The following is a 72,089-nucleotide window of genomic DNA, read 5'->3' on the forward strand; positions in this document are numbered from 1 at the left end:
CTACACGCAAGGGCAGAATGCCACATCGAAACTGTGTTTCATTTCTTTTAAGATTGAGTGACAAATAGCTTTCACATGAAAATTGGGTCTTAAATGTTTTGTAAGTCCTCATTATTATTTTTTTTTAATATTTGCATATTAAATGTTTTCGACCGATCAAAAGTAATTTAATGATACGTGTAGTACTTTCTATAGTCTGATGTGGAGACACATAAAAATACAGTCACATTTTAAAGGAACCCCACTGAGGTCCAGAAACCTAAAACCATAAGACTTGAATTTGAGCTAAAGCTCTGAAAACAGAAAGATATGCAAGATATTATTAAAAATATACTCTGAAATAAATTGAAAATCGTATTTTTTTTGTGCTATTCTTAGCCAGATTTGAGTGAAAAACGTTGCAACGCTTTTCAATTTTGGGTCATTTTTCACAATTTGAGTAATCATATTTGAATTACGGAGTGAGCAAATGATCTGTAATCTTGCACACAATATATTGTTGTAGAAGTATTCCAAATAAAAAAAAATATTTTCAAAATTTATTTTCAGTCCCTTCCTATAAAAAATAAATAACATAATAATGTACATTTTGACGAGTTATCATTTGTTTAATGATTCTGAATTAGAAATTAGAATATTAGAAGCCTCTCTTTTGTCTTTGTACGAATTTGTGTTGTACATTTTTTAGAACAACGCACTTTCGACCCCCCCCCCCTTTTTAGGCCTGAAATAGTGAAACAATGTCCTATTCGGGCCCCAAACACATGTTTTAGTTTGAGAAATGTTGATAAAAAAGTGAGCACTTTTTCGGCGCGGCCCCCCATCCAAAAGATACATCAGGGGGTTGCCAGAAGGGGGATGTGCCCCCTTCTGTTTGGGGGGTTTGAAGGGGGCAAGAAAATTTTGGACTTGTGAGAGGCTTAAAATGACCCCAGGTCGATCATAAGGTAACGTGTAACCAACGCTTAAAAGCCTTTGACTCTATCTCAATCCCTTGAGAAGTTGCAGCACTTTGAAATAAATTTTTATGGAAAAAATCGAGGCAAAATAGTGATTTTTGGCAATTTTGAGATGTCCCCTCGTTGCCATGGTAACAGGAAATTAAAGACTGAGCATGTCGTTACAAAGGCAATAGTCCAGTCAACATTTGTGCCAAGTTTGATTAGTATTGAAGCATTTTTCATAGTTTCATAGCAGTTTGAACTTGTAAGAGGAGGCTTTTCAGTGAAAATGGCCATTTTCACAATATGCTCATGGGGGAAAGGGTTAAATAAAATGCAAAATACACACTTCAAATCACACATTTCATAATTAATAAAAAATAAGTATGTAACCGCGGCATATCGTTGAATTTATGATGGACAGAGTTCACTTGCGCAGCGCAGTATTTAATCAAACTACAGATGGAGTATATGTATAGGTTAGTGTTTAATAATACGTATTAAAAAAAATAATTGGTCAAGCCTGCCGCAGGCAGGCGACCAATTATTTTTGTTAATGCGTATTATTAAACATTAACCTATTTAATGATCAACATTATTTTTTCAACCAAAAACAAGGCATTTCTCTAAATCACTGATAGCTCCGCCCTTTCGCTCAACAAGATGTCTACACCTTGTCAAGTTTCTAACATGTCACATTTAGATAAGCTAAATAAATGCATGGCCCTTTCAACATATAATGGGCACATTTTTATTGAAATGTCACAGAATTTATACCTTTATCTACAGTAAGACTATCATGTTTCTATAAAATATCTGAAGAGGAAAAGGATGCAATTAGGTAAAAACAATGGAGTGAATGAAATGTGTATATATAAGGATATAAAAAAGTTAATATGCAATCATTTGTCTCTGCATGCCTAACATGTATTATCTATGTAATAAATCAATTGATGTATCCTCACATTTAAACAGAAACACCTGACCCCGACTAATTTTTTTCACGTTGGCATTGTTTTGCTAACCTTAGATATTTAACAAATCAGAGTGTAAACCATACCTCTTACTCCTCCCTAATATAATGCATTATTGAAATTTGTTAGACTGCGGTTAGACGACAGATTATGTGAATTTTATTTAGTTAGTACACATTAACCAAAGTTAGACTAAGCAGAAATTTGAAAAATACTACAATGTGATTGGACAAAAAAATAATGTTGATCATTAAATACAAGAACATGAAATACAATATACCACAATAATGAAGAACATGAACTACAAACAAAGATTTGAGTGACAGAACACCTAGGGTCAACAAGAACATAAACGAATGAAGTTTAAGGTTAATTAAAAACATGAACGATTTAACATAATGGTTAAACAAGATTATGAACAACAAATTAAAAATACAACTGTTAAACAAAAATATGAACGACAGAACACCAATGTTAACCAAAAATATGAACACGAGCGACAGAACACCAAGGGTAAAACAAGAACACGAACAACAGAACACCAAGGGTAAAACAAGAACATGAATATAAATCCGTGTTAAAACTTACAACATTGACAAATCTTTATTAATTTGAGCATTATACATGTATTTATAATATGACACCATAAAAAATTAGTTACAGGATCTTTAAAGAAATATTTTTTGAAAGATATAACACCATTACAGACTACAAGTTTTGCGTGTTGCTACGCTCCTTTACAAGAACTAATTAATTCACAAACAGACGGGTAGGCCTACAGACAGGGACAAACAGAAGGGTATGCCTACAGACAGGGAATGAATTTGACACAAATTAATTTGTAAGAATGAATGACAGTAATTAATGATAGTGCTAAAACAACTACAGATAAAACACTTGTTTAAAACCAAATTTGCAGTGTCCAGATATTCGTGCAAGTTTGGTCACACACTGCCTAAAATGTTTCAGGGGAGCCTTTTTGTCCCAGCTGTAAGGCCGATGGGCTTTATAAGTTTAAGGAATTCCAAAGTATGATGGTAGGAGGATAAAACGTAAATGTATAATTATTTCAGAGTGTGCAGTTCTGAGATTATGAATGGGATGTTTATGTAGCAAAGGTTCTTTTAAAATTATGTTTGATAGATCATACTGTATGGCTGTACCATAAAAGAAGTCTTCCACGTGTAGCTCATTCTTTCATTGTTGAAGGTGATCCAGATCTATAAAATGAGTTTTTTTGTCTGTTTGTTTTTGTTTTGTCTCTTTTTTTTGTTAATGTATTTGGTTGTTTTGCCAGAATATGTCACCCCGGTATACGGAATTAGAAAGTAGTTCTTTTAAATGTTGAAGTGGCGCATTTCAAGTAATCTCTTCTGAGACATTTTACATTTTAAGCATAATTACTATTTGTAATTGCATATATGAAGTGTCATTTCTGAGTACTTCAAAATTTGTTTTTGTGTATCTTTGCAGGCCTTTATTTCTAGGTGAAAGGTTTCATGAAGTGATATGCACCAGAATATACCAAAGTTGTAACCGTTATTTGGATTATTTTATAGAAAAAAAATCTGCAGAAAAAGTCCAAGGGCTACATTAATGTATTATATTATTTTTTGTGTTAAATTGGGTTGGATAGTATTATAGTTTAAAGCGATAGCCATCAATTTCCTGTGTCCAGAATTTAGCCTTAGATGTGATGGATTTACTATAGGATAATAGGGCGAAATTCAGTGGGCCGAGAGATAATGAAATTATTTAGTGGTGTTCAATATTTTGGTTCCATGATACCTTAATATTTTTTTTATTGTTGTTTACAGTGGAGACGAAACTTTTTTAGTCGAAACATTGTCTACATAATCTTTGACAGGTGTGTTTGCCATTAATTCTGGACAGCTGTTTTATTTCTATGTTGATATAATTTACATTTGTAATCGTGAAATCCATTTTTCTTAAAAGGCCGAGCTAATATGCTATTAATGAACAGAACTCGATGTCAATTCGTACTCATAATAACTCGTACACTTTTTATTTGAATGTCTCGGTAAAAACGATATATTCCTACTTCACTTTTTTGATGATTTGCATAAAAAATTGTCAAAAGAAATCTATTTTTGAGGTCTTTTTAGGCAAATTTCCGATTTTAAACAAAGGTGAAGGTGTTGGATGAAGGTGAAGGATATGCTTTTCTCTGGTAGTCAGACTATTCTCTCCCTTACCAGTTCCTTCCCTGACGTTTCCTCCCTGACGGTTCTCTCCCTATTTTGGGGGAGAACTGTCTGCATATTTGCAAATTAGAAGACAGTTCCTCCCCATTGTTATTTTTATAATTACATTATTATTAAAGTATTTAGATGCTAAATAAATGGGTAAGTTTATTATGAATTGATATAAATTAGAAAAAAAAAATTATTGAAGTGTTTAGATGTTAAATAAATGGGTAGGTTCATTATAAATTGTAATAAATGAGAGAGAAAAATACTTTACTGAAGTATTCTGATGTTTAATTCAAGTTTCAATTTTGTTAGCATCATCAGCAACAATAAATCGGTAAGTTTATTATCAAATATTAATATAAATTAGAGAAAAAAATATTTTATTGAATATTTAGATGTTTAATAAATTTATTATCAATTGATATAAATTTAATTAGAAAAACATTTTTATTTAACAAAAAATAATAATTGATCAATGATGATATTAGTTAATTATTCTGATTTTTTAATTAGATGTAACATATACTTTTTAATGTGTTTAGTCATTGAAAATAATTAATGAATAATTTACTTGATTAGGATAATCATAATATATTATTATTATTATTTTTTTTTAGTAAATAAAAATGAAATTTATAGGCAAAAAATGATTAATAAATTCTAATCGCTAAACTTTTGTATAATGAAAAAAGTTCAATACACACATGTATGCATTAAGTTTGCTGCCAGTGATAATTGAGGTGTTTATTAATTCCTTGGTGTTGATTAGATTAGAATAGCTGTGAAAAGGTGTTGATGAATAAGTATTATATTAGTTATTTTGTATTATATATTGTTTCAAGTTAATGACTACATGTTTTAAATCAATTTCGTAAAAAAGTAAATGTGGAATGTGTTTGCATACCAGTTGTTGTTTATATTTATTTTCTAGAACATATTTGTTTCCATTTTATTCACTATTTAACAAATAAATGAACATCACAAGCTAGACCTTAACATAATTACAGTTGTATATCAATCACTGTCCAATGACCTATATCTCTCACAATAAAGGTGTTGATAGGATTAAAATACTGAAAAAAGGTGTTAAATTTACAGGTGTTGATAGGATTAAAATACTGAAAAAAGGTGTTAAATTTACTTTTCAGCTGATAAACATAAACCATAAAATGCAGTTAATATCAAACACATTCTTTTAATAATTTTCATCAAGAAATATTATTAGATTAAGTCAAAACTAAAATGATAACTTATAAAAATAAAATTGGGGGAGAACTGTCTGCATATTTCAAATTTGGGAGAGAACCGTCAGGGGAGGAAACGGTTAGGGAGAGAACCGTCAGGAGAGGAACTGGTAAGGGAGAGAATAGTCTGTCATTCCTTTTCTCTCGTCGATTCAAGATACAAGATACAAGATAATTTATTTTACGTCGGATACATATAAACAGAAAACATTAGCTCATGAGCTATTTTCCGACAAACAATAGTATATGAACCAAAAAAAGTAAAGCAGCTAAAAAGAAAATATAAGCATAAGCACAATTAAGTACATGGGAGTAAGATCTTAAAGCAACTAAAAATTATAAGCATAAGCACATTTAAATACATGGATTTAAGTTATTTTAGCACCATGCATGCTTAAAAGTTACAATAATTACAAGCAAGATAAAACAAATAACAGATATATATAAATAATGTACATTCCTGTAAAAGAGTTATATATTAGTTAAAGACAGACATGTATAAAAATAAGCATAAGCACATCTAAGAATATGAAATTAAGAAAATAAAAATTTAAGATAAGCTAAAAACTACAAAAGTTACAAGAAAAAGAGAACAAAAATAAGATATACATATACACCTATGTACATACCTGTAAAAGAAATATAATAGATATATATATATATATATATATATAAAGAAAAAGACATACATAAGTAAATAAAAAAACAAACATAAAACAAAACAAAGAAATTACAAGGACTATCACATAATGTAAATAAAAAGTAACATTAAACATTTATTGGTATAATATTTGCAACATCTAAAGACTATACATAAAAGCACATATAAAAACATGTTAATCACATACAAGCACATGTTAAACACACATGTGTTTAACAAAAGGCTACAAGCGGCACATTGAACACTTACATTTTGGGCCTGTCCAGGTGCCAACCAGCCTCCCAAATTCTTTGAAGTTTTCTACTCTTCTGATGTCACTGGGGTGGCTGTTCCACACCCGGGCAGCCTCAAAACGAAAGGAGTTCTGTCCATACCTGGTGGTTCTAACTGTAGGCACTTCTAGAATATGATCATACCTGCAATTGTAAACAGAGGTCTTAAATTTGGCTAAGTTTTGAATATATTTAGGTGATATATTGTGTAAGCACTTGAAAGTCTCGATTGCAATTGTTTTTAACCTGCTTAGATGGAGTGTGGGTAATTTAACCTTATTAAGGAGACTTTCATATGATGATGTAAAATCATTGAAAACAATGCGTAAGGCCCTGTACTGGAGTTTTTCAAGTTTGTCTGTGTTGGCTTTACTACAGAAATGCCACACTATGGGACAGTAATTGAAATTGGACCTGATAAAAGATTTGAATATGATAAGCCTGGTAGGTACAGAGAGGAATTTACTTAATCTTTGCAGGACATTTAACTGTTTTGCGGCTTTTTGGCAAATGGCTGATACCTGGGCATCAAAATTTAATTGATAGTCAATATCTACTCCTAGTAGATTCGTGACTCTTATTTGGAAAAATTGCACTTGCACAACAAATATCAGACATTCATACAGTTCAATTAGTGCATTTGTTAAATAAATTCATTATCTAAAAGTTCAAAAACTTTAAATTACTTTTAAAAACAACCCCTCAAAGATTAGAGTAGTTCTGGCTTCCATAACTTTATATGTCGCTTTTATTTTGATGTTGTGCGACAGTAAAGTTATGGGTCAACCCTATTTGCAAAGGCTACCAGAATTTTCGCAGTTTGTGTGCAGTACATAAAAACCTATTCAAATCACCCTTATTAATCAACTTTGGCTCAAATAAAAATACCATTTGATAAACAAATCAATTTTGAATCAATTCATGTTTTGTTTTTAAATGAAACTTCAATGACATTGTGTACCCAACTATTTAATAGGGAAATATGAAGAGAATGTATACCAATATTGAGTCGGCTTTCAAATGAAATCTCGCGGGACTTCAAGTTTTGGGAATTCTAGCATCTATTTTTAGTAATGGACCATACACTATTTTTAATAAGTGTATAATTTTAAATAAAATCAAACAAATAAGTCATGAATATCACTCAAAAAATATAAATACAACATGTTTTTGGTATGTAATGTCTGTTATTGAAAAAATACACCGTTATTCATAATTGCAAAGCCATGTTTTTAATTAAAAATAGCATTTTGGGTCACGGGTCACCAAATGTCATGCAAAGGTATCCGAACCTAAATTCTCGCTAGTCATGTGATAATAAGGGCAGCAATGGCGGCGAATTTTATGAAATGTGAACCCACTGATAAACTTTGAGGCATTATTTCATCAATCTAACATTCTGTGTTCAAAAATATAGACTGAAGGGTCTAAAATATATCTAACTACCTGTATTAAAATAGTTTTTGTCTAGATCACGAAAATTTATTGAATTACAGCATGATATAAATATGTCACGGTTCTGGTTGACTTTCAATACGGGATTGGCTTCAGCAAACAGGTCTAGCAGTACTATAAAACCTGATCGCTGAAGTTTCTTCAGCTAAGATTAGAGCATCTAAACATGTCAACCATGACTGTCTTGCTCAGCTAGACGCTTACCCATCGATTCATGAAATCCGATTCACCCTGTGACGTCATCAAAATATAGGTGCTCACACCACTTAATGTTCGCATGGTTATTTTCAGTCCGATCTGATCAATTTATGTTTCAAAGTCTTAAGTTAATTCTTACAGCATAATGAATATTTTTTTTGCTTAATTGTAAGTGTGTTTGATTAATTAAAACATCAATATCGAATATTTTAAAGTAATTAGGTCATCAGCTGATTGTAGGGTAAGCTCATTTACACCTGTTCAATTACGCATTTTGATTGGATAGAATTGTCAAATCGAGTGTCTAATAAAACTTGTGTAGTTTTCGGATGGTGTATGTCCTTGCAGAAATATTTATACCAGACAATTATTTAGGTCACGAATCGATGAGAAGGCACGAATCGATGAGAATAAGGCATACTGAGCACAATCATAGGAACTCTGGAACAGGAATGCATATTGTGGCCCATAAATCTGGCTTTACATATTGTTTGTCCCACCTTTGAATATCTTTTCATAATGCCGCCTATACATGTCAACACGTGTAAACAATAAACCGTGAACGTTATATCCGGACGATACCTGATAGTTGACAAAAATAACGGGACCAAAATTCTGAAAAAATAGTAATCAGTTGTAGCCAAAGGGGAAAAACTCATGCCGAAAACGTTGCGGCGAATGGCGGATGTCACTCCTTGTCTTTTTTTATAATACCGTAAAATTTGACTAGTTTTAAAAGAGACAGATTGGGTTCAATTGATAATATATTGTTTGAGGCCATATACTCGGATAATACTAAAAGATATTTAGATGTAGCAGAAACGTTTTTAAAAGCCGTCACACAATCGAAAATATGCGGCGCAATATTCGGTCCAGTTCTCGAGTTTCTATGAGCACAATTTCTCATCACATAATACAATTAGTTGGACTATTCTAGACTTGTCACTTATAATGCTTCTACAAGGGAGGTATAACAATCAGTCTTTGTAAAATTGCCAAAAATAACAGAGGATAAAATACTTTTTTTGAATGGGAAATTTCGATCTTACATTTATCAAAACATGGTATTTTTCAGAATGTGAAGTTTTTGCCATATATAATCAAAGCTGATACCATAGGAGGGAAACATGGCGGGACAAATGTGGGATTTGGCTGCGGTATGTTTATCTTATTTCACGTCCTTATATGTTAGCTTTTTTTGGTTTAAACAGTGTATTAAATAGTTTTATACAAGCTTGATTCAGTCATTGAATTTAGCACTAGCCTTGTGGCCCATGGCCAGTGTAAATTAGTTTGAGTCAGTGTAAATTTTAAGAAAATTTAGTTAAATATATAGTATAATAAATTCAAGACTGGAATTGGGGCCAGTAAATTCAAAATCTTAAATTCATTGACGGTTGATTGCTAACAGTCTTGTTTTGGGTTCAAATCCTTCTTGGGACTGTGGATTCTTACATGTAATGAAACTGCCAAGCTGGTTTATAATTATGTAAAAAGTTGATGGTTGTACTCTGATGATATCTTGTGACTGAATTAATACATGGAAGTGGTCTTACACCTTAGCCTATTATAGGGAAAGCTGGAATGTTGCCATATAACGTTAAACATTGTTGGTGTGATTTGATTTAAGGCAAGCAAAATATATTAAGCTTGTAGCATATTTGAATCACTTGAATAAACAACCAATAGTTACAACATTATTGGAAAATATGGCACCTGACCCAAGAAAGGCTCAAACTCACAACCATTGAGAGGCAACTACTAGATCACTGCCAATCTTATGTTCACAGCAAAAATAATATGTTAGGGGCATACAAGTTTGTATATGTAACAACTTTACTTTCATCTTTTTGACTCTCTGTTCAAATCCTTTGATTTTGCTGTTATAAGAAAACATTATGGCTATACATGTAGCTTGTTGGCGGTTCTGTGCAAGACCAAAATATATTTCTTGCTTGAAATCATGCAGCATACTGACACCAATGCTGAAATATATCATTACAATGATGGTTGTTAAATTATGCACAGGTTATTTTAAATGTGAATTAAATCTTATTACTCTCTTAACAAGTTGAAGTTATCACTTTCTTTTTGTTTATTTTAGACCCCTATTGGTCAAGCAATACAAGCAGGAGATGTGGACGAGCTAAACAGACTTGTGAAAGCTGGAGAAAATATTCTTTTTAAAGACAGAGTATGACTTTAAAATTTACCTCTATTATATGATATATTCACTGTGTAGTGGGCTCAGTGGATTCAAATCTAAATGGTGTTAAGCACTAAATGGATGAATAATCCTATAAGAATTTTAAAAAACTGAGTCACATGAATAATGTACATGTAAGAAAATAGAATAAAACATTCCCTTACAAAATATTCAAGTGATGCATGTATTTTCAATAGGTTAAGCAATGGTAATAAATAATAGGTCCAACAGGACTTGTTTAATGAAGAATGAAAATGAAAACACTGCACACCTGCAAGGTTTTCTGGCTATATTCCTTTAACAAGTCATTATCTTCAGTAGAAGAAAAAAAAAGAATTAATAATTTATTCATAATTAATAATATCATGTTGACAGATTGTAGATTTTTATGTTTCTCGTTTTCAGAAACAGAACACATTTCTGCACTATGTATGTACCATGTACAGGCCAATTATATTCTACACTCTTGTGGCTCATGGCATAGATATCAGTGCCCAAAATAGAGTAAGTTGTTTGTAATTTAGGTAATGTACTGCATTTTCTGGAACAATAGGTCACTGCATTGTATAGGTCGCACCCTTCCAAATTTACCAATTCTGAAATCAAAATGATCATATAGGTTGCTCCGGCACATAGGCCATGGCTGACAAGCCAGGATTATGTAAAATATTTTCAGATAAATTAATATAGAGAGTAACACCTTCAGGAAGAGTATACTTATCCTTTGTTTCATTAAATTGATCATGAAAACAATTTGCTAAATTTTGGTGAGCTGTTTTTATGTATTAATAAGTGCTCTCATTTTTTTTTTACATTTTTATTGCGCAATATCATAAAATAAATAGTTGTAGACTGCTTCATCTTATACGCTGCACCCTTGAGAATTTTGCTTTTTTAACATATAGGCTGTGGCCTATTTCAGAAAAAATACGGTACATACCATCTAACATGTCACAGGAAAAAAACACTCATACTCCTATGTTGCTTTATGATACATACTGAGGTCATAATTTTCAATGCTGGGGACATGTGATTTACAAACCATACAGAACTGATGTAAAGGTCCTTTTGTAATGTAAGGTCTATAGCACAATAACCACTTAACCAAAAACTTTCAATGACCAAGGTTTGTTATTTAAAATGTACTTGTTGGAAAAATCAAAAACAATAACAAAAAAAACATAATCCTTTAATTCTGTTATTTCCCAAACTGAGGTTTAGTTTAAACATTTTTATTTTAGTTTGATTGTATTAGAAGCTATAAACTTATTGAAACACTCTGGAATCCATTCCTGGAACCAACTGGTACTAAGCAATGAGTGTAAAGTTTCTTGCTCACCTAAACAACAGCTTGCCCCTGACAGGGTTTGAATCCATGTGGCCAGAAATCCTTAGGTACTAGTCCAAGTGTTAACCACTCCATCACGACATGCGCTACTCTCTGAGTTTTAATGATTACCCACTTCAAAATTTATGTTGCATGTTTTACATTATTTACAGCATGGAAATACCGCATTACATGTAACAGCATTACAGCATGAAGCTTGTCATGTGGCCGACCTAATGACCTGCGGCATTGATCCAGCCATCCAGAATAAAGTAAGTTCATACAACAGATTACTTTTATTATACATGTATATCGAGGGTTGACTGCAAAACTGCATTAACTTATATGAAATAAAGAAGGAGTTACAACAGTTTTGCATTATCATCAGGAACCTGTCTACATATATGATGTAAAATTTGATATTTTTGTTTGAATATGTGACCAAATCGATGGGTTTTATGCACATATTGATTTAGGTATAACCCTTTGTAAAGTCATTTGAAAAATCCATAATAGAAATGAAGCTTTTGTTGGTTTTTATGCACATGTTGATTTAGGTATAACCCTTTGTAAAGTCATTTGTGAAAAACGATTTTTGAAATGAAGCTTTTGTGATGTGAAAAGGGGATGGTTCTGTTCTAGGATCCAATAGTTTTGTTAAATATGAAGGATATAATTTTAATTTGTGATTTGTGTGATATTTCAGTATGCATCAGAAATAGTAAATCATTAAAATACTGTAGTAACTATTCTAACAATCCAGTTTCCATAGCAATAAAGCTGTAAATAATTGCTGATAAATAAACACTTAAGTCAGGAAAGTCACTCTTCAAAGTAAGGATGTAAAAGTGTTTAAAGATAACTTAAAGACATGTTGTTTTTCAACCTTTACTCCCCTTGATTTATTAGGAAAGTGCTGAACACCTTTATACTGATTACTTACCATTCTGTGAATCAAATTGTGTTCAAACAGTTATGGTTAACAGTCCAACTGTATATCTTAACACCCATAGTTTTGATGAGAATTATACTGCAAGATAGTCCAACTAATTCTACTATGCTTTGAGATTTCGTGTTATTTTGTGTATGGGCAATTATCTCCCCTCTAGAAGTGAGATTCTGACCCAGAACAAAATATCTCTGAACATAGCTGTTTTTGATTTGTAGGCACAGACATCTTATTTATTCATTTCTAATATTTGTTGTTTTAGATTAATAACATTGTACAAGCCTAGCTTTTCATACTTTTTATTTAGTCTGCCCAATTACTTTAATAGGGAGAGCATCAGATAATAAATCTAGGGGGTCAGTTGTTTGATACCCAGGTTTGGCTTAAACTTTCCATGACAATTGGTCTTAGACATTGAGTCTAATGTTCAATTGTCTCTCAACACTGATTGATAAATCATGTGGGATCAGTAATTGGTCACTTGTGGAGTACTTGGTAATTGGTAATTACTGGTTAGTTATCCAGGAATGCCTGTTTAGTAGATCAACCACAAAGATATGACAAAAAAATGTGTTAAAATGGTGTAAAAACCAGAAAAACAAACCTAACTTTTTATTCTATTTTTTAACAGGATGGAAAAACAGCTGAGCAATTGAGTACACAAAATAGGTACTGGCACATGATCTTTGAGAAATATAAGGTATGTGGATATGTGATAAAGTTATCCAGCTAGCTTACACAAAGGTTTGCGATCCTACTTAAGGTTCCTGCCAGTTTTCCTGAACTAGTTCATAGATGTTCACCTGAAAATTCTGTCATTACTTGAAATTATTCTGGAGGCACACCTGAAATGCCTGTTCTTGCCTGAAATTAATTGTAGAGGCTGTCTGAACATGGAGGATCACCTAATTAAAGTGATCTTCTGTGTCAAGGCATCCTCTAGTTTAAGTTCACCTGAAATACACCTGGTAGTGTGTCTTTAATTAATAAGTCATAGAGGTGCACCTCAAGTTGCACAATATTCACATATGTTGAAAGCTATCTTTCTTGTTAATCAGAAAGGTCAGTGGGTCTACCTAAGTGCCTGTTTGTGCCTGAAATAATATTTAAATAATAATTGTTTACTTATACCTGTGAAGCTGAAATGTGACATTGTTATGAACATAACAATGATTATGTGACAAATATTTTACCTTATGTTTTGAGACAGAAATGAATTTTTCTTATTTTTTATTAATTAACTTGGCAATCCTTCCAACCATTGTCAGAATTGCGATATATTCAGAGCTTTTTTTTCTGAGATATTATGTCAGACATTCTTTGCTTTTTTTCTGCTGATATAATGTTTTCTTTATTAAAAAATAATTATATTTCTATGCTTCATTAACACAGTTAAATGTATGAATTTTTTAACCAGGTTTTCGGAAAACCCAGTGAGGCAAAATGTTTTGTTCTTTTAGTTCTTGGACATTAATTGAGTCTGATGGTTATTTGTCTCTAATATGCCAGGATAGAAACAACTTGAATTCTCATGTGATATTTATTGAAAATTCAGGGTCTATGTCTATTTTACCCTGTTTTTTCAAAAAATTCCCATGTGATATTTATTGAAAATTCAAGTTTCATGTCTATTTCACCCTGGTTTTTCAAAATAAACTGTGTCAAATGTACAGAAAGAAAGGTGTGATATTCATTAAAAAAAAGTTAGGAAGGCCATTGAAATCATCATGTGTTAACATTAGATTTAACTTTTTGAACCCCTCAGAGGCTCTCCTTAACATAAATTAGATAATGAATAGGTTGTATATGAAGTTGGGACTGAAATATAATTTAGGCAATAATAAAGGGTTTGTTAAACCCTCAACAGACTAAATTTTTGTAATGAATGATGGACTTTTACTGGCTTTGAATTTCGAATACTTCCAAGTGTCCTGTTGTTCCACAGGCCTTCTCCAGACTGAGAAAATAGTGGAATGTGGGGCACCCATGTTTTATGGACACATTTCTAGTCTTCTGTTGATCTTATTTGTGTATTTTGTAGTATAAATGGGTAAGTTTCCATGGTTATAGATTATAGTACAGTCTCAAATATATTTATTATTTTCATTTTATATTTACAGTAAGTGGTGGTTGTGTTAACATGTTTTTTTTATTTATTTACAATAATGTAGTTAAGTTTTAATTATTACTAAAATGAATAAAACAATACCAACAATATTAACAGTTGTTTGTTTCCCAAAGTCTCTTAAGGTCAACTATTGGAAAAATTAAGGGGACTTATACTACCCCCTCTTGGATCAGCATTATTGCAACACTATGCAATAGGTTTGGGTAACTATTTCATTAACTTTGAACTCACTTTAATGTACTGTACTTGAAATAACTTTACCTGTGTATTTGAGAGGGTAATATTTTGTCTCTCTCCTAGCTATAGACCTTTAACATTGGGTGGAAGGGGGGGGGGGGGTCTTCTACAGAATTATACTATGTTTTGGAAATTCTTGAATAAATGTTTTAGTATAAGTTTTAAATATATTGTCACAAACACTAAAGGTATTTATGTTATGTGCCCTATATAAAGCATCAATACACAGGACGGTGGTTTTTAAAGGTCTCATCTAAACGATTGGTTAGTTTTATTGATAAGCGAGGATCGTACATATGACTCATTAATTTCTAGTCCAGGACCAGATCACAGACCGGCTCTTCCAAAGCAAACAGTTCTGTGACAACTGTTTGATACAATGCTTATGTGTTTGATGCTATATTTTTTCTTAGTAGAAAAGGATTTCTGACATCAAAAGTTTAATATCTATAAGTAACCCTCTACAACTGAGTGGTAAAGGTCACTTAAAACTTATATCTACTGCCACTTACTTTTTAATGTTCATTTATAATATTCTCTGTATATTTCAAGATTTAAAGAATTTTTGCAAGGAGCTCATTGAAGAATGTTGATTTTATTCAGATATCAGTTTAAGTGTTAAAGAGTATGTTTTGATATAAGCATTAAAGGACATGTTTTTGATATAATTTAGCAATTACTTCACATTGTTTTATTTTTATTGTTATGTGAGTAGAGGTTATTCGGGGCAGGCTACAATGAAGGTGTAAGTGGACTTGTGTTGTATGGGTTGAAACAATTTGTGTGAGCTTTTAAAGCATTAATGCAAAGTGTAATGTTAAATTGAAGCCTTATCTTTTTGTGTTTTGGCATTGATTACTTGTTGCTTATTCATGATAATAAAAAATAGTTGCTGTATCATTAATTATTTTGCCTCTTGCTAACAGGAGTTTTTAATTTTTAGAAGATTTTGAGCCTTTCATATTAAGGCAGTTTTTTTGTTAACAGGGAAGGGCCTTTTCCAGCTATTTTGGGAAAAGGCCTATAGCATATACATGTATTAGGAAAAATTATTCAGCATTTTGAGAATTTTGAGAATATTCTAAAAACCTAAAAACAACTTTATTTAAATGCCTTTTAATCAGTTTAATGGTTTTTAACATTTGTATGATCATACATAACCTGTCACTTCTTTCAAGAACCAAGTAAAAAAAGAGTTCAATTTTTCTTAGAAAACATTTTGAGCTTGTGGGCTGTGGTTGGAAACTTTGTTTTTAAATTAGGGGAAAAAAGTGGCTGTTTTTGAGTTTTGGTGGGGTCTTATATCTGCTCCTGTTGATAGAGTGAAACAGCCCTGCAGATGGTATGTAACAGTCTAACAAAAACTTTTGATCTTTGTCTCTCAATGTATCAGTAGCTATGTATCAGGCTGGTAATTAAATGATTTGTGGCCCAAAAAAGTATTCACTGTTATAAAATGTGAAAGGTTAACAAATTTGGCCATTTTTTTTAAAATGTTTGATTTGATGCTGCTATATATTTGGTTTCAATTATGTATTTAATGTAGATGATTTATCATTCATGTTTCTAACATGTACATGTATATACATGGTAGAATATATTTTGTTGTTGTTGTTTTTTTGTGTTTTTTACAGTAAAATTGTTGAATTAACTTGAAAGGAAGGTGTATCAAATTTTTGAATTACCTCCCTTTATTTAATCTACCTTTATAATATTCATTTTTATAACTAAAACTAGATTTTTGTTCAAGCAATCTGTTTTAATCTATATTCTAAATATCTGATTTAACTGTCTTCCGTAGAAGACTAAAAGCTTTTGGAAAATAACAACATGATTATTTCTATAAAAGAACATGCTTAACAAAGTAGTGGCCTTATAGTTGTCCCCCTTGCCACCCCCATTATGGTAGGTAAGTTTACAGTCGGACTTAAGCAAGGTCTCCTTCTGTGTCCTTAGAAATTAATGGGTACCGTAATTTACTTTGATCCTCATAAGAAAATTTTCAAGCCACGAATAAATATCATTAAAGAAAATTTACTGTAACCTATTAATTCTAATGCCATTTAAGTATCCATTACTAAGCAGTAATGTTTTCTAATGGTTAACATGTTTTCCTCACAAAACAGGTGTCATGGGCTTTATGTCTTAATTATGTGTTTCCTTTATTGATGTAATTCCATTATTACTTCCAGAAGGAGGTTTTTAAATATATGCAATGTGATTGATTCATGTTGCAAGAACTCATGTTTAACATTAAGGCATTAAGTCAATTTAGTTAAGCTAACAAAGCATTAATGAAATCATAATTGATAAACTTTTTTTTTCAAAGTAAAATGCCTATTAACAAAATGGTGGTGTGTTAACAATTGAATGGTTAACAAAAAAAAAATTCATTCCAGTTAACTGTGTTTAAATAGTAGTTTATTGTTAATTGATATATTAAAGAATCTTTTAAAATGTTTTGTATGGTACAAGTTTCAGTATATGTTTTAAAGAGACATGTATGTTATTCAGAGATAAGTGTAATAAGGGAAATTATAAGGCAAAAGCCCTCCCAGACATAAAAGCCGCCCCCTCCAACAATGACAGCGTGGACACAAGGGAGGGCTTTTAATTGTCCTACACTCCTGTTATAAAGGTTAAAAGGTCAATATGAAATTAATAACTGATGTATGATTCATGTATTGTATTGTATACTGTATCAGTGGATATTTCTGAGTCTCGAAAAGTTAGCGAATTTAAAAGTCCAGACATTTCACATGAGAAATATTAGCGAACCGTGCAAGGGTAGAATTTATTGACAGGTTGTTTTATATTTATGCTAAAAGAAATTTTAGTGATTTTCGTAAATTTGCGATATTCGCTAATATTTCCATGTCATTAACTTAACCAGTTATACTGTGAGTAAGCATTGGCTATAAAATGGCCAAAAAAAAAGCAAAAGGCCAGGCTATTAGATATGTGTTGAATAAAGAAATACATAATGGCTTACATATCAAATTGAAAACAGATGACCTCATGTCATATTTTCTGTTCTTTGTTAATTTATTCTCTGTCAGATGGGTTTGGCATTACTTAGATTTTAAACTTTACCTAATATTTCCTCGTATAGTCTTGGTGTAAAGTGCTGTAAACATTTGGTTCCAGCATTTACAGTGTTAATATTATTATTAATACAGGTTTATTAACAATATAGTTTAACATTAGTTAAAATCTAAATGTCTATGTTCATTGTGAAGTTGTCAATTTAAACCATTGTTTTGCATCAGGTTTTTACTTTATTGATATTCATCATTTGGTTTCAAAGATTTGATTTACCCTGTGAAAATCATACAGAAATTTAAGAAATACAAAATAACATTTTTTTTTTAATTGTTTGATGCCATAAAATTGCAGTTCTGAGTCTGCATTTATTATGATAATCATCAATTTAAGGTTTGTAATAAACTAATTTTTGATTACCATACTAAAATTTTCTTATTTAATACTTTTTTTATTTTGTTTGTTTGTTTGTTTTTTGTTGTTGCAACAAAGTTAAACAATCACTGCTTAGTTCAGTTAATTAGCTTGATTAGATTTTAATTTTTTTTTCTGCATTGATCAAATCATGGGTTGGTTTTTTATTGCAGCCGGGCATATTCCATGCTGTAAAAGAACATGATATACCAAAAATTCATCAGCTTCTTAGATGCTGGATCAGAGTGGATTGTAAATATGTGAGTACAGTATTAATCCAAATTAGCTCCCTATTAAAGGTGCAATTTATTTTTAGCTTGAATGTTTGAAAATTAGGAAGATTTATTGTACTCACCTTAGGAGGTCAGCGAGTGTGGATGTAACACTCTGGTTAAGTTTTTGCGGGCAAGTTGGTGCCTCGAAAACTGTTGGAGGGAATGGTTACTGAAAGTCAAGTTTCAAGGCCCATAACTCTTATATGAATTTTGAAACAATTATGGTCCTTTGAACTTAGAAAATTCTTCATTATCCAGGCTATTGTTTTACTATCAGGCACTGAGAATAGTCAAGTGAACTGTCTTATTGACAGTTCTTGTTGATTTATAATATTGTATAAAAAGTAAAGTTGTACATGTATAATGTTGTTACTAAGGAAGGTTAATAAATAGTGGGTAGATTCAGTTATTTCCTTTACTTGCAAAAAAATGTACAAGTCGAATTGTATAAACTTGCAATAAATGATACAGTGATTCCATTTCTACACTGTAATTTAAGTTATATTCATTGCCTTAGTGTCTGTCTGTCTGCCCATCAAAAATAATGGATGGAATGGACATAAGCAATTTTCCCACCAAGAAAATGGTATATTATACATGTAATACATAAACAGGATAGGATATAGGAGAATTAATCCTACATTGTCCTATGATATCAAACACTATATAAAAAATTGAAATCAATGTGTTTCTAATATAACAAAAAAAAATATTCTTTAATGCCAGCATTTCTGTTACCAGTAGTTCTTTGGTAAAAGGTGTCTTTTGATTTTACACAGGATTAAATATTATGTGTATGATAACAGAATTTTATGACAGTTATGTATATATGTTTGAAAAATGACATTTTTCTTTATAGAAAAAACAGACGCTTAGACAGTATGCCGCGTGTTTGAAGTTTCACGATATAGTAGTGATTATTGATGAACAGAAAGCGACGACTGTAAGTATTGCCAATTTAATGATGTTATCATATTGGCAAAAGTTTGTTATACATGCTCCAGTTCATTGAAGAGTGTAAATTACAAATTATATCAAGCTGTCTGTATTATGATAAAAATTGTAACAAAAAGAAAAACCAATGGTTTTTATGTATCATGATACAAAACATTTTAACGTAGTATTGTACAGTAACAAAATAAGAAGAATAATGTTTACAACTACAGTATATCATAATGCAGGTGGTACATGAATGCAATTTTTCCTAAACCTACCTGAGTATCAGTTGAACATATTGTTAGGAAAGTTGAACATTTCATTTGCTTATATATCATTATACATGTCGGATAAACAACGGTGAATATTTTTGGGTAAAACTATCTCCAGATTTGTCACTGTAGGAATAGGAAAACAATTTGATGATTATAGTTTTGAAATTCATTTATAGTCTTTTTTTTGGCAGTTATTGTTTCACGCCCATTAAAATATATAGATATTTGAGCCGTGTCATGACAAAACCAACATAATGGGTTTGCGACCAGCATGGATCCAACCAGCCTGCGCATCCGCGCAGTCTGATCAGGATCCATGCAGTTCGCTATCAGTTTCTCTACTTGTTATAGAGTATGTAAGCGAACAGCATGGATCCTGATCAGACTGCACAGATGCACAGGCTGGTCTGGATCCATGCTGGTCGCAAACCCATTATGTTGGTTTTGTCGTGACGGGGCTCATTTTTTCCATTGCAGGATATGATATATGGGGTGTTTGAAGGAAACCATAACAAAGTGAAAGAGGCGTTGAAGAAAACAAGATGTAGGGTAAACTTCCTGAATGAGGTAAGTGCAAACATAATGTTAGTCACAGATTGCATATGACAGTTCACCATTTTGGTATCCTGGACCAATATGGAGCGAGGCCAGCCTTCAAAAGTCAAGGTCACTATGACATCCAAATATCAAATATTACCTGATGGCTATAAAACAAAAGATCTTCCATCCACAGCCTTCAAAAATTTCCATCAATGCACCTTGATGTGTTCTCCATAGAGATCATGGGGTCAAAGGTTAAGATCACCACTGAGGTTATGGCATTCATTCCAACATAGCATTTGTTTATTTCATTTCAAATACCTATTGAGAAGTATATTTTATTCCAAATATCTCTGGAGAAGGACTTTAAATTTCAGAAATCTATTGTGAAACACAACTATCAATACATTTTCTTTCAGATTTCTGTTAAGAAGCATATACTACAATATTGTATCAAGTTCAAGGACTTGCAGTTTGTACAGATGTTATGTGATGCAGGTGCCGATGTAAATACCAAGATACGAGTCAATAACTATTTCATGGTGAGTACAGCAGTTATTGTGAAATTGAATATAACATATTCCTGTTTCAGCTGACCTAAAAATTTTGTGAGTAAAAAAAATTGGAATAGGGGAGATCCCTTTAGACCAATAAAAAAAAAGAGAATATGTGACAATTAAGGACTACGTTTAATTAGTTTGTACATGGGGGATAATGTAATGTGCATGATCTCTCATGCCTCAGAAGCACCGGCTTGTACTGTTTCCAATCCTTACTACTAAAAGTACTCATTACCTGCTGTACCAAAAGTGATTACCCTTTGCTGCCATGATACAGACAGGTGAGCCAGCACATCCGTGCAGTCTGACCAGGTTCTATACTGATGGAAGCTCAATGTTTGTGAATCATTGTTAAATCCCTTAAACATTAAATAGACTGTTTTGAATTTAATATTGAGCAAAGCTATTGTTCATTTGCAGCAGATTGAAAAGTTAACACTTATTGATTATTGGTCTTCCCTTGGAATTAAGGGACATATTTGGTAGTGGACTGAAGAAACTTTCACAAAGTGTTCTATGTATTAATACCAGAAGTAAATATTGTTTAAGGTTTCAAATACAGTTGCATGTTTGCCTCTATATATGTGTACCACTCATGTGGTATTTTACAGGCCAAAACACTCTGGATTCCCTTGATAAAAAACAAAACCATTGCTGTATGCTGAACTTTAAGAAGGAAGTTGTTTCTACTGAAATGTCCACTTGGGTCTGTCTCCACCAGAAAAGTCTAGGAAGCTACCTTAAACCAGTACGGAAAAAGTGATTATTTCATTATGAGTACATTATTGCATTCATTTTTCTTTTTTTCTAGGGACCATTATTTTTTGAAGCATTTCACAAGGACGTGCCTATAGAAATTACTTGGTATATACTGAAATCAGGAGCTGACTTCACATTGAAAGATGAGGTAAAGTTAAAAATAATCTAATCCCTTAAAGATAATTGTTATATTATGCAAGTTAGTTTATTGGTTAAAGATCCTGAATGTTGTAATTGAGGTTGTATACCATATTTTTTTATTGCGTTTATTTAAGGTTGCCGCTGGAAAGCCCATATGGGTGACCATACACTTAAGACGGGCCATCCTAGAGCGTCTCCCGCCGAGATTTTTTTGTCAATTTATTTCCTGCTTTATTGGTGGAGGAAGACCCCAGGTGCCCCTCCGGGTATTTCAGGCAGGAGCGGGCACCTGGGTAGAACCACCGACCTTCCGTAAGCCAGCTGGATGGCTTCCTCACATGAAAGATTTCGACCTGAATGAGGATCGAATCTACAGCGGTGAAGGACCTGTGATTTCAAGTCAGGGACCTTAACCAGTAGGCCACGGAGTGAAATTATATATATGTTTATAATTATGCTTATACAACAATTTTCAAACACCGAAGAATATGTAAAATATGTACTGCAAATATTTGTACACATTTAATGCATTCATTTCTTATAGAATATAAATTCCCTATTACCTCCCTTTATTTACATGAAATGTTAAATTCGGTAATATCTTTATAAATAATGATTTTGGAACTTACAATATTGATAAATCTTAATTTGAGCACCATATTTATGATATAAACCATAAAAAATGTGTTACAGGATCTTTAATTGATTTAGTGCCTTTTAGATTACCGTTAAATTATTCACTTGTGTGATGACTTTAATATTTATGTTTGATTGTTTAGTGTTCTGATTTAATGCCATTTACTTTACAACACATACATTACTTCATCTGATAATGTATTTTTAACTTGGCTAATTGATAAAAAGTGAGATTATTTTACTTACTTGTTGCTGGTGGTCCCTAAGTTACAAGTTTGTTTTTTTAATCAATAACCACTGAAGGTATTTTCTTTAAATATTTAACAGGGAACCCATGACAGATCCTGTAACACAATTTTATTAACCAGGTTTTCAATTTTGAAAATCCTGGTTATTAGATTGGGGTATGGCGGGCGGATGGGCGGATGGGCGGATGGGCGGATGGGCGGCTGGGCGGATGGGCGGATGGGCGGGCGTCAAACGAAATTGTGTCCGCTCTGTAACTCTTCAACCCTTTGAAGAATTTTGATGAAACTTCAGACAAATGTTTACCACATCAAGATGACGTGCAGAACGCATGTTCCGCATGGCTGGCTCCAAGGTCAAGGTCACAGTGACATTAACATTGAAAATCCTGTCCGCTCTGTAACTCTTCAACCCTTTGAAGAATTTTGATGAAACTTCAGACAAATGTTTACCACATCAAGATGACGTGCAGAACGCATGTTCCGCATGGCTGGCTCCAAGGTCAAGGTCACAGTGACATTAACATTGAAGGCGGGCGGGCGTCAAACGAAATTGTGTCCGCTCTGTAACTCTTCAACCCTTTGAAGAATTTTGATGAAACTTCAGACAAATGTTTACCACATCAAGAGGACGTGCAGAACGCATGTTCCGCATGGCTGGCTCCAAGGTCAAGGTCACAGTGACATTAACATTGAAAATCCTGTCCGCTCTGTAACTCTTCAACCCTTTGAAGAATTTTGATGAAACTTCAGACAAATGTTTACCACATCAAGATGACGTGCAGAACGCATGTTCCGCATGGCTGGCTCCAAGGTCAAGGTCACAGTGACATTAACATTGAAAATCCTGTCCGCTCTGTAACTCTTCAACCCTTTGAAGAATTTTGATGAAACTTCAGACAAATGTTTACCACATCAAGATGACGTGCAGAACGCACGTTCCGCATGGCTGGCTCCAAGGTCAAGGTCACAGTGACATTAACATTGAAAATCCTGTCCGCTCTGTAACTCTTCAACCCTTTGAAGAATTTTGATCAAGATGACGTGCAGAACGCATGTTCCGCATGGCTGGCTCCAAGGTCAAGGTCACAGTGACATTAACATTGAAAATCCTGTCCGCTCTGTAACTCTTCAACCCTTTGAAGAATTTTGATGAAACTTCAGACAAATGTTTACCACATCAAGATGACGTGCAGAACGCATGTTCCGCATGGCTGGCTCCAAGGTCAAGGTCACAGTGACATTAACATTGAAGGCGGGCGGGCGTCAAACGAAATTGTGTCCGCTCTGTAACTCTTCAACCCTTTGAAGAATTTTGATGAAACTTCAGACAAATGTTTACCACATCAAGATGACGTGCAGAACGCATGTTCCGCATGGCTGGCTCCAAGGTCAAGGTCACAGTGACATTAACATTGAAAATCCTGTCCGCTCTGTAACTCTTCAACCCTTTGAAGAATTTTGATGAAACTTCAGACAAATGTTTACCACATCAAGATGACGTGCAGAACGCATGTTCCGCATGGCTGGCTCCAAGGTCAAGGTCACAGTGACATTAACATTGAAAATCCTGTCCGCTCTGTAACTCTTCAACCCTTTGAAGAATTTTGATGAAACTTCAGACAAATGTTTACCACATCAAGATGACGTGCAGAACGCATGTTCCGCATGGCTGGCTCCAAGGTCAAGGTCACAGTGACATTAACATTGAAAATCCTGTTTACATGATTTTAACTTGATTTGGCAGTCAAAGGTCATATCATCTTTGGAGGTAATTTAAAAAAGATATGATATATTATTTCATATCTACTTTGTAACTTGTTTTTCATTATACAGAATTATCAATATAATTATAGTGAACAAATTCTTCTGTGCTGAACTCGTCCTACATTTCTCAACGGATTTTGTTCAAACTTTTCACAGAAGCTTTGTCATCAAGCACCCTGGCACATATTGTCGGGGTTTTGTGATTGGATAGTTTTTTGACCTAATTATGGCCCTTTGTTTTTTTCCTTATACATAATATTATAGTGAACACTTCTTCAGTGGCAATTCCTCCTACATTATTCATGTTTTACATTGCACATAGTTACATTGTTTGTTGCTTGTATTTGTATTTCAAATACAACATATTTATCTACAATGGTGATAATTGAAAACCTGGTTTCATGGCATTGCCATGTTTCTTGTTTTTTTATGGTTTTATATCATCAAGATGATGCTGTAATTAAGATTTATCAATATTATAAGTTCTAAAAAGCATTTTTTATAAAGATATTACTGAATTTTACATGTAAATAAAGGGAGTTTATTAGAAATTTATTTTCTATAAAGTCTGAGCCAAGTTTTTCAATAAGAAATGTATGCATATATTTTAATAATTACATTTAATGTGCACAAATATTTGCAGTACATATTTAACATATTCTTAGATGTTTGAAAATTGTTTTATAAGCATAAATATATACATATATAAAATTTCGCTCAAGTGTGGTAATAAAATTATGCCAGTCAGCATAGCTCAATCGGTTAGAGCGTGAGACTTGTAAGACTTGTAATCTCGACATTGTGGGTTTGATTCCTGGGCTGGCTAACTAAAATCACTAATCAGTCTTTCGGAGGAGACTTTAAACCAAGGTCCCGTGTATGGGTGCTTAAACACTTGGCACGCTAAAGAACCAGGAGAAGCTACTGGAATTGGGGCATCTTTCTGTATCAATAATTGCACTATCCTCCAAAATCTAAAATGTCTAATACTCTTCTGGAGGACTCACCCATATGGGCAACCGGTGGCAAGTATAAATAAACGCAAATACACACTGGTAACAACCTTAATTACAACATTCAGGATCTTCGTTGACTACAAACCACTTGCCCCATATCACTGTAGATTCTAATCCAACCAGGGACTGTGGACTCTTTCATGTCAGGAAGCTATTCAATTACCTTAGGAAAGGTCAGTGGTTCTACTGGGGTGCCCACTCATACTTAAAATAATGCATAGAAGGGCACCTCAGGTCTTCCTCCACCAGTAAAGCTGGTAAGCCGCCATATGATTTCTACTGTGCTTGTGAGATGTAAAACCCAACAAAAAACAAAAACAAAACAAAAAAATCTTCAAACTTTATACACATCCTTGATATTTACCTAAGCTTAATCTTTTTTAATTGGGCCATGATTAGTGTAGCTGAATCGAATATACGTTTTCTGTGATATGCACCACCTTTTAAATCAATATAAAGTTAATAGGTCCGTTGTTGCATCAGTAGAGATTGCCCATTGTTTTCATGCATATTTTTATATTGTTTTTCAGAGAGGGAGGACAGCCTTTATGTATGCACTAGATAAATGTAATGGAAACCTGCCCATTGAGATATTCCAATACATGTTGAAACAAGGCGCTGACATTACTGTGAGAGATTGTGTAAGAATTTTTTTACTTTTTGTTTCATATTTTGTTAGAACTATGCATTTTAGCTTGACTTGACTCAGAATAGTAAGGTCCTTCTACCCTACCTTTGCATTTGGGGTAATTCTTGGTTATGGTTTTGCAGCATGCAACATCATTTCATATCAACCATTTGAAATTTTGTATATCTTCATTGTAAGTTATCCTGTACATCCTATAACTGTATGAGTTTTTGCTCACTGAATTACATCCCTTTTTACACATAGAACATTCCTTGGTATGTAAATAAGTACTAAAATAGGCAGGGAGGTATTATTAAATATGCATAAATACTTTCACTGGTTCTAATTCTAAAAGAAACTACAATGTTGCTGAATAAACATTTTAAATCAAAGAATAAAATTAAAAATCAAGATTGACTTCTGCATTATTAAGTTCTTTTAATAACAGTTTAAACTTAAAATTTTGCTGGAAATAAATAAACTTTTGAGAACAGTGTAAATGCATGTGAGATGTAAATAAGACAAAATTAAGCAGTGGAACAATAGTTTTTTTGAGGTTTTATACAATAATTCAGGAGGTATTAGAATTTTCATTAACAGAGGTGTGAATCAAGATCCTTCAATTTTTAATAACTAACAAATACCCAATTAGTATCAAGATCTGAATCTTGAATATCTCAGTAATCATTACGGCTCTAAAGACAAATATACATAACATGATAAATAACACAAAAACAAACAAAAAGTTTGTTTCATTTCGTTTATTAACATCAGCTCAGTTTGCATATATACAAATACAAGAGCAAAAGCATTATATAAATAAAATGTGCAAAGTCCAATGATAAAGGCTCCCACTTTTACAATTTTTTGTTAGTGTTTACACGATTGCTAAAAAAAGTATGATACTGTTTAAACGGTGGTACTTCTTTGTACTTATATTTTACCATGTATTTGAGTTGCCAAATGATGACTTACTTTCTATTTTTAATACATGTACAAATTATGTTCAGGGCTCATCGCAAGGGAGTCAGTTATATGTAATATAGTTAGCTATTTATAACCTAAAAAAATCACAGAATAAAAAAATACAGAAAAGAATAATAAAAATAAAAAAAAATGTGTTGATGTAAATTTAGTTTTATGATACATTGTAAATTCTGAAAGAAAAGTATCTGTGTGGATGCCCAAATCAGAATTGGACCACAGAGGAAGAGGTCTTTGTTGGTCAATATCTTCCGTTAAAATTATGTCATGGCTAGATTGATACAGGTCACTCCCTGTTTGTCTAGCCAGATGAAAGATATTTGGGTAGAGACTCATGTTTACATTTAATGGCTAGAATATGGACGAGTTTCAGGTTATAACTACTAAAGTTTTATTATTCAATATGGATTTACATTGTCAAACATTAATAAGCTTAACCCATTACATTATATACACGCCTTTTAATGCCTTTTTCACCCCCCTTTTTTGTTGTCTCAAATGGTGAAAAAATGCCTTATTTAGGCCCCCAACACTTGTTTTTGTTTGAGAAATGTTGTTAAAAAAAGTGACCTCTTTTTCGGCGCGGCCCCCCAACCAAAAGATACATCAGGGGGTTGCCAGAAGGGGGATGTGCCCCCTTCTGTTTGGGGGGTTTGAAGGGGGGAGTCCCCCTCATCGCCAAGAAAGTTTTGGACTTGTGAGAGGCTATAAATGACCCCAGATTGATCATAAGGTAACGTGTAACCAACGCTGAAAAGCATTTGACTCTATCTCAATCCATTGAGAAGTTGCAGCACTTTGAAATCAATTTTGATGGAAAAAATCAACGCAAAATAGTGATTTTTGGTAATTTTGAGATGACCCCTCGTTGCCATGGTAACAGAAAATTTAAGCCTGAGCATGTTGTTGCACGGGCAATGGTCCAGTCAACATTTGTGCCAAGTTTGATTAGTGTTGAAGCAGTTTTAATAGTATTATAGCAATTTGAACTTGTAATGGGAGACTTTTCAATGAAAACAGCCATTTTTCACAAAATGCTCATGAAGAAATGGGTTAAGAGGGTTACATGTGCATCTGCAGAATTGTGAGATAGATGAGTTTACTATTATACATGTTTGCTTATCATTTTGAAACATCAACAAAAAGAAATCAAGAAAACAAAAAGGTAAAAAAGGGGACTTTTGTATAGTAAAATGCCATTTTTCTGACATAAGGCATTGCATGTTTTATCAATATAAAATACAGTGGAACAATTAAAAATTTACACGTGTTAGTACAAAATTAACAGTAAAAAATGTACATGTACATTATAATTGAAAATTTTGTGTTTCAGTTTTGCAATTTGGTCACAGTCATTTTCTACACAAAATTATACGATTTTTATGTTTTTAGTACTGATTTATATATGTAGAAAACAAAAGTGAGACATCATAGAAAAATAAATAAGTAAAACACAACCACTGGAATATCTCATAGCTTATTATGAAGTGTCCTTACTGCCCATTAGAGCGTCTAGATCAAGTTTTTTTTCTGATACAATTGGCTGTAAACTTTATTTAATTAGTAAACAAATTGATTATGACCACTGCTCTTGTTGATATTGTTTTAAACATAACATACATTAAACAACAAACATTATATACATACTGCTAAAAACTATTCAATTTTTAAATACATGCTAAGGCCCCTTTAACCCATTACGCGATATACACGCCTTTTAACGCCTTTTTCACCCCCCTTTTTAGCTCACCAGAGCCGAAGGCTCAGGGTGAGCTATTAGTATCAAAGGGGGATGCTCCGGCGTCCGTAGTCCGTCGTCATGCGTCAACAACAGCTTCTTCTCTGAAACTACTGGACAGATTTACTTCAAATTTGGTCTGTAGCATCCTTGTGGGGTCAGCAGAGCTAAAAATAGAACAACCTTTAAACATCTTCTTCTACAGAACTAATGGATGGATGATCACCAAACTTTGTCTGTAGCATTCTTGGGTAGTCTTTTATCAAGATTGCTCATATTAATTTGATTAGCCCCTTTTAGGGATTCTCTTTGGCTAAAAAAAGAAAAACCTTTAAACATCTTCTTCTACAGAACTAATGGATGGATGACCACCAAACTTTGTCTGTAGCATTCTTTGGTAGTGTTTTATCAAGTTTGCTCATATAAATTTGATTGGCCCCTTTTAGGGGCCGCAAAAGCTAAAAAATAGAAAAACCTTTAAACGTCTATTTCTACAGAACTAATGGATGGATGACCACCAAACTTTGTCTGTAGCATTCTTTGGTAGTGTTTTATCAAGTTTGCTCATATAAATTTGATTGGCCCCTTTTAGGGGCCGCAAAAGCTAAAAAATAGAAAAACCTTTAAACGTCTATTTCTACAGAACTAATAGATGGATGATCACCAAACTTTGTCTGTAGCATTCTTAGGTAGTCTTTTATCAAGTTTGCTAATATTATTTTGATTGGCCCCTTTTAGGGGTCTCTAGGACTAAAAATAGAAAAACCTTTAAACATCTTCTCCTACAGTACTAATCGATAGATGATCACCAAACTTTGTCTGTAGCATTCTTTGGTAGTGTTTTATCAAGTTTGCTCATATAAATTTGATTGGCCCCTTTTAGGGGCTGCTAAAGCTAAAAATAGAAATACTGTTAAATGTCTATTTCTAGAGAACTAATGGATTGATGATCACCAAACTTTGTCTGTATCATTCTTGGATAGTCTTTTATCAAGTTTGCTAATATTATTTTGATTGGCCCCTTTAAGGGGTCTCAAGGGCTAAAAATAGAAAAACCTTTAAACATCTTCTACTTCAGAACCAATTGATAGATGATCACCAAACTTTGTCTGTAGCATTCTTTGGTACTCTTTTATCAAGTTTGCTCATATTAATTTGATTACCCCCTTTTAGGGGCCACTAAAGCTAAAATAGAAAAATAGAAAAATCCTTCGAACATCATTTCCTACTGAAATAATTGATAGATGATCACCAAACTTTGTAGGATTTTTAAGTAGTCTTTTATCAAGTTTGCTCATATTGATTTGATTAGCCCCATTTAAGCTAAAGCTTAAATACTCCAGGTCATGGCATTTCTTCAAATTATTGTTTAAACATATCCTTTGCTCAATTTAATATTAGAATATATTGACATTCCAACACTGGAAAGCAGTTGTTTCTGGTGAGCGACTCAGGGCCATCATGGCCCTCTTGTTTTCTTTAGTTATTTTTATGAATATGTAAATGTATTTGTATATTATTATGCAAATTGTGCATACACAATATGTAAGGTTATTCTTAAAGCTTAAAGTATTAATACCCTTGAACCCATTACTTCATGAGCATTTTGTGAAAAATGGCTGTTGTCATTGAAAAGTCTCCTGTTACAAGTTCAAATTGCTATAAAACTATAAAAACTACTTCAATAATTCTTTTTTAGAAAGAAACTGCAGGCATATTGGTCTTCTGTTGAAGAAAGAAGTCATGATGATTGTTTTTGTTTTGTCTTTTGAAGTGGTTGATAATGTGTATATTAATTTGGGGTAAACTCGGTATCCCAATAGGGTGATTAAAATGTGGAATTAGTACTAAGGATTGTTTAGTCTGCTGTTAGGCCTGTTGTAATCTGGATGAATGGATGGTTGATGAAATTTTCCTGGCGTTTTCCTTGGCTTGGCAAAAATACCCTGGTGCTTTCCTTGCCTTGACAAAACACCTTGGTGTTTTCTTTTGGTTGATAATGAGTAGTTATCTTATTGTGGCCTTGATTTATTTTGCAAAAAAGTGTAGCTTTATGATTGTCAAGATGAACTGTAACAAAGTCAATTGTGGGAAAACCAAGGTCATTAATTTGTAAGGCCATGGTTATTACTTGAACCATGCTTTTTGGCCAGAGTTCTGAAGTATAACCATTGATGGCCACAGTCAAATGTATTGCCTATTTCCAAAAAACATTGTTCAGCTTTGATGGGTAAAGATTAACCCTTTACCTCATATATACGCAAAACAACGCACTTTCAACCCCCCCCCTTTTTTTTAGGTCTAAAATATTGAAAAAAATGTCCTATTGGGGCCCCAAACATATGTTTTCGTTTGAGGAATGTTGCTAAAAGAAGTGGGTTTGAAGGGGGGCGGAGTCCCCCTTATCGCCAAGAAAATTTTGGACTTGTGAGAGGCTAAAAATGACCCCAGGTCGATCATAAGGTAACGTGTAACCAACGCTGAAAAGCCTTTGACTCTATCTCAATCCCTTGAGAAGTTGCAGCACTTTGAAATCAATTTTGATGGAAAAAAACGAGGCAAAATAGTGATTTTTGGCAATTTTGAGATGTCCCCTCGTTGCCATGGTAACAGGAAATTTAAGACTGAGCATGTCGTTACAAAGGCAATGGTCCAGTCAACATTTGTGCCAAGTTTGATTAGTATTGAAGCATTTTTCATAGTTTCATAGCAGTTTGAACTTGTAACAGGAGGCTTTTCAGTGAAAACGGCCATTTTTCACAATATGCTCATGGGGGAAAGGGTTAAGCATGCTAACATAGGTTATTATGTAGGGACCAGATAAACATATTTGTCTGGTTTTTCTTTCTGAGATTGTTCTGTTATGACAGGAAAAGTTATTGTTTCTCCAAACAATGGAAATAATATACGATGACTTTGTGGTTTTAAATCCAACTCCTGGACATATGTTTTATCTGTATTTTGTGGTATTCCAAATAATTATATAGCTATAATAACTAGGTTCTTCCTTTCCATCCAACTTTTCTCTGTAATCAAACCACAAAGGGTGTCTGTGTCTGTCACCATCTTCGTCGAATTCATCAAAGCATAGTCTTGACACAGATTTAAACTTTGTACTCTCATAGTCATACCCGTCATTGCTAAACATTTGCATTGCCTTTATATGACAAGTTAAATGTTCAAGAAGTTTGGGTAAAGATTGTAATGTACCGCTGGTATGATGATTGGGTGAATAATGTAATGTACCGTCGGGTTTCATCAAATAGTTTCTGGGCAGTTGGTCCAGTATTTGAATAACACAGTCTCCTAATTTTTCATCATTTGCATTTCTGCAGTTATCATGGTGATAAAACATATTCAGTTTTATCATGTATGATGAAAAAATGGTTCTTTCATCCATAAGCTTTAGATAGGCCTGCAGTAATTTATCGCCCCCATCTCCATTTATGAGAGATTTAAGTATTCTGTACACTTTTCTATGTTTTGATGACAACACGTTCTTCATAAAGTGTACTTCAGTCTCTGTATTTGAAGAAAACTCTTTACCAGCTATTTGGAGATAATTACCAGCCTTAAAAATTTCATTACGAAACGAATTTAGGCTTGAACACTGTATTCCTACATACTCTGTGAACTCCTCTCTATTTGTTTCATTGACAAAATGCCTGATGCCAGGAACAAGATCTAAGTAAATGGGCCTTTCCACACCTGATTCATTTTTGTAAATGAATTTGCTTGTATATGCTGGACCATATTTCCCTACATATTGATTAAAATAAAGTTCCCTTGTTGTATGCTCATCAACAGAAACAGTATATTTCAAAGATTCATCAAACTTTTGATTCAAATTATAAATGAGGCTGTCAATGGTATGGTCTATAATTGAGGGACAGTCAAGGAAAATGATATCAAATTCATCCGGAAATGCATTCTTTGTTCCTTCATAAAAACTCCCTACCTTTGCAAAAGAAGGTTTACTGGTGAAATCATCATTCCTAGGACTTGTTTTATGTTGTTTTGCAGCATCGTCTTGACTACATTTAACCATTTCCTCTGCAAGAGTTTCTATTCCTGTCTTGATAAACTCAACTTCATCTTCTGAAGCCTGGATTACACACTTTTTTTCATATATGTCATTTAGATATGGTTCAAGGTAATCACTTTTTGGGAGACAATTTTCCATCTCTTCTCTATCTGAAATTGAAATGTACATACAAAGATTTTATAAACTTTAAAATTTAGATGCTAGATATTTCTGCTAAATAAGCTGTCATTCAGGGTGAAATTACACTCACAAAACATGTGAAATTAAATTTACTTGTAGTTTACTTTTCTAATTTATCTGCATGATAAATGTATCCAGATAAGATTTTCTTAGTTCAAATATGACAGGTGCATGTATTACAGGGGGAGCAATTAATAAAACTAATATTGTAATACCATGTCAATGAACATGCATAAAATGGGGTTTTTAATGTATCACAGTCAATACAACATGTTTTATTTAACATTTTTATAAGTGATAAAAAGATTGAAACATTTGTTTTAACAGTTTAAATATGCCGTTATATAGAGGATATTTGTATGTTTTGCATGTAAGATTGAAATATAATTTCACTGAGTGAACACCAGATGCAATATTTTCACGAGTGGCGTAGCCACGAGTGAAAATATAATAGCTGGTGTTCACGAATGAAATATATTTCAATCTTATATGTAAAACAAATAAATTTTCTTTTTATTTCATGCTTTTTCAGTGATTCTAAGTACTTTTAACTGATTTTCCCGCGTAACATCGCGCATTCTCCTTTGTGACGTCATCACATCATGACGTCACATCATCAGTTTTGAAATTTAGTTCTGTTAAATTTCTCTAATTTTTGTTACATTTTTAACATGATGTATGGTGACATCGACTTTCTTTTCCTAAAGAAGCAAAATTTACGTATGACGGCATTTATTTCTGCCTGTTATTCCATTTAGTTATGATTTTCTTTTCATCCGCATTCAGATATAGTTCGGCTACAGTGAAAATTATATTTTATAAATTTCACTAGTGGTTTATCAGAATATAATCATCTGATATATTACAATAAAACACTGGAAAGCATGAAATAAACTACAAAACAACATTCTATTTTTAGTGTGTAAAATCTTTACCATGAGAGGACCCACAACTTCTTGGCTGTTCTAAGCCATCATTATTCCTGTCTTCTAAGGCATCATGTGTCCGTTTTTGACCTGGTATGAGGATCTCATTGTGTGAGCTGGCTGTATCATTTGAGTGGGGATGTAAATTGGGTGTCTGTCTACTAAAGGCATTATTCCCTTCCCTGCTTCTAAAAGCTAGGGTTATATGAAGAACTGATTTTTGACTTCTAGTTCTAACCCTGGTTTCCGTCTGTTCTAAGCCATCATTATTCCTGTCTTCTAAGGCATCATGTGTCCATTTTTGACCTCGTATGAGGATCTCATTGTGTGAGCTGGCTGTATCATTTGAATGGGGATGTAAATTGGGTGTCTGTCTACTAAAGGCATTATTCCCTTCCCTGTTTCTTAAAGCTAGGGTTAAATGAAGAACTGAAGTTTTACTTCTAGTTCTAGCCATGGTTTCTGTCTGTTCTAAGCCGTCATTATCCCTGTCTGCTAAGGCGTCATGTGTCCGTTCTTCACCTGGAATAAGGATCTCAGTGTGTGAGCTGGCTGTTTCACTTGAGTGGGGATGTAAATTGGATGTCTGTCTACTAATGGCATTATTCCCTTCCCTGGTTCTGGAATATAGGTTTCTATGAAGTACTGAAGGTTGACTTCTAGTTCTAGCTGTGGTTTCCGTCTGTTCTAAGCCACCATTATCCCTGTCTTCTAAGGCGTCATGTGTCCGTTCTTCACCTGGAATGAGGATCTCAGTGTGTGCTGTATCATTTGAGTGAGGATGTAAATTAGATGTCTGTCCACTAATGGCATTATTCCCTTCCCTGCTTCTAGAAGCTTCAACTGAAGCATGACCACGAAGCATTATGGAAATTTGGTTCTGTATAGTAATTGTACAATGTTCTCCTGCTTAAATACAGTTACTAGCTAATACCTAGCTTACTCAAATATAATTACCCAAATGAAGCCATGCAGGCAGTGTTAAGTGCTGAACAAATCCAAATGCACAACATCTGCACTGAATTACTCTGAATGCTATTATATCATAGATATACAGATGAACACAAGATAACGGTGTTTTCCTGAAATAATAAATGAAATCATCAACTGTCATAGATAATTATAAAGGTGTCTTTATTTTTATCTGTATATGTTAGCCAAAAGGATTATTTTGAAATGTATGGTATGATATAAATGCTTTTTATAAAACAATTATTCCCTCCCCTGGCTGCCATTTTGGGGTAATTCTCAATATATCATATGCTTATGATAAGATAAAAATCTCTTTTAATTCTATCATCACCATGAAAATGAATAAAAATCTTTTACATATTTGCGCTATAATAATATTTTGCTGCATAATATTTTGCTGCATAATATATGTAAAAGAATTTCACAATTATTCATTTAAATCATCTGTTAATATTGATTATTTCATATGATATGAAATATTAACGCCCAAAATTGCTGCCACTTTTTGCAAGGAGGTTAATATTATAAAAATCAGAAACCATAAATTGTATAAGTTTTTTTCTTTTTTTACACAACAAAATTTGATTGGGGTATTTATATGTGCAAGGTGATAGCTTTACAATTTTTGTATTTAATTAACTATTTTTGACAAATTATAAGTATTATTATCAGATTTAAGTACAGTATATTAGGGCAGTTACCTTGTATTATAATAATTGATTCTTCTATACTGCTCAACCGATCAATAAAACTTATAAAGAATAATTGTCATGTTTTTAACTTTAAGCCATATCAGATCTGATGGCACATAAATGACATTGAGCTTTAATATTTTTTTTGGTAAAATTGGCCATAATTGGCTATACTTTTGCTTTAAATAGATTTATTGTATTCATACTTAGTCATAATAACCCTTTTTAACAATACCTTCAAGGAGGTTGAAATCAACTTGACTTTGACCTTTGAATTGCCTTGACCTATATAATAAAATGATTTGGCCTTTATTTTGTTATTTGTAGATAGAGTTGATGCATATTTGTTCAACAACATTAACCCTCATGTATTATTTGATTTTATTAACCTGTCAATTGCATACTGATTACACGGTCAATGCACACAATATATCAATCTTTGATAAATGATTGTTAAACTTCTTAAGATTTTGATTGAATTTATTTTTGTTTCTATGAAATAGCTATACTGTCACCGTTATAGCCCAATAGGGTTAACTACCAGTTTATTACTACAAAATGTCCCACCTCTTGTAAGATCTTGACTGCTTTTAATTATTGTATGCTTTTCTCTTATTTATATTTTCCACATTATTGAAGGTATGATTGTTTTTTATTAAGTTGTTCTTTTTGTTGGTTTTTAGCTCGACTTTTCTATGAAAAGGGGAGCTATCCTACTCGCCCCGGCGTCGGCGTCGGCGTCGGCGTCGGCGTTGGCGTTGGCGTCACACCTTGGTTAAGTTTTTCGTACCACCCCACTTTATTTCAGAAGTATTACAAGTATGGCTTTGAAACTTACCATACTTGTTCACCATCATAACCTCCATCTACAGACAAGAGTACATAACTCTGTCAAGGTTTTTGACAGAATTATGGCCCTTTTTTGACTTAGAAAGTGTATTGAGCTTGGTTAAGTTTTTTGTACCACCTCACTTTATTTCAAAACCATTGGAGGTATTGCTTTGAAACTGACCATACTTGTTTACCATCACGACCTTCATCAACAGACAAGAGGACATAACTCTGTCAAGGTTTTTGACAGAATTATGCCCCTTTTTGACTTAGAAAATACATTGAATATTGGTAAAATCCACTTATTGCCTTAACCCTTTGAGATATTGCTTTGAAACTTTTAATGCTATTTCACATCATTACCCCCATCTGTACGCAAGAGAAGGTAACTCTGTCAAGGATTTGTTTTAAAAATTAAGGCCTTTTATCGACTTAGAATCTTGGTTAAGTTTTTAGTACCAGTCCACTTTTTGACTGAACTGTTTGAGATATTAATTTGAAAGTTGGAATACTTGTTTACAATCATGATTCCCAAACATGTCCAGGAGAAGGTAATTCTGTCAAAGATTTTATTTGAATTATGGCCCTTAACTGTCAATGTTTTGTATTATAGGCAAGCACTAAAAAACTTAAAAAATCTAAAAAAATTCATTCCTATCCACTTGTTCACTTTACCATAAATTATGTCATAATAAAATAATTCTTCACTAAATATCTTAATGCTCATGGCCATTGTTCACTTTAAAAATACAGAGATTCTTGTATTGCCTTTTACTGCAAAAACTTTTTTTATTGGCAAGCAATAAAAAAGTCGAGCGCGCTGTCTTACGGACAGCTCTTGTTTAATATGTTTTGCGCTTATTAAGACAATATACTTTTTAAATAGCGTTGTTTAAGAAATTAAATTTAAATCAATAAATGTCATTTCAATGCCATAAAATTCAAAACAAAACAAACAAATCTGTGTATCTTATTAAAGTTGTTCCATATCCGTTTAGACCATTTTGCAAGCCCAGTACTTCAAAAATAAAAAAGGGGTCTAAAAACAATTGCAAAAGTATGGATCGAACCATAGACCTCTAATATTTGAGGTAATCACTCAACCGATTGCGCTTTTGCGGATATATTTAACCAGAACATAAAAATTCAGATGATGTGACTTTTCAAAACATTAGTCATAATTATACTGCAAATTAATTCTCGTAATCTATATGGACAGATCTGCAGTGGTATCGAATATTTAGATGAGTGCTATAATGTATTCATAATTGACAGGTCAATAAAATCAGACAATAGAGCAACTTAATTTTGACATTGATCTAAAGATGACCTTGACCAAGTATGTTCCCCTTCACTTTACAAAATGGCCACCACAGCTTAAAATAACAAAATCATGTTCAGCTTTCACAGGTTAAACTGCTGAAGGGATGTCAAAGAAAATTCACGGGATTGATCAATACTTACTCTTTTTCTGTATATTGCTGACACATTCCACTTTGCTGCATAAAGTTGTTGCCAGAACTAATAATATAGGTAGATAGTTTGTCTGGTTTTGACACGTCAAAGTACTGGTGGGATTTTGGCAAACTTTACAGGAGTGATCAGTACCTAAAACACAATGTATTTCCTCATTTCCACATCATTTTTAGGCTTCACCTTTATTTATTAAATCTGTTAAAACCAATTTTTTTTAAATTCCAACCTGCGTATAAAAAAAGAAAGCTCTGTTCCATCCTTACAGTACATATGGGATAGACTTATGTTTTTGTGACAATAAAGCCCCTTTTAGTTTGATTCAGATTTGGACATAACAACACTTTCAATAAAACCGGTTCATGTGTTGTTACTCGAGTATGACCTTAACTTTTAATTGTCCTTGACCCTCAAGGACAAATATGCAGGTATATTTGAATTACGTAAAACTTAGTTACTAATAAGCAAATGATGTGTACACTATAACATTTTGGACAACACTTTATTATATTGCTGAAATAAGTATTATTAAAACTTAAAATTTATGGTGTTTAAGATTTCTTCCTTCCTTTATGAAATGGCTTCAACTTGATACATTCTTGGACAAAACAATATTCAGGATCAAACTTTCAAATTGAGTAATTCAAACATGAGCTTGACCTTGACAGATCTGCCCTATTATAAATATCTGTCAATGTTTTAGAATTTTCTAATGAGAGGGTCAGGTGATATCATTGTCAGGTCATGAAGCATACAATTTTTTGTGAATATTTGTGATAATTTTACTGTAAAAGTGGTTAATTTTGCAATGTGGAAATATTTGCAATTATTTGCGAATCAAAATAATTTGCAAATAATTGATCTCGCAAAAGTTACATCAACTGAAGTGAAGTCCTTAAATCAGTTAATATTTCACACTAAGAAATAATAACGAAAAATGTTCATATTAAACTGTTAAACTGAATATTTACCAATAATATAGGAGTTTAGAAAATTGTATTTTGCAAATATTTCTGCACACAAAAAGTCTGTTTTTGGACATTCACAAAGTTTTTGTGTAAAAAATGTTCACTTAATACAGTATTTTATCATAGTATATATTTAAATTTTGTTTCATAAATGGAAGAAAAAAGGTTAAAACTGTACCAAACTTTATAAAATAAAAATTACATACCTTAAATAATAAATTTCAAATTTGCTGTGGTCGCTGTTGTTTTTGTCATACCAGTTCCATTAGATGAAAATTCTCTTTTTCTGTTTTGAATCAATATATTTCTCAGTATTTTGATAATAGATAAAAAAATTTCATTTCATTTTTATTTTGTAAATACTAAAAACTCAATTTAAAGGTTTCACAGTCACCTCTTTTCTGTCTTGATAGACTTTAATATTGATTTAAAGATAAAATCTCTCTGAAATAGTTTGAACCAAAGAAACGCAAAGTTTATTTCAAGGTGTTTTACAAAACAATTTTAATGACAATATCAATGTATCTCTTAATATTGGCCACGAGCCAATAACAAAAAATAAAATAACAATCTACTATTTTTAATGACTGTCAATTTATGAAAAAAAAATTTAATTCTTCCCAGTACCGGTTCATATACTGATTGTTGAAAATTATTTACATGTACTTTGGCAATGATAACTTGATTGAAAGATTGTAGGTTAAAACTGTATATTGTAATAAGAGAAATAATTATTCTTCTTTTCAGTGTGAATAATTTGATTCCTTAAATATATTTCAATATTCTAACAAGAAAGAAGTTTGTAGAAATTATACCGAAGATGAGAGTAGGACATAAGCCCCCCCCCCACCCAATCAATTTTACACATAGGACAAAAAGCTCCCTCCCCCTCAAAAATACAGGTAGGACAAAAGCCTCTTAAAAAACAGTCTAAGATTAGTAATGTTTTAAATCACTTTATTTTGTACAGGGATCAATATCCTTAGCACTACTGTACATGTAATTATGTCCATACAATGTTCGTAAACACAAAACAAACACAACTATAATACAAACATGCATACTTGGGTTTCAAACATGAAGAGAAGTGTAGATGAAGAGTGCAATGGATGGAATAATTAAAGCACACTTGAGTGATGAAATATAGATGAAATATTATTCACACAGTTTATGCTGAAGTTTAGTTCCAGAAAATGTCCAATATGTAAATTTGATGGGGGGGGGGGGGCTTTTACCCCTACCTGTATATTTGATGAGAGTGGGGCTTTTGTCCTATGTGTAAATTTTCATGGGGGTTTAGATGGGCGGCTTTTGTCTGAGGGGGGGGGGGGGTTGGCTAATTACATGTTTAAAAATTCAGGCCCTAGATGGACATGCAGTGCTGTTGTCAAATTACCTTCTCTTAAAAAGATGGATTGGTGCAAAAATTTTGAAAAATTTAAACTATGTAATATGTATGCATGCTACTGAAATATAATTTTTTTGTTTTTATTTACTACTTGCATTAATTCACATTTTACATTGTATTTGATACAAACTTGCATTAATTCATAAGATATTTGATTCAGGCTTGTATTTAAATTCACAAAATATTTGCTTTAGGTTACAATGCACAAGGTATTTGATTCAGGCCTGCATTACATCATATTATATTGAATTCAGATTAAATTTATTTGAAAAGATATTTGATTCAGACTTGCATTATTTCATAAGGTATTTCATTTAAACTTCTATTTATCAACAAGATATTTGATTTAGACTAGCAGCTATCCATGAAATATTATTATATCCAAATCACATAATGTGAATGGGGCTAAAAATATTTGATATTGTGTTCTATGGTTATGACAGCCAGTTGGCTGTTTGTCTGTCTCAAAAGTTTTTCCTTTATAACTTTTCTTCAAACTAATGGCTCAAGTTATCACATCAACGAGGTGATGGGCAGCCTGCTTTCACTGCCACTGTACTGCCTTAAGGTCAGTGTCACATCTAAATGTAAATATCATAGAATTTTGTGTATTATATATTTCAGACTGGCTGTAATCCACGAGATATTGCAAGATTTGCAAGGAGGAGAGATGTTGTTGACCTTATTGACAAGGTATATCTTTATGCTCTTTATAAATAAGATAAAACATTAATGTAAGCTTCCTCCTAAATTCAGTCTGGTGACAAGCAAGTAGATTCAGCTAGCTTACGGAATGTCTGTGGTTTTACTTGGGTACCTGTCAATGACAAATTAATGCACGAAAATGCACCTGATAAATCTCTCCACCAGTAATACTTGCTATATGACCTCTACTGTGTTTGCGTGATATAAAACTCATCCAAAAATGATAGTGATAATAATTTCTGATGTAAAAGGGAGGTAACCATTATTGATACTTTCAAATATGCATGTGAGAATACTCTCCCTCTTACAGTAAAGAAACCCAACCTCTCCAAGAAAACCCAAAGAAAACCCAAACTTTTATGAAATTTTGTACCCTTTAGATACAGTTACTTATTAACACTAAGATATGATATATTAAGCACTAATATACTATGCTTGTAGCAAAGCCTAAGATGCAATTGCTTTATAAACCCTCTAGTCTGATATGTTATTAAACTTTTTTACTTGATCTTTAAAAAAAGCTACAAATATTTTGATGGAAATGCAACGTTGTTTCCAACAATGTCATACCATAGTTTCCAATGTCCATAATTATTATGCCCCCATTTCGAAGAAAAGGGGGTATATTGCTTTGCACTTGTCGGTCCGTCGGTCTGTCGGTCCGTCGGTCCGTAGACCAAATGGTTTCCGAGTGATAACTAAAGAACCCTTAGGCCTAGGAACTTCAAACTTGGTATGGTGATTGGTCATGACCAGTAGATGACTCCTATTGATTTTGGGGTCAAGGGGTCAAAGGTCAAGGTCACATTGACCTTGTAAGCAAAAACGGTTTCCGATCAATAACTAAAGAACCTTAAGGCCTAGGAACTTCAAACTTGGTATGGTGATTGGTCATGATCAGTAGATGACCCCTATTGATTTTGGGGTCAAGGGGTCAAAGGTCAAGGTCACATTGACCTTGTAAGCAAAAACGGTTTCCGATCAATAACTAAAGAACCCTAAGGCCTAGGAACTTCAAACTTGGTATGGTGATTGGTCATGATCAGTAGATGACCCCTATTGATTTTGGGGTCAAGGGGTCAAAGGTCAAGGTCACATTGACCTTGTAAGCAAAAACGGTTTCCGATCAATAACTAAAGAACTTTAAGGCCTAGGAACTTCAAACTTGGTATGGTGATTGGTCATGATCAGTAGATAACCCCTATTGATTTTGGGGTCAAGGGGTCAAAGGTCAAGGTCACATTGACCTCTTGGGTAAAAACGGTTTCTGATCAATAACAAAAGAACCCTTAGGCCTAGGAACTTCAAACTTGGTATGGTGATTGGTTATGACCAGCAGATGACCCCTATTGATTTTGGGGTTAAGGGGTCAAAGGTCAAGGTCACATTGACCTTGTAGGTAAAAACGGTTTCCGATCAATAACTTAAGAACGCTTAGGCCTAGGGACTTCAAACTTGATATGGTGATTGGTCATGATCAGTAGATGACCCCTATTGATTTTGGGGTCAAGGGGTCAAAGGTCACATTGACCTCTTAGGTAAAAACGGTTTCCGATCAATAACTAAAGAACCCTTAGGCCTAGGAACTTCAAACTTGGTATGGTGATTGGTCATGACCAGCAGATGACCCCTATTGATATTGGGGTTAAGGGGTCAAAGGGCAAGGTCACATTGACCTTGTAGGTAAAAATGCTTTCCAATCAATAACTTAAGAACCCTTAGGCCTAGGAACTTCAAACTTGGTATGGTGATTGGTCATGACCAGCAGATGACCTATTGATTTTGGGGTCAAGGGGTCAAAGGTAGGTAAAAACGATTTCCGATCAATTAACTAAAAACGCTTAGGCCTAGGAACTTCAAACTTTGTATGATGATTGGTCGTGACCAGCAGATGACCCCTATTGAGTTTTGGGTCAAGGGGTCAAAGGTCAAGGTCACATTGACCTTGTAAGTAAAAACGGTTTCTAATCAATAACTTAAGAACGCTTAGGCCTAAGAACTTCAAACTTGGTATGGTGATTTGTCATGACCAGCAGATTACCCCTATTGATTTTGGGATCAAGGGGTCAAAGGTCAAGGTCACATTGACATTGTAAGTAAAAACGGTTTCTGATCAATAACTAAAGAACGCTTCGGCCTAGGAACTTCAAACTTGGCATGGTGATTGGTCATGAGCAGCAGATGACCCCTATTGATTTTGGGGTCAAAGGTCAAGGTCACATTGACCTTGTATGTTAAAACGGTTTCCGATCAATAACTAAAGAACCCTTAGGCCTAGGAACTTCAAACTTGGTATGGTGATTGGTCATGACCAGCAGATGACCTATTGATTTTGGGGTCAAGGGGTCAAAGGTCAAGGTCACATTGACCTTGTAGGTAAAAACGGTTTCTGATCAATTAACTAAAAACGCTTAGGCCTAGGAACTTCAAACTTTGTATGATGATTGGTCGTGACCAGCAGATGACCCCTATTGAGTTTTGGGTCAAGGGGTCAAAGGTTAAGGTCATGACCAGTAGATACTTGATAACCCTTATTAATTGTTTGATCACTGGGTCAGAAGTCATGCATAATAACCTTATCACATGACTAATTGGCTGCTGATAGGGGGCATACATGTTTTACAAACATATCTTGTTATATATATATTCTTCAGCACTATATCAAGATATTACGGAGCTCGGATATGGAATGTCTAATTGAGATGGCAGTTTGTGGTTATGACAGTTTGATGATCACACACAATGTAAGCAAATTTCAGTAATGTAGGATAGGGAGTGGGATTGTTTGCTTGTCAGTGACTGTCTGTGCAAGTATTCTATTAATAGACTTACATATCTGTTGATTATAAATGGTGTATTAATTGTAATTGGTTATATAAAATTGGCTAACATTTAATTTTAAAAATATTTTGATGAGATTATATATGTTTATATAATGAAATGTTATAAAACTATATTTGACTTTATGTTTTTTCTAAATATTTAATAATTTATGAGTTTGCATATTTTTGAAACTCATGCTAAATGACAAATGTACTTAAGGGTTTTGGACCTCATTGGAGTCTTCATACCTGTTTATGATTGAATCTCTATTTAGTACAGGGATACATTTATATATGCGTCAGGCAATGAATCCGATGAAGTTCTGAAGTTTACACAGTGGCTGCCAACCTTCCAGGTTTGTTTCCTACTTGTTTTTCTGTATACTTAATTTTAATACCTACTTTTCTGTTATTCTATTAGAAAAACTTTTTCACATTTTCACTCTTGCAATATGTAAGTTAGCATGGAAATTTGGAATTCTTTATTATCATTTTGAACAGTTTCAGTATCAATTACTGGGTATCTTGAATTTTTAGTTGGTTAGCCTACTCAGACTGCATGGATATATATAAAGCCTGGTTTGACTGTGCTCTAGTGGTTAAAGGCAAGGCAATATTGTATATAGATAAACAGTTACATAGCTGTTTCCTTGCCAGATCAAAAGTGATTAGCCTTTGCTACCATAACAGAACCAGGTCAGCCTTCACATCCATGCAGTCCTTAACAAGCCTCTGTACTGGTCATTGACTTACTTCAAATTTTCATCTTATTAAATATACCCTAAGTTGATAATGCACAGTCCCAAAATAGGAAGCTTTAGAAACAAATCCTTTTTAGGAATTTAGCAGAGATTCCACTACATGCAGTATTTAAGAAACAAGCGGACTGACAGTGTAGAGATAGTTTGAAACATCAATTCTGATTGTACCTGATTATACCTGATCTTGATCCTAATCGTAAAAAGATTTAATCATAAATTTCATGTTTTGTTACTTATCATCAGTTATTATGTGGTATATTTTTCTGTATCCCATGCACAAATACAACCTGACAGAAAGGAAATCTGTATTTGTAAATGATTACAGTCTGAAAGGAAGTTGCTGTCTAAACTGTTACATTATAATGAACATATACTTGGAAATAATGGAGGAAATGTCATAAAAGGAGTGCCCCTTATAGCTGAGGGGTTGCCTTCAATGGTTGAGGCGTAAGAATTGCAGCAACCATTTATTCCTGTATGATGGCATGAGGCATTTAAATGAGTTCAAATAACTAGAGTCTATGCTTCTCTTAGATCCAGCAGATGAGGTGGTTTTCACCTATGGTGTTGCTTTGAAGTTTGTAACACCAAAGATTAGCCAAAATCATCTTTTTAAAATTATCTTTTATTGTTTCGGTGCCATATGACCTATACTGTGTTGGTGCACAGTAAAACCAGTCAGTCCAACAAACAAAGCACAAAAAGATTATAACTTAAAGTAGTAGCCTTGATCTGTGTCTAATATCTGGCTCTCATGGATTTTACAAGAACAGATCTCACTTTATGCTTTTTTCTCTCTTGAGATCTAAGCCTAGTAAAATCCACTTACGTCAAATTCAAGTTCTAAATACATATACTCCTAAAACGACTGTATTTTTTGTGAATGTTTTACAGGAAGAGGTGAAGGAGATACAGGATGTGATAAAAGATGGTGCTTTGAGAGAGATGAGAAGAGTCTTTGAGTATTCTCACACACCGGAACTTATTATAAGAACCAGGGATAAGGTCAGTGTGTTCTAGATCAAAGGTCATTGACTTTTTTCAAAATTTAAAACTTAAGAACCAAAATAACCTGGGTAAGGTATTCCATGTCTTAGGTCATACTTATAAATCAAAATTTAAATGAACCATAAGAACATTGGGCAAGGTCAGTGTATTCTAGGTCAAAGGTCATTGTGTTGCTTCAAAATTATAAATGTATATACTATATAAACAATATAAGAACTTCGGTAAGGTCAGTGTATTCAAGGTCAAAATTGCACTTCAGAGTTTAATGAAAAAATGAAAAAAGTTACCTGGGTCATGGTCAGAGTATTCTTGATCAAAGATCATTGTCATACATCAAAATTTAAATGAACCATGGGTACCAGGGGCAAGGTCAGTGTATTCAAGGTCAAACGTCATCATCATCTTGCATCAAAGTTTACATGAGTCATAGAAACCTTGGACAAGGTCAGGTCTGCATTTATGTTACATTTGTTTAATTACATATGAAATGTGAAATAAAATATGTCATACATGAATGGAAATTTTGGCAAAAAGAAAATCCATCACAAGTAGAATGTACATGATTACTAGAAATACATATGGTACACTTTATATTAAAATTTAACAAAATTTGAAGAAAAAAAGTACTAAACTATCTTGACATGCATATTGTGATGTCGTGAATAGACTGTATCATGAAAGAAAGAAGATTGCAAAAAATATTAGATCATTATAAAAGCATGAAATAAATGAAAAATTAGTTAATTTTACCTACATGATCAAGTCATATTTCTTCATGAACATCAACAGTTACTTTTTTATTTGTGTGTGACTTTGCCACTTACAAAACTATATCTTCAAGTGTTAATTCAGTGAAATTTGTTTGAATCTTACATTGAAACCAAAAAAAATGTTCTTTTATATTTATTACAGCTAAGGTCTTTGTCATTACTTGTGGATTGATATTTTCAGGCCATGAGAACACCCCTCATGTTAGCAGTACTGTATCAAAGAGACGATGTAGTGCAGTTCTTCCTGAGCTCACCATATGATGTTGAAATAGATGGCCAAGATTGTGTAAGTTGTATATTTACTTGGCCATAAGATGGATCACTTATAAGACGGGATGTTTATTTCACTAAACTCAGCCCTATTTTGCTTTGACTTTTTTTTTGGACTATTTTTACGTAGATGGTTCATAAGAGGCAGTTTTTAAACAAGTATAACCTGCATGTAAAAGTAAAAAATTATGCATTTTATAAACAATTTCATGGATTTTTTTTGGCTTATTTCATAGCCAATATTCGGTCATATTCCCAATTGAAAATAGTATATTATTTTCCCAATTAACAGGAAAAAATTCCCAATTTAAAATTACAAACTTAAAATACTGAATAACAACTTCTAAAATCTTTAAAAAAAAAGGGTTTCTTCACTGTTTATCATTGTGCTTTAATGTTTTAAGATGCCATCCTAGACATTAATTCTTTGCATTCAATTAAACACTGCAAAATTTCATTCATGCATTTTTTCCCAAATTTTAACAAAACTGCTATAATTTCCAATTCTATGGGTGTGGGTCATGTTCCCAAAATCCTGGAAAAAAAAACCTGAACTTTTATGGCAACAAGACAATTACATTTCTCATATGCTCATATGTTTCAAAGAAAACGTTTAGTTATTATGATTGCCTCCGCATTGTTATTGTGTAAAAACTCTTCTGTAGCCCATTATTGAAACATTTTAAAAGTTATCAACATTTAACTTGAAATACTTGCTTATTATGACAAGATGTAGTTGTTAGACAAGGGGCATAATTCTGAAAGCAGTATGTTTGGAGTTATGCCCCTTTTTAACTTACATTTTTTAACAGATGAGCTGTAACAAAGCAATGCTCTTGTTAACATCTGAATCTACTTTTTGCATAGAAATACATCTTGTTATTTGAATATATATTTATGATATGAATCTTATTATTATGTAACAAGACTTTTTGTTTCAATATATGAGCCGTGACATGACATTTCCAACATAGTGGTCAAATTTGACATTTTCACTTTTTCAAAGATTTATCTATCGGCTGCATTTTTATAGACATAGATTCTACCTAGCCGTGTTTACACTTGTTTATCCACTGAGTTAAACTTCTTATAAAGATTTTATTTTAATGTAGCTTTTATCAAACTGTAGAACAATTATCATAATAAATTTACAATTTCAAATTGCTGTTTAAATCATCGTACACAGTTTAAATCATCGTACACAGTGACAGAGTATGACGGTAAGGGGCCTTGAAGTTATACAGATTAAAAATATTAGACAATGCATCTTTGAACATAGCCATGCAGATATTTAATAATTGAAACATGTCATATGTACATCTTTATACTTTAGAAAAGAAAATCGGGGAAAAGGTAATTTAAATATTTTACAATGCCCATTTGTTGTTTTTATAAACACGTCTGCCTACAGAACAGTACAGACCTCATTCCGAGATCAGAAATCTGATTGTTACACATTTGCTTTAATTGGTTTCATTCTTGAACTTACTTGTAGTTTCTTGCAAAACAAAGAACAAATAATACCTGCAACTCTTCTCCGCCCTCTGCCATTATGTTTAATAATTATACGATTTAACGGACCCGCCCACTTCATACATTGTTAGCTCACCTGACCACGAAGTGGTCATGGTGAGGTATAGTGATGGGGCTATGTCCGGCGTCCGTCGTCGTGCGTCGTGCGTCGTGCGTCGTTCGTCGTCAACAATTGGGTTGTTAACAGTCTAGCAGTCACAGTTTTGATTGGATCATCATCAAACTTTGTCAGAATGTTTGTCTCAATGAAATACAGATCGAGTTCGAAGATGGGTTATCTCGGGTCAAAAACTAGGTCACAGGAGCTAAAAATAGAAAAAGCTTGTTAACACTCTAGAGGCTGCAGTTTTCATCCAAATATTCTGGAAATTTGTCAGGAAGGTTGTTTTGATGATTTCTAGGTCAAGTTCGAAGATGGGTCATCTCCGGTCAAAAACTAGGTCACAGGAGCTAAAAATAGAAAAAGCTTGTTAACACTCTAACAATTGGGTTGTTAACAGTCTAGCAGTCACAGTTTTGATTGGATCATCATCAAACTTTGTCAGAATGTTTGTCTCAATGAAATACAGATCGAGTTCGAAGATGGGTTATCTCGGGTCAAAAACTAGGTCACAGGAGCTAAAAATAGAAAAAGCTTGTTAACACTCTGGAGGCTGCAATTTTCATCCAAATATTCTGGAAATTTGTCAGGAAGGTTGTTTTGATGATATCTAGGTCAAGTTCGAAGATGGGTCATCTCCGGTCAAAAACTAGGTCACAGGAGCTAAAAATAGAAAAAGCTTGTTAACACTCTAGTGGCTGCAGTTTTCATCCAAATATTCTGGAAATTTGTCAGGAAGGTTGTTTTGATGATATCTAGGTCAAGTTCGAAGATGGGTCATGTCCGGTCAAAAACTAGGTCACAGGAGCTAAAAATAGAAAAAGCTTGTTAACACTCTAGTGGCTGCAGTTTTCATCCAAATATTCTTGAAATTTGTCAGGAAAGTTATTTTGATGATTTCTAGGTCAAGTTCGAAGATGGGTCATCTTCGGTCAAAAACTAGGTCACAGGAGCTAAAAATAGAAAAAGCTTGTTAACACTCTAGTGGCTGCAGTTTTTATCCAAATATTCTGGAAATTTGTCAGGAAGGTTGTTTTGATGATATCTAGGTCAAGTTCGAAGATGGGTCATGTCCGGTCAAAAACTAGGTCACAGGAGCTAAAAATAGAAAAAAGCTTGTTAACACTCTAGTGGCTGCAGTTTTTATCCAAATATTCTGGAAATTTGTCAGGAAGGTTGTTTTGATGATTTCTAGGTCAAGTTCGAAGATGGGTCATGTCCGGTCAAAAACTAGGTCACAGGAGCTAAAAATAGAAAAAGCTTGTTAACACTCTAGTGGCTGCAGTTTTCATCCAAATATTCTGGAAATTTGTCAGGAAGGTTGTTTTGATGATATCTAGGTCAAGTTCCAAGATGGGTCATGTCCGGTCAAAAACTAGGTCACAGGAGCTTAAATAGAAAAAGCTTGTTAACACTCTAGTGGCTGCAGTTTTCATCCAAATATTCTTGAAATTTGTCAGGAAGGTTGTTTTGATGATTTCTAGGTCAAGTTTGAAAATGGGTCATCTTCAGTCAAAAACTAGGTCACAGGAGCTAAAAATAGAAAAAGCTTGTTAACACTCTAGAGGCTGTAGTTTTATTCCAAATATTCTGGTAATTTGTCAGGAAGGTTGTTTTGATGATATCTATGTCAAGTTCGAAGATGGGTCATCTCCGGTCAAAAACTAGGTCACAGGAGCTAAAAATAGAAAAAGCTTGTTAACACTCTAGTGGCTGCAGTTTTCATCCAAATATTCTGGAAATTTGTCAGGAAGGTTGTTTTGATGATATCTAGGTCAAGTTCGAAGATGGGTCATGTCCGGTCAAAAACTAGGTCACAGGAGCTAAAAATAGAAAAAGCTTGTTAACACTCTAGAGGCTGCAGTTTTTATCCAAATATTCTTGAAATTTGTCAGGAAGGTTGTTTTGATGATATCTAGGTCAAGTTCGAAGATGGGTCATCTCCGGTCAAAAACTAGGTCACAGGAGCTAAAAATAGAAAAAGCTTGTTAACACTCTAGTGGCTGCAGTTTTCATCCAAATATTCTGGAAATTTGTCAGGAAGGTTGTTTTGATGATATCTAGGTCAAGTTCGAAGATGGGTCATGTCCGGTCAAAAACTAGGTCACAGGAGCTAAATATAGAAAAAGCTTGTTAACACTCTAGTGGCTGCAGTTTTCATCCAAATATCCTGGAAATTTGTCAAGAAGTTGTTTTGATGATTTCTAGGTCAAGTTTGAATATGGGTCTTGTCCGGTCAAAAATTAGGTCACATTGCCCAAATATGGAAAAATCTTTAAAACACACTAGAGGTCACATGTTTGACTCAGTTGTCATCAAACTTGGCCATGATGCTTGTTTAAGACATTGCTTGGATGCGGTTGTGTCAGGTGAGCGATCCAGGGCCATCATGGCCCTCTTGTTTTTTGTTTACAACGCTCCATGGATACAACGGGTGCACGCACTGTTAAAAACTGTACAGCGCTGATTGAAAACACGCGCGATATATAATTTAAAAAAAAACGTGGTAATTTTGGCGTCAACTTTGACATCGTGTTTCTACGATTACGTCATTTGACCACTATGTTGGAAATGTCATGTCACGGCTCATATGTTAAACATGAATAAAGTCAAGTGTAACAGGACAATACACAATTTGATTTTATGTCTAACATTATAAATCAACATGTACATGACAGCATACTATTTGATGTAATTGTCCAACATATGAATTAAATCTTACTAATAAAGGATATTACACAAATTAAATTTGTATTCAACACATAAATCTGTTTTTAGTGTAACAAACATCACAAAAAATTTATGTGTAACATATAAAATTGTTTTATGTGTAACCGGACATTACACAAATTAAGTTTATATTCAACACATAAATCTGTTTTTAGTGTAACAGGACATGACACACATTTATGTTCAACATACAAATATGTTTTTAGTGTAACAGGGCTTCACACAAATTTATATTCAACATATAAATCTATTTTAGTGTAACAGGACAGCCTACCATTTTGCTTGTTGTTCAACATCTGAAGTAGGTAGAAAGATACAAGAATACTTGATTGATGCAGGAGCTGACACAACTCTTCAAAATGTGGTATGTCATGTGACCTACTTGATTATGTCCCTTGATTTAAGTATTTGAATGTTAGAGGTGATAATGTTTTACCTATGCTAACATGATAGAGTCAGGTCAATCTGCACCTCCACACAAGCTGACCACACTCAATTCTGTTTGGCTGCTTAATTTGAATACTTTGATATTTAAAATTGATAACGTGCCTATTCAGCTTTTGCGACTAGACACTGTGGTGCATATAATTTGACATTAAGTCATTTGCATTGTAAAAACATACTGTAAAATCATGCTAAATGTCAGGGTTTCAGTACAGTGGCGCGTCTATGAAAAATGATTATTTTTTCTGTTAAGTTTTTTTCTAAGGTTTGTGATAAATAATTTCTGAAAAGCTTGTACTGATTAAATTACCAAAATTCAAGATAGCTGCCAAGATGGCTGCCAATTGTGAATAACAAGCATTGTAATTGCTTAAATTTAGTATACTCCCAAATAAGATACTCTTATAAAACTAAAGAAAATTGTGATTGCTGTGAAAATGATATTCTTACAGAGAGGAGAGACAGGTGAAGAGTTTGGAACCAAACGTGGCCCGGAATTTTTAGAGAAAGAAAAGAAAGCTTGTTACGGCATGGTCCAAGAACTGGCATGCGCTGATAAAGTATGTTTTGGTTTATATTCCTTGTCACTCAGAGCACTTTTTTATGTTGATTTTTAAGAGATTTAAAAGTACCAGGAAGTATTTATGCTTAAAGAAAATCCCTATTGTCAAGTTGAAACTGTTTACTGGATATAAAACAGAATGACATCATGTTGTGCAAATCATTTTCAGGAGTTCATTAAATTTGACACATTTTATTTAGGATCTTTAATACTGTAATTACACAGTACTTGCCTTCTTATATTACAATTATCATTTTAAGACCTGTGTATTTGCTCACTTTTAAGACAGGGCTTACTTATAAGATGAGTATTTACTCATTTATAAGACAGAAGTGTTTACTCTCATGTATAAGACAGGGATATTTGCTCACTTGTAAGACAGGGATATTTGCTCACTTATAAGACAGGGATATTTGCTCACTTATAAGACAGGGATATTTGCTCACTTATAAGACAGGGATATTTGCTCACTTATAAGACAGGGATATTTGCTCACTTATAAGACAGGGATATTTGCTCACTTATAAGACAGGGATATTTGCTCACTTATAAGACAGGGATATTTGCTCACTTATAAGACAGGGATATTTGCTCACTTATAAGACAGGGATATTTGCTCACTTATAAGACAGGGATATTTGCTCACTTATAAGACAGGGATATTTGCTCACTCATTAGACAGGGATATTTGCTCACTTATAAGACAGGACATTATGTGCTCACTTATAAGACAGGGATATTTGCTCACTTATTAGACAGGGATATTTGCTCACTTATTAGACAGGGATATTTGCTCACTTATTAGACAGGGATATTTGCTCACTTATAAGACAGGGATATTTGCTCACTTATAAGACAGGGATATTTGCTCACTTATAAGACAGGGATATTTGCTCACTTATTAGACAGGGATATTTGCTCACTTATTAGACAGGGATATTTGCTCACTTATAAGACAGGGATATTTGCTCACTTATAAGACAGGGATATTTGCTCACTCATTAGACAGGGATATTTGCTCACTTATAAGACAGGGATGTTTGCTCACTCATTAGACAGGGATATTTGTTCACTCATAAGACAAGGGATATTTGCTCACTTATAAGACAGGTATATTTGCTCACTTATAAGACAGGGATATTTGCTCACTTATAAGACAGGTATATTTGCTCACTTATAAGACAGGGATATTTGCTCACTTATAAGACAGGGATATTTGCTCACTTATAAGACAGAGATATTTGCTCACTTATAAGACAGGGATATTTGCTCACTTATAAGACAGGGATATTTGCTCACTCATAAGACAGGGATATTTGATCAGTATTTGACAGGGATATTTGCTCACTTATAAGACAGGGATATTTGCTCACTTATAAGACAGAGATATTTGCTCACTTATAAGACAGAGATATTTGCTCACTTATAAGACAGAGATATTTGCTCACTTTTTAGACAGGGATATTTGCTCACTTATAAGACAGGGATATTTGCTCACTCATTAGACAGGGATATTTGCTCACTCATTAGACATGGATATTTGCTCACGTATAAGACAGGGATATTTGCTCACTTATAAGACAGGGATATTTGCTCACTTATAAGACAGGGATATTTGCTCACTCATTAGACAGGGATATTTGCTCACTTATAAGACAGGGATATTTGCTCACTTATAAGACAGAGATATTTGCTCACTTATAAGACAGAGATATTTGCTCACTTATAAGACAGGGATGTTTGCTCACTCATTAGACAGGGATATTTGCTCACTTATAAGACAGGGATGTTTGTTCACTCATTAGACAGGGATATTTGCTCACTTATAAGACAGGGATGTTTGCTCACTCATTAGACAGGGATATTTGCTCACTTATAAGACAGGGATATTTGCTCACTTATAAGACAGGGATATATGCTCACTCATTAGACAGGGATATTTGCTCACTTATAAGACAGGGCATTATGTGACCACTTGTAAGACAGGGATATTTGCTCACTTATAAGACAGGAATATTTACTCACTTGTAAGACAGGGATGTTTGCAAACTTATAAGACAGGAATATTTACTCACTAATAAGACAGGGATATTTTCTCACTTATAAGACAGGAATATTTACTCACTCATTAGACTGGGATATTTGCTTACTTATAAGACAGGGATATTTGCTCACTTGTAAGACAGGGATATTTGCTCACTTATAAGACAGGGATGTTTGCAAACTTATAAGACAGGAATATTTACTCACTTATAAGACAGGGATATTTGCTCACTTATAAGACAGGGCATTATGTGCTCACTTATAAGACAGGGATATTTGCTCACTTATAAGACAGGGATATTTGCTCACTTATAAGACAGGGATATTTGCTCACTTATAAGACAGGGTATATTTGCTCACTTATAAGACAGGGGTGTTTACTCACTTATAAGACAGGGATATTTGCTCACTTATAAGACAGGGATATTTGCTCACTTATAAGACAGGGATATTTGCTCACTTATAAGACAGGGATATTTGCTCACTTATAAGACAGGGATATTTTCTCACTTATAAGACAGGGATATTTGCTCACTTATAAGACAGGGATATTTTCTCACTTATAAGACAGGGATATTTTCTCACTTATAAGACAGGGATATTTGCTCACTTATAAGACAGGGATATTTGCTCACTTATAAGACAGGGCATTATGTGCTCACTTATAAGACAGGGATATTTGCTCACTTATAAGACAGAGATATTTGCTCACTTATAAGACAGAGATATTTGCTCACTTATTAGACAGGGATATTTGCTCACTTATAAGACAGGGATATTTTCTGACTTATAAGACAGGGATATTTGCTCACTTATAAGACAGGACATTATGTGCTCACTTATTAGACAGGGATATTTGCTCACTTATTAGACAGGGATATTTGCTCACTTATAAGACAGGGATATTTGCTCACTCATAAGACAGGGATATTTGCTCACTTTTAAGACAGGGGTGTTTACTCACTTATAAGACAGGGATATTTTCTCACTTATAAGACAGGGATATTTGCTCACTCATTAGACAGGGATATTTGCTCACTCATTAGACATGGATATTTGCTCACTTATAAGACAGGGAAATTTGCTCACTTATAAGACAGGGATATTTGCTCATTTATAAGACAGGGATATTTGCTCACTTGTAAGACAGGGCATTATGAGCTCACTTATATGACAGGGCATTATGTGCTCACTTGTAAGACAGGGCATTATGTGCTCACTTATATGACAGGGCATTATGTGCTCACTTGTAAGACAGGGAATTATGTGCTCACTTATATGACAGGGCATTATTTGCTCACTTGTAAGACAGGGGTGTTTGCAAACTTATTAGACAAGAGTATTTGTTCACATATAAGACATGTGTGTTTTTATGTATAATTATAAAAACTCATATAAATAAGCTGAATGGAAGCTGTTATTTGATCTATATCTACACATACATTTTTTTTAGGCAAAATCTTTCCAAAATTTTTAAAATACATGATTCATTGTGTTATCATCTACATGTATATATATAAATATTTTTAGTATGAAGAATTGAGGAAAATAGTTCGTGCTAAGAAGAAGGGTTTGTTTGAGTTCCAGGAATTTATTCGAGGGTATAGATTTCCAGTTATAGGATTATGTAAGGTGGTAAGTTTTTCAACAATGTTATTTTGTTCTCTTGAACAGTCTACTGGTTGTTCAACATTTATTATGACAAAAAAGGTAGTTTATAATATAATTCTTACTCAAAAATCAGAGCTATTGTCTTGACCCATTTGTGGTATCTGGGTTGGTTATTATTTTTGGTTCAGTTTTGCATAATTATGCCCCCTTTCTTATTTTGCTTTTAACATACTATCCAGCACTGAAAAAAGTGATGAGCGCTGCCTCTTGGATAGTTTTTGTTATATTCCACTTGTTCATAACATATTAAGTTTTCTTTCAATTATGTTATTTTTATGCAATATAAATTTTTGCAAAAAAAAATATTTTCACCCATATTATACATGTATTTATTCAGAACAGGACTTTTTTAACCACAGAGAAAAACATCATTAGAATGAATCTACTAAAACTTACATAGTACGAAGTCATTCGGAATTTCCAATAAATTATCCAAACTGATTGTTCAGAAACACTTTTTTATTCAGTTATTCTTCATAGTATTCAATTTTTTGAAGCTATACCAGACCAGGAGTTGTTCATATTGATGCAAAACTTTACAGTTATCTATTTAGTCTCAGTTGCCCCCTTGATATTCTGTTGTGTTATTTTAAGTTGTCTCCCTTGATATAATCTTTTCATTTTTTTTAGTTATCTCCCTTGATGCCAGCTTATAGGGACCTGATATTTCTTGCCATTGACTATGGGAAACAAGACATAGCAAGACTCTTAGCAAATCTTGGAGCAAATTTATCAAGGTGTGAAAAAGTGAGTACCACTTTAGGTTCATATTTTAATTGTGTCCAATTTTTTTGTACGGTAGCTAAAGAAAATGTGTATCTTTTAATATCATCGAAGACTAAAGTGAGTGTGAAATATGAACAAACTCATTTTGGCATTATGGTAATCAATACATATTTCATGGGTGAAGAAAAGTGCAATATTTTTTACCTATTTTCACAGTGAATGATACGAATTATATCTCATTGATATTAAAAAATATATTCTGATTATCTTCATTAAATTGCATGATTTTCTTAATGCTTCAAAAGACCATTTGATTACTGATGTATTATTTTTATCTTCCATCATGTTATTATGGAAATTGCAGTGTAATTAGGTCAAGGTCACTGATACTAAAAATAGATTTTCCTACTTTCATTTCCTTTTAGGTCATGATTTATAGAATTGCAAAGGTAATTAGGTCAAGGTCACTGATACTAAAAATAGATTTTCCTACTTTCATTTCCTTTTAGGTCATGATTTATAGAATTGCAAAGGTAATTAGGTCAAGGTCACAGATGCTAAAAATAGATTTTCCTACTTTCTGTTCTCATAGTAATGTCATGATTTGTACATTGTCAAATTGACCTTTGGGAGTGTTTGTTGGAGTTTGGATGTCATAATCTTGTTGTTTTTTTCTTTCAGTATGAGAGAACAAATGAGGATGGGTCGATAGAAACAAGGGTTTACACCCCAGCGGAGAGAGCCGAACATCTAGGAATGTCAGAATTAGGTCAATGGTTATCGGAGCGTGAGAAAATACAACGAGAGAAATTGAAACACCATATACCACTGTTACCTCGTAGAACTATTCAGACTCATTTTAATTCACAGTTTAAGCAAATAAAACCAAGTGTGTTTGTTACACAGTCTGTTATGTAATGTGAGATAATTTAAGAATTATGCTTACTTTATGATTTCCTTAATGGAAATGAGTTTTAAGCATTTAGAATGGATAATATTTGTTTTTGAGTAAGTGCTACTGAAGGATGGTGGTGAAATATGAAGAATATTTTTACCTACTCACATTACAACAGTTATTTTTATTGATACCAAGGGGACTGACTATAGCATGTTTCTGTTGTTTGGTGTTTTGTTGTTGTTGTTTTTTTGCATGGGTGGGGAGAGAGAAAATACTATCTTTTTTACAGGGGAAAATTTCACTTTCATTATGGTTTGGGGAAATGGCCTGTATTTGGTAGTAAATTGGATAGAAAATCACTGTGAGCTTTTTCTACTCAATTAAAGCTGGAAAGTTGCCAAAAGACAACAATTGTGTCACCAAGCAAAAGGTAATAAATATTTGAAATTGGGATACATGAGTTTAGTAAATTAGTATTACATGTATATTTATGGGTCACTACCACATGTTAAAGATATCTGTTAAATATATTGTTAGAGTGATGTATGAATGCCTGAGAAATGCATAACTTTTTGTTTCTTAAAAGTTTTGTTTTTGGTGTACCAATATTGTTTCCAAAAAGTTACTCATTTGCCACTATCTTGAACCATCTTTTTCTTCTGTTGCCTTTTGCCAATTAGTACAGCTAAAATGGTTTAGTATTTTGTATGGAAGTGAAAATACTACTTTGTTTACATTTTGCTACCTGTTTGAAAAATAATAACGCAGTTCAGTACTTTCTTTTAGTAATAAAAAAAGCATTTAACATGCTCTAAACCATTCATTCATCCATTCATGTTTGCCCTTTTTCAAGATTTCTATCCAGTTCTGACGCATAATGCACATGTGATAGCACTTAAGTGATATTTTTTTTGAGTGATTGTTTTTGAATAATATTTAATACTTGTATTTGGTTTTAAAATCATTTTTAATAAAAAAAAAATTGATAAAATTTTGAGTTTTTTTTCTCTTTTTGGTTTTATTTTATTCAATAATTGATTGTTTACTTCGGGAGATATCTGATATGTTAATGCATTTTGAGTGACTTTTAATATGTATTATGATACATTTTTTGTGATGAATTCCTATGTGTTTATAAATTTTGAGTGATTTTTCCACATGTGTAATTATATATTAAGAGTGAATTTTAATAATAATGAATTTTGATTGATTTCAATTATTATGTGAATGTATTTTGAGTGAATTTTAAAGTTTATCTATATGAAGGGTCTTATAATGTGAATGTATTTTAAAGTACATTTTAAAGTTTATGTATATTAAGTGCCTTGTTAATGTGTGTGTATTTTGAGAGCTTTTTAAAATTAAGTGACTTACTATTTGTCTTATAATTTGAATGTAGTTTGAGTGATTTTATATTAAGTGTCTTATAATGTGTGTGTATTTTGAGTGACTTTAAGTTTATGTATTTTGAGTGTCTTATAACGTGTGTGCATTTTGAGTGATTTTTAAATTTTATGTATTTTGAGTGTCTTATTATGTGTCTTATAATTTGAATGTTTTTGAGTGATTTTATGTTTAGTGTCTTATAATGTGACTGTGTATTTTGAGTGATTTCTAAAGTGTATGAATTTAAGTGTCTTATTATGTGAATGCATTTAAATGCTTCTTTTAAAAGTTTATGTATATTAAGAGTGTTATTATGTGAATGTTTTTAAAGTGTTTTTTTTTAAAGTTTATGTATTTTGAGTGAATTTTGACCTGATGATCATAATTGGACTGGTCAAATATAATAGATTAGATAGGTCAAAATTTATACTTTCTGTACATTGTTAGTCTAAAAATGTAGTTCTAGTCTTCAATGTTGAAGTACTGCCACAAGAGTTAGGTTCTATCTGTCTGCTCTGATAATTAGTTTATTTCTGCCTTAAAAAATAATTTGGCCAGAAAAATGTACTAGTACAGTCATGTACTTGTCTGAGTAAAGTTTTTAGACGTTTATTTTTAGACATTAGGGTTAAGAAATGACTTTAAATTGCATTAATTTATTTATGTTTTAAAACTGACTTAAAACTGGGATACTCAGGCAAATTAATGACAAAATTATTAAAATGATCCTATGCACTCGAATCACGCTAAAATGACATATTTTAAAGTCCCAACATGAATTTCTGTATAAATTCTATATATTTTGGATTTGAAGCGCAAATATATCTATAAATATTGAACGAAATTTAGATGCCAACAGAATCACCGAATAGTTTTAAAACAAGTGTGACTCGAACAAACCCTTGAAGTAACAATAACTGATAGATATTGTGGACATTGTATGATTGAAACAAGTCTGAGCCGTTCATTTGACATGTTCTTAAATGTTACCAGAGTTCACTGTGACAACGACTGTAAAATCTTAACGCTCTAACTTGACTGACGTGGGTCAAGTTAGGAAACCACCATTTTATTCTTTATAAGGAGAAAATTTTTATTCCTGGTACTGCGCATGATGCCTACTGTATTAATTTTGAGGACATTTACAGATTAAGGAATGAAAAATTCAAAATGAAGAAATAAAAAATTTTGCCTGTGTCTCCCTTTAAGAATTTTATGGTATGTGGGCGCTTCTTTGTGTAGAACTGCTTGCAAAAGAGTTAAACACTGGCTTCAGATTTAAATACAAATTTTGTTTTATACCCGGCTGGATGGGGGCTTTTGTGTGTAGAACTGCTGGCAAAAAATAGTTAAGCACTGGCTTCAGAGATAAGTAAAACCCAAAGTGTTAAGTTAAATTATAGACTGTACTATGAATTAGGTATTGGCAGGATATTGGCCTTAGCCCTGAAAATTAAAAAAAAAAAAAAAAAACTTTAACATTTTAAATTTTTTATTAACAGCCCAAAGATCCTAAGTCTTTATAGTTGATCAATTGACACTGTCATTGTAAAATATACTTAAAATGTACATGAATTAATTAATTGATAGAATACTGGTTAAAAATAGAATTCAATTTTTTTTTCCTACAATATTTTTATATTAACATTTTATTTAGATTGAGGTTTCTGTTTTATTGTTTTAATTTTGTCGTAACCAATATTCTTAAGTTTTCATTTTCTAATTAACGAGAGAAAGTTCAGTCTTTTTGAAAATCTAGAAAGAAAGTTGATGATATTGGAATACTAATAAATAATATATCATATTTAATGGGGTATGTTTCTGTTTAGATTTGTTTCTAGTCAAATAAGGTGCATGGTACTGTATATTCCTTAATAAGTTCCCTATTTAATTTTTTTTCTTTTTTTTTTGGTTTTAATTTCATGCCTCCCCTAAATCTTTTTATACAAATTTTAAGGCCTGTTTTGTTTATCCTGCTCTTTTATTAACAGATCACGTTTACATTTGTCATAATATCTTGGTTGTATACATCTTGGTTCTATAATTTAGTGCCTCCATACTGGTAACAATATACATGTATACCTTTGGAATAGGATTATAATTTGACATATTGGAAATTTCAATGTAGCATGTCTCTAGATTAATGCAAATTTTCATAAAAATTTTGAAAATGTATTCAAAATAAAAGTCAGTGTTATTCAGTGAAAAGGTACACACATACATACATACATATAGTATCATAATATTATGGAGCTTTTATTGGGGAATATACGGTAAATATTTTTTAATAATCTACTGCTGTTGGCGTAAAAGCCAATAAAACCAACACTAAAGCAATATGAAAGGTTGATATTAAAATCTCATGTTGATTTACAGTACTAATTTGAACTGTGTAAGATATATAATATTCTAAAAACAGTTTTGTATTGGATTAGTTGTTTGAAACTCTTTTCATTTTTGTATGCAATGTCTAGAAATTCTCATTATGAGGTGAGGTATATAATTATGAAACCAGGGAAATACTAGTGTTTCAAAATTGAAATATTGCTTTTAGATGGCTAGGTAAAATTAGAATATAATGGGTATGTAATTTAAGTCAGGGTGATATTGTGGTTTTGTTATGATAAGTATTCATGTTCTAAAAGGGCCTTATTTCAAGCATTCAAACTATACAGTTTACATATGCATTTACAGGTGAACGATGGCCTAGTGGTTAAGGTGTCTGCCTCTTTTCTAAGGGGTAATGGGTTCGAGCACTATTCAGGTCACAACCATGTTTTTTCATGTGACATCGGTACTGGTTGGTTCAAGGAAGCAAACTCAAAAGTGATTAATATAAGTTGCAAGAACTTGTTTCACAATCGAGCTTAAATAAATATGTTTAAACCATACAGCAGGTACAGTTTATTATTATGCATATAAGTTATATAAACAGTTTTGACAGTTTATATGGGATAATATAAAAGGTTTTAAGCTCATATAACTCAAGCCACTTGGTGAAGGTTATATAACCAATACAACCTTTTCCTCAGCCCCATTAAACGTGAAAGTATTTGTGTAAAGAATTTGTGTAACACTGCAAGTTTGTAATGCTATGCAACATCGTTTCTTTGTTGGAATAAGAAATAATTTGAGCCGCGTCACGACAAATCCAACATAATGGGTTTGCGACCAGCATGGATCCAGACCAGCCTGCGCATCCGCGCAGTCTGATCAGGATCCATGCTGTTTGCTTACCAACTCTATTACAAGTAGAGAAACTGATAGCGAACAGCATGGATCCTGATCTGACTGCCCTGATGCGCAGGCTGGTCTGGATCCATGCTGGTCGCATACCCACTATGTTGGTTTGTCGTGACGCGGCTCATTTATGAATTTGCTGTATTTATGGAATATATAAGCGTTACAATTGTCCAATGAAAAGTGACGTTACAATCATACAGTATTATATAACCGCAGTGTGCCACTGTTATATATTTGTATAAGTATTATCAGTTTGAGTGCATTATTTGTTGTAACTTTTTAATTGTAAGGGCTACGTTTAGTGATATATTAAAGCTTAATTGTGCTATTTTTGTGCTATGTGAATAGTATTAACCTTTTACATGCCGGTAAATTTATAATGGACTCGTCCAGCGTCCACGTTTGAATCTGTCCATTGTCAATTTTTGGAGATTTGAAGTTTATCCAGCGTCCATTTTTGGAACTGTCCATTGTCAATATTTGGAGATTTGAAGTTTATCAGGCAACGGTAAAGAGCCTGATAACATTGCATGAATGTGCGGGCTCGCCTAGCTCTAAAATGGTGGTCATGACCTAATAATTTTAGGTTAAAGCAGATTAAGGATTAAGACATCTCTGTAAATAGAAGGACAGCAGGAAACAAAACCGAAACGAATTCTGTGATATAACTTCATGTATGTTATAAAAATTTACATAATATGTTTATATATATATTGGTTAATTATTTTTATACAAATAAAATTCTGTTTTATATCTTCATTATTTATTTATTTCTAGTTTCCCAGTTTCAAGCGATGTTTTGATACCTGTCACTGATTTGTTACCCCGCTGAAGTTTGAGCGATATTTTTTACTCTTTGTGCAGACATGACAAATCATTTATTCCGATTAAAGCATCACATAGATATCGATATAATTATGTCTCCCAAAATTTTTAGGAGACTTATTGTTTTTGCTTTTGCCGTCTGTCTGTCTGTCTGTCTGTCCGTTGTTTGTCCGTCCGCATTTAGCTTGTCTGCTCTTCATAGGACAAACTACTAGTGAGATTTCAACCAAACTAGTTGTACACATCACCGGCACGTTCCGCTTCACTGCACAAAATGGCCACCAGAGCTAAAACAGAAAAATCTTGTTCGGCCTTCACAGGTCAAACTACTGGTGGGATTCCAACCAAACTTTACGTAAATTTAAAACAGCCGCTATAAATGAAAAAAAAAAAACCTACAGAAAAGGCGTCTTAGTTGGAGCACAAATAAGTGACGAATTAGATAGAGGGCATCATTTCAGTGGACAGAGAAAAAATTATACTAAAATGTATTGCATATGAACATGCATAAGGTTTTTAGCTCGACTATTCGATTAGAATAAGTAGAGCTATTGTAGTCCCCCGAGCGTCGGCGTAACCTCTTATGTTAAAGTTTTTTTAATACCTCAAATACTTTTAAAGTCCATTGACATATGGCTTTAAATGTTCGCACACTTGTTCACCATTATGACCCCAACCTGTAGACAGGAGGCGATAACTCTATGAAGCATTTTGACAGACATAATAATGCCTCTTTTTCAATTTAGAATTTGCATTTAAGTTTGCATATCACCTCAGATATTTCCATATACTATTGACTGACATCTGGCTTTGAAACAAGTTGAAATTTAATACTCTTCTTTGAGAGCATAATAGGACTCCCTCCAAGGCCTATAGCAGTAACATGGATTTAAAGAAAAAAATGCCTTTTTGTTAACTTACATTATCAAGGCTCTTTTACTATCAAGCACTAAGAATAGTCGAGCGTTTCTGTCCTACCGACAGCTCTTGTTAGGAAATCGTCATGCGATCCTTCAGCTTTGAAGAAATAGGGTAATGATGCCCCTAACACTGTAAAAACCAACGACGGATATATGTTGGATGTTTTTCTTCTCATGAGACCCTCGGCATACTCGTTATTTGTCTCACAAATGAAGAAAGAAGCAGCAGGAATATTTAGGTAATTACCATGTCCTGGAATGAATGGAATAACGGAGCACTCTAAAGCCTTTTCTATATTTTAGTCTTATGGTGAAGAATTATATTTCATTCATGATAAATGATAGAAATTCCTCCATTTCAAAAATGAGGGCCATGATGGCCCTGAAATCGCTCACCTGAATATACAAACTCTCTGTGACAAGGAACTAGTAATATTGTAAACTATAAAAAAGCAGATATAAAATCTAAATATTAAACTGATATCACAAAGTTAATATTTGTATCTGAAATATTGCATGTGTAAAAAATTACTGATTGCTATTGCTAAGGAAAACAACAGTTCCAAAAGATGTGTACATATAAGGAAAATCAATGACCCCACGAGGCGGGCCAATTTGACCCTAGAGCTTTTATATGAACAAACTTGAAAGATACTCACTAGCAAGCATATCATGCTAAATATCTAAACTCTAGCTCTGGGTTTTCTAAAGGAAGATTTTTAAGTTTTTGCTAAATACATACATATAAGGAAAATCATTGAGCCCCTTGGGCGGGGCCAATTATGACCCCAGGGCTTTTATCTAAACTTGATAGACACCTATTAGAAGATTTTTCATGCTGAATATCTTAGCTCCAGCTCCTTGTGTTTTTTAATAGAAGATTTTTAAGTTTTTACTACACACATATAAGGAAAATCAATGACCCCCGGGATGGTGACAATTTTAACCCCAGGGCTTGTATTTGAACAAACTTGGTAGACACTCACATGTTTCATGCTTAATATTTAAGCTATATCTATTTGGTTTTTTTAAACACGATATTTAAAGTTTTTTCTCCCGGTTGCCATGGCAACCAGAGTTCTGAATGGAATTTAATTTTGAACAACTTTGGTAGAGCTTCATGCAAGAAACATCCCTGCAAAGTTTCAACAAATTTGGCCAAGAGGTTTAGGAGGAAAAGTTGTTTAAAGAAATTGATGACGCATGGACGGACAGACGAACAATTGGCCATCCTTGAGGGCATTGTTCTCAGGTGAGCTAAAAAAACAACTTTTGGTCTATAATCATTATCTGAGTTATTTGGAATTCGTACATTCCACAACTTTGAGGCTGCCAAGAGTTCTTCAAAATCCTCTATACTCCATCTTACTACTATGTTACATTTTACCCGTAATTGTCCATTACACACATTATCAGGTGATACTAGTAAATGGGAAATCTGTCATCTGTCATCTAGAGAGGACTGTACAACAAGAATTACAAAATGGAATATGTTCTATCCTGTAAATCTAGTATTAATGTTTATAAATTCTAGAAATAACATAACATAAGATTTATTTGGCATAAAATAGCATGAGCATACATGTAGCCAATATGTCTTCACACAATAAGATTTGCTTGATTGGTGTTATACTTCTAAATCCTACCGTCTGTTGAGGCCTCTAGTGATAGCTATGCTGCTACCTTAAGCAGTCTTTGTCCACAAGTTTTCTGAACAATATGTTTGAAATGTGTTATAGGTGGTATAGTTACGAGCCATTAAATACGTTCGTTGGACCCTTACAGAGAACGAGATGTAAAATGGCTCTCTTGCCTATTACAGTGTAAAAAATAAATGCAAAACAGCTAAAGAAAATCTAACAATATATATTTGTCCTTCTGATCTTATACTTTACCGAAGTATGACAAAAAGGCTGTATTTAACAGGGAGATAACTTTATCCGTGACTTACTCTCAAAAATTCTTGTGAGATTAGTCTCTCTTGTTTTGAAATAAATTTCTGTTGTAGCAAGGCTACAGTATAAAAGTCGATTTGCTTCCTGTGCGCTAACAAACTATTATGAAAATGTTTGCCCGTAGAGCTGGCCATTCACTCATTGCAAGTGGTTTAAAGGTAAGATTACGTTACAAAAAGTATTTCTCCGTAAGATTAAGATGAAACCTTCCTTTAATATATTTCTGAAAGCAGTGTTGCTTATATGTTTAGTAGATATGAGAATATGTTCATTTCAAGACTCGTATACTTGCCTGAAGTCAATTTTGTGGTGACATGGTACAAACTGCAGAAAGAAATGCTTGAAAAAAAGGTTAAAATTAAAAAATTCAGGAGCACAGAAAGGCTGGTTGTTGATAAGGGGACAGGACACAAATGTCTTTTTCTAATTCAGCCTTGTGAGAAAAAAAATCTGTTTAAAATCAAGGGAAATTAATCGTACAAAAATATTTGGTCTTTTAGTATAAAACTCTTTTAAGTCACAACAATCGCAACTACTCGGCCCTTTCCGTCAGTCTCGGATAAGGTTCCGAATGAAGTCACAATTAAGTGTTCGGACCTTTCCGCCAATCTTCGTGGATATATGAGCTTGGGAACCTTCAAAGACATTTATTCTTGTAGATCCGCAAATATTTGAATGAATAACCGGAAATAGGTCAAAGCGTTTGGGAAATTTGACTTTAAAAATCAAATTTAATCAGGAATTAAAGTATATATTGTAACACCTTGCCGATGGCAATCGCAATTTCTCGGCCCTTTCCGTTAGTCTTATAGATAATAGCTGAGGACGTCCCGATGGTGCCGATTGGTCATAATCTTGATCCGGCGATTGACGGAAAGAGCCGAAAAATTGAGATTGCCAATACTGGATTTGTGCACGATATATAAAAAAAATCCGCACCATTATTGTAATGAGAATCAGTTAATTATTAAAAAAAAAAGGAAAAAAACAAGAAAAAAAAACAACAACAACAACACAAAAAGTATGAGTAATTAAACTTTTAAAGTTTTCAGATTTAATAAAGGTGCATACTTTCATTTTTGTTTCATTTTATTCACATTATTAAGGATTTCACAGGACTGATTTATCTTTATATAGTTAGCTATAATTAAATATAACACACAGACAATATTCGTTTTTCACCTTCTTTTTTATTATTATTTTATATTTTGTAATTGAATTTCCATGACAACCATCGTTTAGCTTCGATTTCCAGGCCAGTTACAAACACAGAGCGAATTCTGGCACGTGGTTTTACAGAAAGGCGGACATCCCGACGCATTCCCTTGTGGGCAATCGTTGGCCATCGAGCAAGAGTCTGAAATCAATAACCGAGTACATGTTTATGGAATAATTAAACTAGCTATTGATACATAATGAAAAACAGGGGTATGATTCAAAGGCACATTATGCCTCAGAAATGCTATCAATTTTATTTCTCAAAAACTTAATTTTTGGTATCTTCTTACAGTTTCGAAATTATACTCATTTTGCAGCAAATATATGAATTGCTGCTCTGTCAGCAATTGGCATAATTATAGTGGATTAATATTTTGTGTAGAAGTCAAAATACTACTCTGTATACATCTTGCTAAGTTTACGACACATTACTGCATGTTTGAGGGGTTACTTTTTTCAATATTTATGCATGTAACATGCTGTAAATTCTTTATTTACACATTATTAAACACAATCATGTCAAACCTGTTTGATATATTTTAAAGAATTAAAAAATATTTATTTCTGAGGCATATTGTGCCTTTAAATAAGTGTGTAATGAATTTAAATTGTTCCAACATGCAACATATCTTAAAAACATTTTAACTAATTAGCAATAAAAAAGTTATATAGAGTCCATCCAATATCGAGCAAATATAAATAGGACTCAAATAATTTATGAATATCAAGCTACAGTCAGAAAGTCCAGTATTATGAGGTTATAATACATTGTTATTATACATTGTTGAGTACAATACTGAATTCTATTGGATGAATGCACAGTAGTTAAACCTATATTGGACGAGGAGTTAGTTGAGTCTGAGACAGGTTTCACAGCTATGTACGAGTCCAATAGAATCAGTATTGGTCTCAGCAATGTATAATAACCTGATAATAGTGGACTGTTTATTAATTTTTTAAACCTGAAAACGAAAATAATTGTAGATGAACATTATACGTATGAAATTAGGACTCTTCATAAATGTTGTAAACTGGTTTGATTCCATTGGTCCAAATGTAGCATATGCAATACGGACATGTACAAACCATAAATGTATAAAATCTTTCATTTAAATCGATCCATTAATCATAAGATTTTATAAGAACTCAAACTTCAATATATATGTATAAATGTATAAAAAGAATATATAAAGCCGGTCCAGTATACTACACATGAAATAGGAACAGAACAGAACAGAACAACAATCTGGATATATGCCACTTTAACACTTGTCAGAAGAAACTCTAGTAAGAACATGGTCATGTTTTATGACAATCATTTTTTTTACATGTTGATTTCTACCTATTCGCACTGAATGTGGACGACAAACACGTTATATTATGAGAGGTGATAAACTCTTTGAATGTATTATTGGTATTTTCTGTTTGTGTTTGTCATCTGAGTCTCGACCTTGCGGACAAATACAATGATTCTGTAAACATATCAATTTTCAAATACAATTACACATGTAACTTGATAAAGCCCTAAAGTCTTGCCGCGTTGGTTTTCCTTGAAGGAAGTATAATGTATTATTTCTGTAATTAATGTTGTTGTTCTAAACCTTGGTTACAAAGAATTCTGCAAGTGCGGTTCCAATTTTTTTTTAATAGATGGGGTCGCAAAATGTCGTGTTTAAAGCATATTCCAAAAGAGATTTTACTAGCTACCAAGTTGGGAAATATCGTGCACGTGAATAACGTGCAATATTCCGGTCACAAAAATGTCATGTGACACAAAAATACTCACGTGCTGGACATTTACACATCATGTCTACGCACTGCGCATGATAACCATCAGGACATTTGTTCCCACATCCCATTGTGTCCTTACATGATTGGCCAACTGTAATGTTAAAATCTTAAATTATATATCTAATAAGATTAAAAATAAGATAAAATTAAATGTACCCTTAAATGCTATATAACCTCGAGATCTTACCACATCTCGTGCGGGGGAAAGCGAGATAAATAAGCCAAGAGTTTATTTTTCTTCTTCGTTACTGCCGACTGGTTGCAGTTGACCAACTCGCATTTTTTCAAAGTTTCTGCATCTAACAGTTATTAAGTACACCATGAAATATTAGGTAATAATTTTCCGCATAAAAGTGATAAATTTTGTAGAATAAAATTTGTTTTCAAACATGAAATCATGTGATTTTAACAGAGTCAATAATTCCATTTCCAATGCTTTGTTATTTTCCAGTACTTTCAGTGCTTTGATTATAGTTTAATTTTCGACTCCTTATTGGTAAATTTTCGGCTTTTAAATATTGTTATGTCATTTTTTTAAAATTAGTTTCGGTAGAATTCAGTACTATCGTATTAGAGATATCTAAATTTTGGAATAGAGCATTTACAACCTTTAATAATTGTTTTAAATGATTTGAGTTTGGTCGAACTTTGTTTTACGCACACTGACTGACTGGCTAACACCCCAGTTACACAGAGCCATCGGTGATTGATCGGTAGTTTTTTTAGCAAAATTATGGAGTGAACCGATGACAACGTATTTATCACCGATATCACCTATTGGTCACCTGTTTTCCACCTATCAACTGCTGTTGGGGAAAGATAAGTTTCGTCGGTGAAAAATTACCGATTGGGATTTTTAAACACGTTTAAAATTCTCGATCGGTGAAAATATTTTTCAAAAATTACCGACGGCAACCTATATCACGAGATGTGCAAGCTCTTAATCACCGATATCGCCAACCGGACAAAGATAACCAAATATGAATCACCGGCCATATCTGACGGAAAATGTTTAACCACTGATGACTAGCTATCAAACACCGATTAATCAGCGTTATGCCCGATTTAGCTCCGATTTACAAACGATAAAAACCAAAAGTATTTCAGCATTTAATCATCGACCCATTCCCGTTTGAGTTTGCTTTCTGTCACCGATGGCCGTTTACACAGAAAACCAGAAATAAAATCACGCATGACAACCGATCATAACAGCGAGTAAATTTAAAATTAAATGACCGATTGGGGACCGACCGTCTGTGTAACTGGGCCCTAAGATCCGAGAATTGTTTTTGTGCATAGAGGGAAAATCCTAGAGGTCAGATGAAGCTGGAGTTAAAGGGACTCTACTGAGGTTTTTCGACATGTAACGGACTTCAAATAATTATTTGAGATTATTTTTTATTTGATGTTGATTTACACTAATAACTAATGTTCAAAATTTCGAATCATTCGCTCACTGCTTTTTTTCAAGAATAATTACTTTTATTGTGAAAATTGAAAAGCGTTGTAACGCCTTTCGCCTTAACCAGGCTACGAATAGCATAAAATGGGATTTTCAAATCATTCCTTGATATATGGCTTTACTATCGTTTGCATATTTTTCTGTTTTAGTGCCCTAGCTGATCTATGTGAGAAATTCGAATTTTATGTTTAATGTTTTTGGACCTCCGTGGAGTTCTTTTAAGCATATCTCGCATTCTATACGTGCGATTCAGCTACTGAAGTCGACGGGAGTGGCCTAAATTAGTAATAAGTAGGCAGGGACGACAAGAAAGGGTTTTAGAGTGCGTAAGTCCTTTGTATACGTTATGACGGCTTAAAAGGCGGCCACCAACAACCCTTATCATATCAGGGCTACCTCCATCATTATTGTCACAGGTTGTTGAACGTTGCAGGTCTCACTGGTCGCTGTACAGTGATCTACTTTTCGGCTTAAAATTCAAATCTTTGGTTAATTCTCGGTAGAAAATGCACGGAGAAAAATATAACTCTGTAAGGGAAATGAATGGTGGTCATGTTCAGGGTACTACTTAATAGCGAAAGCTACTTTAGTGCCTGATGGGGGCAGATGGACACCCATTAAACATTGACTCCTTAAATTCCTCTTCGTTCCATAGATTAAACTGACGTATCATGTAAATGCCGAGAATATTATTTATATGCTCATTTATGAAACGTGACATTTAGATATTTTACTTAAATAGCAATAAATAAAAAAAGCAACTACGTGTACTTCCGTTGCTGCGGTGATTTATGCTTGAACTCATTTTAAATTTCTTTGTTCACAAAGAAAACTGAATCTTCTGTAATTGCCATTTCATGCAAGACTGCATTATGGAATGATTTTCCGCATAATACTAGACAAAAGACAAATATGTTATTTTACGTACCTGCAACAGCTACCATGGATATAGATAAAATAGCAATAAATATTTTCATTTTCCTTTGAATTATAATGCGGCGTGGCCTAGGTTTTATTAAGGTTTGTTTTGTTTAAAAGATGGCAATATTTGCTTATCTTTCTATTTAGAACAGGCTTATCTTAAATGGTAAGGCTAAAAGGTCAACAGAATACAGGTCCTGAATCAAAGCCGACGTAAATCAGACCTACATACGATACTACTGAATTTTGTTCGACTATTTCCGTCAGACTTCGGCAAAATGAAATGTATTCAATTTGAACCCCTGGACAGCTATACACAACCCGAGGTTTGACGGAAAGGGCCGAGAAGTTGAGATTGCAGATGATATATGTTTTTTATGTGAAAAATGCAACCACTTGTTAACTGATTGTGTAAGTTCGGTATATTTCGTTACTTATCGAGTTTACTGATCGTGAGATTTCGGTATGTTTCGTTTCTTTTCGTGTTCACAAGTTCGGTATATGACATTTCTTTTTGATACCTACTTTTTGTGTGAATAAATGGTGAAAAGTTCGGTATACATTTGTATTTTGTTACTTTCCGTTCAAACAGATCGCTTAAGTTCGGTATATTTCGCGACTTTCCTTGAGTAAGGTATACTTCGTTAGTTTCCGTGAATGAATGCGTCGACCAAGCTCATCTTGTTGTTCGATAGTTTTCCTTAGAAAATAGTCACATTTGATCGGTCATGTCGCAAAATGCATAAAATTTTCATTTACAGCAAGTATAATGGAACAAAACCAAATTTTACGAGCACAATTATTGAAACGCCACAGTAACGCTACGACTTTTTGGGTAATTTCCTTATTTAACACACAATCCCGGCGCCGGATTCTGATTTTCCCGCTTTTCCAATTAAAGATATCAAAAATATCTTTCAATAACCAAGGACGCGTGAAATGCTGCTTCATGCATTTCCTGTTTGATTATCATTTGTTTCTCCCGAAATAGACTGTGTTGCAATTTCCACTAAAAGATCAAATTACTACCAGTCTTCTAGAGCGATCCGACCAAATGTGTATCCTACGG

General features: G+C 33.2%; 1 protein-coding gene and 1 long non-coding RNA gene across 3 annotated transcripts; one reads left to right on the plus strand and one right to left on the minus strand.

Annotated features, from left to right (window-relative positions):
- Positions 1-3,654: 3,654 nt before the first annotated feature.
- LOC132754662 (putative ankyrin repeat protein RF_0381) lies at positions 3,655-58,283 on the plus strand. Of its 2 annotated transcripts, XM_060745317.1 has the most exons (23): positions 3,655-3,782; positions 9,034-9,115; positions 10,063-10,152; positions 10,570-10,668; positions 11,665-11,763; positions 13,072-13,140; positions 15,521-15,550; positions 18,435-18,521; positions 19,396-19,479; positions 20,225-20,314; positions 20,707-20,829; positions 21,659-21,754; positions 25,942-26,052; positions 40,881-40,949; positions 43,616-43,705; positions 44,059-44,139; positions 45,439-45,549; positions 46,504-46,608; positions 51,212-51,319; positions 51,852-51,959; positions 55,535-55,639; positions 56,306-56,422; positions 57,083-58,283. In XM_060745317.1, exons 2-23 carry the CDS (start codon positions 9,086-9,088, stop codon positions 57,317-57,319), a joined length of 2,139 nt encoding a protein of 712 aa, XP_060601300.1. In that variant the 5' UTR covers positions 3,655-3,782; positions 9,034-9,085; the 3' UTR covers positions 57,320-58,283. The 2 variants fall into 2 exon arrangements, with proteins under 2 accessions (XP_060601300.1, XP_060601301.1); XM_060745318.1 differs by lacking the exon at positions 15,521-15,550.
- On the minus strand, positions 34,760-39,309 carry LOC132754663 (uncharacterized). Its single transcript, XR_009629110.1, has 4 exons — positions 39,055-39,309; positions 37,872-38,015; positions 35,812-35,861; positions 34,760-34,994 (listed from the first exon to the last, which is right to left on the minus strand). It is a non-coding gene; the product is annotated as an uncharacterized LOC132754663 (long non-coding RNA).
- Positions 58,284-72,089: the final 13,806 nt, after the last annotated feature.

This window comes from Ruditapes philippinarum, unplaced genomic scaffold, assembly GCF_026571515.1.
Source record: "Ruditapes philippinarum isolate M1 unplaced genomic scaffold, ASM2657151v2 ctg372_1_1_1_1, whole genome shotgun sequence".
Lineage (NCBI taxonomy): Eukaryota > Metazoa > Mollusca > Bivalvia > Venerida > Veneridae > Ruditapes > Ruditapes philippinarum.

Coding starts and splice junctions, on each gene's coding strand:
- LOC132754662 (XM_060745317.1), top strand. CDS start 9,086: ATGGCGGGACAAATGTGGGATTTGGCTGCG. Junction 10,669..11,664: donor ATATCAGTGCCCAAAATAGA/GTAAGTTGTTTG, acceptor CATTATTTACAG/CATGGAAATACCGCATTACA. Junction 26,053..40,880: donor ACATTACTGTGAGAGATTGT/GTAAGAATTTTT, acceptor TATATATTTCAG/ACTGGCTGTAATCCACGAGA.